The sequence below is a fragment of the Ranitomeya variabilis genome, chromosome 4, assembly GCF_051348905.1.
Source record: "Ranitomeya variabilis isolate aRanVar5 chromosome 4, aRanVar5.hap1, whole genome shotgun sequence".
Taxonomy (NCBI): Eukaryota; Metazoa; Chordata; class Amphibia; order Anura; family Dendrobatidae; genus Ranitomeya; species Ranitomeya variabilis.
This window is the reverse complement of record NC_135235.1, coordinates 664,534,081-664,606,169: the sequence shown is the minus strand read 5'-3', so window position 1 is coordinate 664,606,169 and position 72,089 is coordinate 664,534,081. Positions and strand designations below refer to the sequence as shown.

The window sequence follows — 72,089 nt, the reverse complement described above, 5'->3', positions numbered from 1 at the left end:
AGGCAGAGGACCCGGAAGATGGAGCGGCACGCAGCACTGGATCAGGGCCAGGTGACTATAGCAAGTGCTGGGGGCCTGAAACAGCGGCGACTCCGGCACCTGACTCCCACAGTGCGCCGGTGTCCCCACCTGCTCAGGCCCCCCAAGACTTGGCGCCCAGCGATGATAGGTGAGTATGTTATTTTTTTTTTATTGCATCAGCATACAGGGCATATAATCCTATGGAGCATCTTATGGGGGCCATCAACCATAATGGATCAGCATACAGGGCATATAGTACTATGGAGCATCTTATGGGGGCCATCAACCATAATGGAGCAGCATACAGGGCATATAGTACTATGGAGCATCTTATGGGGGCCATCAACCATAATGGAGCAGCATACAGGGCATATAGTACTATGGAGCATCTTATGGGGGCCATCAACCATAATGGAGCAGCATAAAGGGCATATAATCCTATGGAGCATCTTATGGGGGCCATCAACCATAATGGATCAGCATACAGGGCATATAGTACTATGGAGCATCTTATGGGGGCCATCAACCATAATGGATCAGCATACAGGGCATTATAGTACTATGGAGCATCTTATGGGGGCCATCAAACATAATGAAGCAGCATACAGGGCATATAGTACTATGGAGCATCTTATGGGGGCCATCAACCATAATGGAGCAGCATACAGGGCATATAATACTATGGAGCATCTTATGGGGGCCATCAACCATAATGGAGCAGCATATGAGGCATATAATCCTATGGAGCATCTTATGGGGGCCATCAACCATAATGGAGCAGCATACAGGGCATATAATACTATGGAGCATCTTATGGGGGCCATCAACCATAATGGAGCAGCATACAGGGCATATAATACTATGGAGCATCTTATGGGGGCCATCAACCATAACGGAGCAGCATATGAGGCATATAATACTATGGAGCATCTTATGGGGGCCATCAACCATAATGGAGCAGCATATGAGGCATATACTATGGAGCATCTTATGGGGGCCATCAACCATAATGGAGCAGCATATGAGGCATATACTATGGAGCATCTTATGGGGGCCATCAACCATAATGGAGCAGCATATGAGGCATATACTATAGAGCATCTTATGGGGGCCAACAACCTTTATGGAGCAGCGTATGGGGCATATGGATGGGAGCAGCAAATTACAGAACGGTGGCGCAGGATGGGAGCAGCACATTACAGAACTGGCGCAGGATGGGAGCAGCACATGACAGAATAGAGCAGCACATGACAGAACGGGGGTGCAGGATGGCAGCAGCACATGACAGAATGGGGGTGCAGGATGGAAACAGCACATGACAGAATGGGGGGGGGGCGCAGGATGGGAGCAGCAAATGACAGAATGGAGGCACAGGATGGGTGCAGCACATGTCAGAATGGAGGCGCAGGATGGGTGCAGCACATGTCAGAATGGGGGTGCAGGATGGGAGCAGCACATGACAGAATGGGGCCACAGGATGGTAGCAGCACATGATAGAACTGGGGCGTAGGATGGGAGCCGCACATGACAGAATGGGGGCTCAAGATGGGAGCAGCGCATGACAGCATGGGGGCACAGGATGGGAGCAGCACATGACAGAACGGGGGGGTAGGATGGGAGCAGCACATGACAGAATGGGGGCGCAGGATGTCAGCAGCACATGACAGAATCGGGGCTCAGGATGGGAGCAGCACATGACAGAACGGGGCGCAGGATGGGAGCAGCACATGACAGAACGGGGGAGCAGGATGGCAGCAGCACATGACAGGAGCAGCACATGGCAGGATAAGGGCGCAGGATGGGAGCAGCACGTGACAGGATGGGGGCGCAGGATGAGAGCAGCACATGAAAGGATGTGGGTGCAGGATGGGAGCACCATATGACAGGATGAGAGCGCAGGACATGACAGCATGGGGGTGCAGGATGCAAGCACATGACAGGATGAGGGCGCAGGATGGGAGCACATGACAGGATGAGGGCTCAGGAAGATAGTAGCACATAACAGGATGGGGGTGGAGTATGGGAGCACCACATGACAGGATTGGGGTACAGGATGGGACCACCACATGACAGGATTGGGGTACAGGATGGGAGCATGTGACAGGATGAGTGCTCAGGAAGACAGTAGCACATCACAAGATGGAGGCACACAAAACAGGATGGGGGCTGCACATGACAGGATGGGGGCGCAAGATGGTAGCAGCACATGACAAGATTAGGGTGCAGGATGGAAGCAACACATACCAGGATGGAGACCATATACCAATATAAATGCTCGCCACCTGGGCGTAGAATGGGTTCAATAGCTAGTATATGTACATTATATATATATATATATATTGTATATATACTGTATATATATATGCTGTATATATGTTTTCAAGAATATTTGAGCCCATGGATCCATTCTATGTCCATTTTGCAAGCCGGCGAGAAAATCTCGCTGTACGGATGCCATACGTATTACATACGGAGGTTTACATGTGCAAAATACACAGCCACACCTTGCCTACGGATGACATACGGATCACTGTTTTGGGATCATTTCTGTGTATTACGCCTGTAAAAAACGGATCGTATTTCCCTACGCTGAGTGTGATCCCGGCCTTAGTAAGATTGTTACACTGTGTTCCAAATTATTATGCAAATTGGATTTAAGTGCCTTAAAGATTTAATTGTTTTGTTTTTCAAATAAACTCGTGGATGGTATTGTGTCTCAGGGCTCAATGAATCACCGAAATCAATCTTAAACACATGTGATAATTAGTTTTCCAGGTGATTCTAATTAAAGGAAAACTACTCAAAAATGATGTTCCACATTATTATGCAGGTCAAAGGTTTCAAGCAATATGGGAAATAAAAAGGATCTCTCTGCTGCTGAAAAGCGTTAAATAGTGCAATGCCTTGGACAAGGTATGAAAAAATTAGATATTTCACGAAAACCTAAGAGTGATCATTATACTCTGATGAGACTTGTGACTGAAACAGAGCACAGACAGAGTTCATGCAAATAAAGGCATAATGAGGAAGTTTTCTGGCAGACAAATTCATTGGATTAAGAAGCAGCTGCCAAAATACCATTACAAAGCAACAAACAGTTATTTGAAGCTGCTGGTGCATCTGGAGTCCCTCGAACCTCAAGGTGTAGGATCCTTCAAAGGCTTGCTGTGGTGCATAAACCTACTATTCGGCCACTCCTAAACAGGGTTCACAAGCAGAAACGGTTGCAGTGGGCCCAGACATACATGAAGACCAATTTTCAAACAGTCTTGTTTACTGATTTGTGTCGAGCAACTCTGGATGATCCAGATGGATGGAGTAGTGGATGGTTTGGTGGATGGCCATCATGTCCCAACAATTCTGTGACGTCAGCAAGGAGGTGGAGGAGTCATGTTTGGGGTCGGAATCATGGGGAAACAGCTGGTAGGGCCCTTTAAGGTTCCTGAAGGTGTGAAAATGACCTCAGCAAAGTAAATAGAGTTTCTGACTGACAACTTTCTTCCATGGTCTAAAAAGCAGAAACGTGCCTTCAGGAGCAAAATCATTTTCATGCATGACAATGAATACCTCTGAGTAATTGGCTGCTATGGGCATAAAAGGAGATAAACTCATGGTGTGGCCACCATCTTCCCCTGACCTCAACCCTATAGAGAACCTTTGGAGTATCATCAAACAAAAGATCTATGAGGGTGGGAGGCAGTTCACATCAAAACAGCAGCTCTGGGAGGGTGTTCTGACTTCATGCAAAGAAATACAAGCAGAAACTCTCCATAAACTCACAAGTTCAATGGATGCAAGAATTGTGAAGGTGATATCAATGAAGGGTCCTATGTTCACACGTAACTTGGCCTGTTAGGATGTTTTGGCGTTAAATAGCTTTTTGTTCAGTGAATGTGACCTCCTAATGCTGCAAAATCCACAAATGAGCATTTTCAGTTCTTTAAAACATATCAAATGTTTAGAAATTCTACTGTGCCTAATAATTTGGAACAGTGCATATTGAGTTTTTATTCATTTTGGAGATTATACTGTTATCATTGGGAGGTTTCTTCAATAAAAGTTGATGTATACTCTAACGGGTGATGACTTTTATTAGACTGACTGTCATTTGCACTGACCATTTAGGAAAATCCGAGAACAATGTCATTTGCATAATAATTTGGAACATAGTGTAGAGGGGCTGTCAGGAGCCTCCACTTCAGAAGTCCTTCCTCTCTCCTTTTCATTATACAACCAATTAAGTCATAACTATCTTATCCTAATCTGCCGCCCAATATCTATATATTATAATAACTATCTGATGCCGTGGAGTATGTGTTAATGCGTTACAACCATGACCATCATGGTGGTGCAAGGCCACCATGTCCTGATACAGTAAGACAAGAAGAGTTCCACCTGTCCCAAATCTTATCAATCTTCTTTAAACAGCCTGTTTTGATATAATGTCCGCTCATACAGTATGATTGAGTTTACCAATTCTATCCACGTCCGGAGAGAGGGTTGTACACTACCCATCCAACGCAATGCCAGCTGTTGTGAATTTGCTTTTTGCTCCCTCTAGTGGTTACTAGTTTTTTGACTCTGGTTTTTCTGTCATTCCTTTTATCCGCACCTGGGTCGTTAGTTAGGGGTGTTGCTATATAAGCTCCCTGGACCTTCAGTTCAATGCCTGGCAACGTAGTTATCAGAGCTAGTCTGCTGTGCTCTTGTCTACTGATCCTGGTTCCAGTTATATCAGCTAAGTCTGCCTTTTGCTTTTTGCTATTTGTTTTGGTTTTGTATTTTTGTCCAGCTTGTTCCAAATCTATATCCTGACCTTTGCTGGAAGCTCTAGGGGGGCTGGTGTTCTCCCCCCGGACCGTTAGACGGTTCGGGGGTTCTTGAATTTCCAGTGTGGATTTTGATAGGGTTTTTGTTGACCATATAAGTTACCTTTCTTTATTCTGCTATCAGTAAGCGGGCCTCTCTGTGCTAAACCTGGTTCATTTCTGTGTTTGTCATTTCCTCTTACCTCACCGTCATTATTTGTGGGGGGCTTCTATCCAGCTTTGGGGTCCCCTTCTCTGGAGGCAAGAAAGGTCTTTGTTTTCCTCTACTAGGGGTAGCTAGATTCTCCGGCTGGCGCGTGTCATCTAGAATCAACGTAGGAATGATCCCCGGCTACTTCTAGTGTTGGCGTTAGGAGTAGATATATGGTCAACCCAGTTACCACTGCCCTATGAGCTGGATTTTTGTATTCTGCAGACTTCCACGTTCCTCTGAGACCCTCGCCATTGGGGTCATAACAGTTTGCCAGGCCAGTATTAAATGTTTAATGCATTGCAGAAGAGGGATTATAAGAAAGAAGATTCTGAGTTTTTTTTTTCTCCTTCCCCTTTACCTCAGAGTGGCTATGCTTGCTGCAGACATGAATGTCCAGACCTTGATTACAAGTGTGGACCAGCTGGCTACTCGTGTGCAGGGCATACAAGACTATGTTATCAGAAATCCTAGGTCAGAACCTAAAATACCGATTCCTGAACTGTTTTCCGGAGACAGGTTTAAGTTTAGGAATTTCGTGAATAATTGTAAATTGTTTTTGTCCCTGAGACCCTGTTCATCAGGAGACTCTGCTCAGCAAGTAAAAATTGTTATTTCGTTCTTACGGGGCGACCCTCAGGATTGGGCTTTTTCGCTGGCGCCAGGAGATCCGGCATTGGCTGATCTTGATGCGTTTTTTTCTGGCGCTCGGTTTACTTTATGAGGAACCCAATCTTGAGATTCAGGCAGAAAAGGCCTTGCTGTCTATGTCTCAGGGGCAGGACGAGGCTGAAGTGTATTGCCAAAAATTTCGGAAATGGTCCGTGCTGACACATTGGAACGAGTGTGCACTGGCCGCTAATTTTAGAAATGGCCTTTCTGAAGCCATTAAGAATGTTATGGTGGGTTTTCCCATTCCCACAGGTCTGAATGATACTATGGCACTGGCTATTCAAATTGACCGGCGGTTGCGGGAGCGCAAAACCGCAAATTCCCTCATGGTGTTGTCTGAACAGACACCTAATTCGGTGCAATGTGATAGAAAAACCGCAAATTCCCTCATGGTGTTGTCTGAACAGACACCTAATTCGGTGCAATGTGATAGAAAAACCGCAAATTCCCTCATGGTGTTGTCTGAACAGACACCTAATTCGGTGCAATGTGATAGAAAAACCGCAAATTCCCTCATGGTGTTGTCTGAACAGACACCTGATTTAATGCAATGTGATAGTATCCTGACTAGAAATGAGCGGAAAATTCATAGACGCCGGAATGGCTTGTGCTACTACTGTGGTGATTCTACACATGTTATCTCAGCATGCTCTAAACGTATAGCTAAGGTTGTTAGTCCTGTCACCGTTGGTAATTTGCAACCTAAATTTATTCTGTCTGTAACTTTGATTTGCTCACTGTCATCTTATCCTGTCATGGCGTTTGTAGATTCAGGTGCTGCCCTGAGTCTCATGGATCTCTCATTTGCTAAGCGCTGTGGATTTACTCTTGAACCATTAGAAAATCCTATTCCTCTTAGGGGTATTGATGCTACACCATTGGCAGCAAATAAACCGCAGTATTGGACTCAGGTTACCATGTGCATGACTCCTGAACACCGCGAGGTGATACGTTTCCTGGTTTTACATAAAATGCATGATTTGGTCGTTTTATTGCTGCCATGGTTACAGACCCATAATCCAGTCCTGGACTGGAAGGCTATGTCAGTCTCAAGTTGGGGCTGTCGTGGTATTCATGAGGATTCCCTGCCTGTGTCTATTGCTTCTTCTACGCCTTCGGAAGTTCCGGAGTATTTGTCTGATTATCAGGATGTCTTCAGTGAGTCTGAGTCCAGTGCACTGCCTCCTCATAGGGACTGTGACTGTGCTATAGATTTGATCCCAGGCAGTAAATTTCCTAAGGGAAGACTGTTTAATCTGTCGGTACCTGAACATACCGCTATGCGTTCATATATCAAGGAGTCTCTGGAAAAAGGACATATTCGTCCGTCTTCTTCCCCTCTTGGTGCGGGATTCTTTTTTGTGGCAAAAAAGGACGGATCTTTGAGACCTTGTATTGATTATCGGCTTTTAAATAAGATCACTGTCAAATTTCAGTATCCTTTACCGCTGTTGTCTGACTTGTTTGCCCGGATTAAGGGTGCCAAGTGGTTCACCAAGATAGACCTTCGTGGTGCGTACAACCTTGTGCGCATTAAGCAAGGTGATGAATGGAAAACCGCATTCAATACGCCCGAAGGTCATTTTGAGTACTTGGTGATGCCTTTTGGGCTCTCCAATGCGCCTTCAGTTTTTCAGTCCTTTATGCATGACATTTTCCGGAAGTATCTGGATAAATTTTTGATTGTTTATCTGGATGATATTTTGGTTTTTTCTGATGATTGGGATTCGCATGTGGAGCAGGTCAGGTTGGTCTTTAAAATTTTGCGTGAAAATTCTTTGTTTGTCAAGGGCTCAAAGTGTCTCTTTGGTGTACAGAAGGTTCCCTTTTTGGGGTTCATTTTTTCCCCTTCTGCTGTGGAGATGGACCCAGTCAAGGTCCGAGCTATTCTTGATTGGACTCAGCCCTCGTCAGTTAAGAGTCTTCAGAAGTTCTTGGGCTTCGCTGACTTCTACCGTCGTTTTATCGCTAATTTTTCTAGCATTGTGAAACCTTTGACGGATATGACCAAGAAGGGCTCCGATGTAGCTAACTGGGCTCCTGCTGCCGTGGAGGCTTTCCAGGAGTTGAAACGCCGGTTTACTTCGGCGCCTGTTTTGTGCCAGCCTGACGTCTCACTTCCCTTTCAGGTTGAGGTGGATGCTTCGGAGATTGGGGCAGGGGCCGTTTTGTCGCAGAGAGGCCCTGGTTGCTCTGTTATGAAACCTTGTGCCTTTTTCTCTAGGAAGTTTTCGCCTGCCGAGCGAAATTATGATGTGGGCAATCGGGAGTTGTTGGCCATGAAATGGGCATTTGAGGAGTGGCGTCATTGGCTCGAGGGTGCTAAGCATCGTGTGGTGGTCTTGACTGATCACAAAAATCTGATGTATCTCGAGTCTGCTAAACGCCTTAATCCGAGACAGGCCCGCTGGTCATTGTTTTTCTCCCGCTTTGATTTTGTTGTCTCGTATTTACCAGGTTCAAAGAATGTGAAGGCCGATGCTCTTTCTAGGAGCTTTGTGCCTGATGCTCCTGGAGTCGCTGATCCTGTTGGTATTCTTAAAGATGGAGTTATCTTGTCAGCTATTTCTCCGGATCTGCGACGTGTGTTGCAGAGATTTCAGGCTGATAGGCCTGAGTCTTGTCCACCTGACAGACTGTTTGTCCCGGATAAGTGGACCAGCAGAGTCATTTCCGAGGTTCATTCCTCGGTGTTGGCAGGTCACCCGGGAATTTTTGGCACCAGAGATCTGGTGGCCAGGTCCTTTTGGTGGCCTTCCTTGTCAAGGGATGTGCGGTCATTTGTGCAGTCCTGTGGGACTTGTGCTCGAGCTAAGCCTTGCTGTTCTCGTGCCAGCGGTTTGCTCTTGCCCTTGCCTGTCCCGAAGAGACCTTGGACACATATCTCCATGGATTTCATTTCTGATCTTCCGCTATCTCAGGGCATGTCCGTTATCTGGGTGATATGTGATCACTTCTCCAAGATGGTCCATTTGGTTCCTTTGCCTAAGCTGCCTTCCTCTTCCGATCTGGTTCCTGTGTTTTTCCAGAACGTGGTTCGTTTGCACGGCATCCCTGAGAATATTGTGTCAGACAGAGGATCCCAGTTCGTTTCCAGGTTCTGGCGATCCTTTTGTAGTAGGATGGGCATTGATTTGTCGTTTTCGTCTGCTTTCCATCCTCAAACTAATGGACAGACGGAGCGAACCAATCAGACTTTGGAGGCTTATTTGAGGTGTTTTGTCTCTGCTGATCAGGACGATTGGGTGACATTCTTGCCGTTGGCTGAGTTTGCCCTTAATAATCGGGCTAGTTCCGCCACCTTGGTTTCTCCTTTTTTCTGCAACTCTGGTTTCCATCCTCGCTTTTCTTCGGGTCATGTGGAGCCTTCTGACTGTCCTGGGGTGGATTCTGTGGTGGATAGGTTGCAGCAGATCTGGAATCATGTGGTGGACAACTTGAAGTTGTCACAGGAGAAGGCTCAGCGCTTTGCCAACCGCCGCCGCGGTGTGGGTCCCCGACTGCGCGTTGGGGATTTGGTGTGGCTTTCTTCCCGCTTTGTTCCTATGAAGGTCTCCTCTCCCAAATTTAAACCTCGTTTTATTGGGCCTTACAAGATATTGGAAATCCTTAATCCTGTATCTTTTCGTCTGGATCTTCCTGTGTCGTTTGCTATTCACAATGTATTTCATAGGTCCTTGTTGCGGCGGTACATTGTGCCTGTAGTTCCTTCTGCTGAGCCTCCTGCTCCGGTGTTGGTTGAGGGCGAGTTGGAGTACGTGGTGGAGAAGATCTTGGATTCTCGCCTCTCCAGGCGGAGGCTTCAGTACCTGGTCAAGTGGAAGGGCTATGGTCAGGAGGATAATTCCTGGGTGGTCGCCTCTGATGTTCATGCGGCCGATTTAGTTCGTGCCTTTCATGCCGCTCATCCTGATCGCCCTGGTGGTCGTGGTGAGGGTTCGGTGACCCCTCACTAAGGGGGGGGTACTGTTGTGAATTTGCTTTTTGCTCCCTCTAGTGGTTACTAGTTTTTTGACTCTGGTTTTTCTGTCATTCCTTTTATCCGCACCTGGGTCGTTAGTTAGTGGTGTTGCTATATAAGCTCCCTGGACCTTCAGTTCAATGCCTGGCAACGTAGTTATCAGAGCTAGTCTGCTGTGCTCTTGTCTACTGATCCTGGTTCCAGTTATATCAGCTAAGTCTGCCTTTTGCTTTTTGCTATTTGTTTTGGTTTTGTATTTTTGTCCAGCTTGTTCCAAATCTATATCCTGACCTTTGCTGGAAGCTCTAGGGGGGCTGGTGTTCTCCCCCCGGACCGTTAGACGGTTCGGGGGTTCTTGAATTTCCAGTGTGGATTTTGATAGGGTTTTTGTTGACCATATAAGTTACCTTTCTTTATTCTGCTATCAGTAAGCGGGCCTCTCTGTGCTAAACCTGGTTCATTTCTGTGTTTGTCATTTCCTCTTACCTCACCGTCATTATTTGTGGGGGGCTTCTATCCAGCTTTGGGGTCCCCTTCTCTGGAGGCAAGAAAGGTCTTTGTTTTCCTCTACTAGGGGTAGCTAGATTCTCCGGCTGGCGCGTGTCATCTAGAATCAACGTAGGAATGATCCCCGGCTACTTCTAGTGTTGGCGTTAGGAGTAGATATATGGTCAACCCAGTTACCACTGCCCTATGAGCTGGATTTTTGTATTCTGCAGACTTCCACGTTCCTCTGAGACCCTCGCCATTGGGGTCATAACAGCCAGCACCTTCCTAGCCAGAAAGAGTGTCTCACGTAGAAAAATTTTAACATAGTGTGCCCAGGCTTCATCATCTAGCACCCCAAATAAGCAAACTAAGGGATTGAGAGGAACAGGGGATTGTGCAGAAGTCACCAGCGACGTTATCTGGCTCCAGTAAGATTGAATAATGGGGCAACCCCATACCATGTGTATAAAGTTTGCTTCCAGTGAATGACATCTCAAACATTCTGATGTTTGAAACTGACCCATCTTAAAGAGCCGCAATGGAGTTAAATATGACTGATGTATGAAATATAATTGGGTCATTCTATTATTGACTGATGGGGACACTCCAATAGGAGATTCAAGAATTTCCTCCCAATCCTCATCTTGAGCATCAGGAATCAGAGCTTCCCACCTTCCCTTAATTGACACAATAGCAGAATTGGTTCACACTGATAACATGTATGTGTATAAAGCTGAGATGAGACCCTGGGGACCTTGTGATTTAAGAATTCCTATCAAAGGGAAAGATGAGATAATTTGAGTAAAACTCACAGAACGTAGATGTGACTGGATAGCTGATCTGAGCTGAAGAAAATGAAAGAACTGGGACCTCGGGACAACAGCACCGGAAAATAAGAGTTGTTCCACAGTGGCATCTCTGCTATGATATCTTCAATGTGGATGACTTTTTTGTCTCCAAACTGACCGTGCTAATTTAAGTAGAGGTAGTAATCTGAGTTGGGTAGGTGATTGTCGGGCATCCACTTACTCAAAGCCTTAATTTGTCCGGCTAGGTAATATAAATAAAAATCCGGCAATGCTGCTCCCCCCATCTGTTTGGACCTCTGTAGAGTAGAAAGTTTAAGTTTGGGTCTGCCTTTCCCCCATATAGCAACTTATATAGTCAATTATCATGGTAACATATAAATAATCCAATATCTGTACCACTAATAACAGGGACTATGGAGACCTATCATCAACTACTTGATACCAACACTAAGAAATAGATGACACATGGTCAGAACGATAATGTGCAAAAATATACTTTATTAATAATAATTAAAACAAGTGTACGGAGGGAGATATGGCTACACTGAAGAGACATTGTAAAAGCTGACAGGGAGGCACGTACACAGAATGACAGTCCTTCATGATTGTACCAGAATCATATGTTAATAATATATTGCCGTAGAAGAAATAATCAAAATATGCAAAGTAATCTAAAAAAAGAACAAACATAAAGAAAAATAGAAATATACGTGGAACAATCCTTTAAGGGTGGGAGCTTGGAATGCAGGCTGCAATAAAAGACAATCTATAAGCCATAGCAATCTAACCATAAATGGTACACTGAATCTCGAAGGTAATCTTGGTTTATAACCTGGTGATAGCGGAGATATTTAAATCAAAATGCCGCCACAGCAAAGTACCCACTGCAAAAAAGGACTGATGATCCTGGGGACGTGCCTCCACCCCAACGCGCGTTTTGGTGCTCACACCACACGAAAATCAAAGTGGAAAATGAAGTTACATGCTGATCCAACTTCAGTAGAAATGGCTCAAGACAAGGAAATGATGCTCAGTAGTGTGTGTGGCCTCCACGTGCCTGTATGATCTCCCTACAACGCCTGGGCATGCTCCTGAGGAGGTGGCAGATGGTCTCCGGAGGAATCTCCTCCCAGACCTGGACGAAAGCATCCGCCAACTGCTGGACAGTCTGTGGTGCAATGTGACGTTGGTGGATGGCTCGAGACATGATGTCCCAGATGTGTTCAATCGGATTCAGGTGTGGGGAATGGGAGGGCCAGTCCATAGCTTCAATGCCTGGCATTGAGGTCTGGCATTGTCCTGCATTAGGAGAAACCAGGGCCAACCGCACCAGCATATGGTCTCACAAGGGGTCTGAGGATCGCATTTCGGTACCTAATGGCAGTCAGGCTACCTCTGGTGAGCGCACGCAGGGCTGTGCGGCCCTCCAAAGAAATGCCACCCCACACCATTACTGACTCACTGCCAAACCGGCCATGCTGAAGGATGTTGCAGGCAGATCGCTCTCCACGCCGTCACCAGACTCTGTCACATGTGCTCAGTGTGAACCTGCTTTCATCTGTGAAGAGCACAGTGGCGAATTTGCCAACCCTGCTGTTCTGTGGCAAATGCCAATCGTCCTGCACGGACTCAGACCATCCTCGTGGTATCGGTTTCTAACCGTTTGTGCAGACACATGCACATCTGTGGCCTGCTGGAGGTCATTTTGCAGGGCTCTGGTAGTGCTCCTCCTGTTCCTCCTTGCACAAAGGCTGAGGTAGCGGTCCTGCTGCTGGGTTGTTGCCCTCCTATGGCCCCCTCTACATCTCCTGGTGTACTTGCCTGTCTCCTGGTAGCGCCTTCAGCCTCTGGACACTACGCTGACAGGCACAGCAAACCTTGCCACAGCTCGCATTGATATGCAATCCTGGATGAGCTGCACTACCTGAGCCACTTGTGTGGGTTGTAGAGTCCGTCTCATGTTACCACGAGTGTGATAGCACAACCAACATTCTAAAGTGACCAAAACATCAGCCAGAAAGCATTGGTACTGAGATGTGGTCTGTGTCCCCAAATGCAGAACCACTCCTTTATTGGGTGTCTTGATAATTGCCATTAATTTTCATCTGTTGTCTATTCCATTTGCACAACAGCATGTGAAATTGATTGCCAAACAGTGTTGCTTCCTGAGTGGACAGTTTGATTTCACAGAAGTTTGATTTACTTGGAGTTATATTCTGTTGTTTAAGTGTTCCCTTTATTTTTTTTGAGCAGTGTATATGTGTATATATATATATATATATATATACATACACACATATACTGTATATGAAATATTCAATGCACTTAGGATATTGCTTTTTATCTGCTTATGAGATGAAAGATATTAGTAACTGCAGATATCTTTAATTCTTATTATAATTCTGACTATAAGACACTATTTACCCTAAGGCTGCTTTCACACTAGCGTCGGTACGAGCCTGTCGCAGTACGTCGGGCCGAAGTACCGACGCATGCTGTGAAATGCCCGACGTGGGCAGCAGAAGCAGTCTTACGACGCTTCTGCTGCCCCATTGTAAGGTCCGGGGAGGAGGGGGCGGTCAAAAATGGCAGACACGACGCGTAAAAAAAGTTACATGTAACTTTTTTTGTGCCGACGGTCCACCAAAACACGACGCAACCGTTGCATGACGGTTGCGACATGTGGATATACGTCGCAATGTGTCGCTAATGTAATCTATGGGGAAAAAAACGCATCCTGCACACAACTTTGCAGGATGCGTTTTTTCTCCTGAACGACGCATTGTGACGTATTGTAAACGACGCTAGTGTGAAAGTAGCCTAAGGCCCCTTTCACACATCAGTTTTTTGCCGTCAGTCACAATCCGATGGCTGGACGGATCGGTCGACGATTGTGAAAAACTGATGCAACGGATCCGTTTTTTGGACAGATCCGACTAGCGGATCTGGCTAATTGGATCGGAGCATGTGCAGCGCCCCAGAGTCCTGGTCGTTGCAGTAACGTTGCTTCTCCACCAGGGGGAGTGAGAGTATGTCTGATTGCACTAAAAGAGTTCACCTGACCAGGTATCACAGTCACACAGTACATTTCACACTCTGGCCACCAGGGGGAGCAAAGGGTTCTATGTATTAGGCCACTCCTCACACTCTGGTAAAACTGGGGGTCGGATAGGAAGTTAGACAGAAAGCTGACTGGGTGAGAGCCAGGGAGGTCCTGTCAGGCGTGGGACCCTGACAGCGGCCTAGCACGAGACAGAGCGTTACGGAGCTGTGCCTGCACTTCATTGCGGTAGCATCCTAAGAAAGGACTGGAAGCGAAGTACATTGTGGAGAAGTGAGAAACGAGATCACAGCACAAAGGAGAAAGTACCAGGAGGAGTCGTGCCTTAAGATCGGCAACATCCTTCTGAGGCGCGTAGCCGGCGGCCGGAATGCCGAGGGAGTAATAGGCTCTACGCATTACTTCGAACTACAGCAGGGCAGTTGACTCTGCAACCCACACAAGTGGCTCAGGTAGTGCAGCTCATCCAAGATGGCACATCAATGCGAGCTATGGCAAGGTTTGCTGTGTCTGTGAGCGTAGTGTCCAGAGGCTGGAGGCGCCACTGCCAGAGCCCTGCAAAATGACCTCGAGCAGGCCACAAATGTGCATGTGTCTGCACACACGGTTAGAAACCGACTCCATGAGGATGGTATGAGTGCCCGATGTCCACAAATGGGGGTTGTGCTCACAGCCCAACACCATGCAGGACGCTTGGCATTTGCCACAGAACACCAGGATTGGCAAATTCGCCAATGGTGCACTGTGCTCTTCACAGATGAAAGCAGGTTTAGACTGAGCACATGTGACAGACATGACAGAGTCTGGAGACGCCGTGGAGAGCGATCTGCTGCTTGCAACATCCTTCAGCATGACCGGTTTGGCAGTGGGTCATTAATGGTGTGGGGTGGCATTTCTTTGGAGGGCCGCACAGCACTCCATATGCTCGCCAGAGGTAGCCTGATTGCCATTATGTACCAAGATAAGATCCTCAGACCCCTTGTGAGACCATATGCTGGTGTGGTTTTGCCTGGATTCCTAATGCAGGACAATGTCAGACCTCATGTGGATGGAGTGTGTGAGCAGTTCCTGCAAGATGAAGGCATTGAAGCTATGGACTGGCCCTCCCGTTCCCCAGACCTGAATCCGATTGAACACATCTGGGACATCATGTCTCGAACCATCCACCAACGTCACGTTGCACCACAGACTGTCTAGGAGTTGGCAAATGCTTTAGTCCAGGTCTGGGAGATCCCTCAGGAGACCATCTGTCGCCTCATCAGGAGCATGCCCAGGTGTTGTAGGGAGATAATACAGGCACATGGAGGCCACACACTACTGAGCATCATTTCTTTGTCTTGAGGCATTTCCACTGAAGTTGGATCAGCCTGTAACTTCATTTTCCACTTTGATTTTGAGCATCATTCCAACTCCAGACCGACCTCCGTGAGATATTAGTTGTGATTTACGTTGATCATTTTTAGGTTTTATTGTTCTCAACACATTCCACTATGTAATGAATAAAAATTTACAACAGGAATATTTCATTCAGTGATATCTAGGATGTGAGATTTTAGTGTTCACTTTATTTTATTTGAGCAGTGTATATATATATATATATATAAAAAAAATACACATTTGATATCACTGCATTCAGAAATGTCCAATCTAAATATAAAATGAATTAATGTGAACGGACGGTAAAAGGCATAACGATAAAAAAATCAAAACACAAGAATTATGTTTTTTTGGTCGCTGAAACATTGCAATAAAATGCAACAGGTGATCAAAACATTGTATATACCCTGAAATGGTATCAATAAAAACATCAGCTCAGTGTGCAAAAAATAAGTCCTCACCTAGTCCCTGAAAAATGGAGACACTATGGGGCTTGGAAAATGACACCATTTTTAAATTTTCCTTGAAAAACAAGGGATTTTTTTGGGTCACTTAAGTAAATAAGAAACTATACATGTTTAATATCTGCAAACTCAAAATGACGCAAAGAATTATAGTGACAGGTCAGTTTTAGCATTCAGTGAACATGGTACAAAAAAAAAAAAAAAAAACACATTTGTGGAATTCCATTATTTATTTATTTTTTGCAATTTAACCGCACTTGGAAATTTTTCCCTTTATTCCACTGCACTATATGGTAAAATCAATGGAGTCATTGAAAAACACAACTCATCCCGCTATAAATAAATCCTCATATAGCCATATTGACACAAACAATAAAAAAAGTTATTGCTTACGTAAAAAGGGGAGCAAACAACGAAAACGCAATAATGGAAAATTGCAAGATTGTAAAGGGGTTAACAAAATATGTTTTCTAGGAATTAAATTTTTACATTTCAGATATGATAATGGCTTCTCCTCATGAGGGATTTTAGATATTTAAGAAAATAGCATTATTGTTCCAACCAACCAACATTTCCCACATTGTTAATATGAACACTGCTTCTCACCTGTGTGAATTTTCTGGTGCTTAACAACACTTGATTTATCTGCCAAACATTTCCCATATTCTGAACATGAATATAACTTCTCTCCTGTGTGAGTTCTCTGGTGTCTAACAAGCAACGACTTCTGTATAAAACATTTTCCACATTCTGAACATGAAAAAGGCATTTGCCCTGTGTGAGTTCTTTGATGACTAACAAGCGATGATTTATGTACAAAACATATTCCACATTTTAAACATGAATATTGTTTCTCCCCTGTGTGAGTTCTAGTAACATAGTAACCGGTGCCCAAAACTGGACACAGTACTCCATGTGCGGTCTAACTAGGGATTTGTACAGAGGCAGTATAATGCTCTCATCATGTGTATCCAGACCTCTTTTAATGCACCCCATGATCCTGCTTGCCTTGGCAGCTGCTGCCTGGCTGTTCCAGGTAAGTTTATCATTAACTAGGATCCCCAAGTCCTTCTCCCTGTCAGATTTACCCAGTGGTTTCCCGTTCAGTGTGTAATGGTGATATTGATTCCTTCTTCCCATGTGTATAACCTTACATTTATCATTGTTAAACCTCATCTGCCACCTTTCAGCCCAAGTTTCCAACTTATCCAGATCCATCTGTAGCAGAATACCATCTTCTCTTGTATTAACTGCTTTACATAGTTTTGTATCATCTGCAAATATCAATATTTTACTGTGTAAACCTTCTACCAGATCATTAATGAATATGTTGAAGAGAACAGGTACCAATACCGACCCCTGCGGTACCCCACTGGTCACAGCGACCCAGTTAGAGACTATACCATTTATAACCACCCTCTGCTTTCTATCACTAAGCCAGTTACTAACCCATTTACACACATTTTCCCCCAGACCAAGCATTCTCATTTTGTGTACCAACCTCTTGTGCGGCACGGTATCAAACGCTTTGGAAAAATCGAGATATACCATGTCCAATGACTCACCGTGGTCCAGCCTATAGCTTACCTCTTCATAAAAACTGATTAGACTGGTTTGACAGGAGCGATTTCTCATAAACCCATGCTGATATGGAGTTAAACAGTTATTCTCATTGAGATAATCCAGAATAACATCCTTCAGAAACCCTTCAAATATTTTACCAACAGTAGAGGTTAGACTTACTGGCCTATAATTTCCAGGTTCACTTTTAGAGCCCTTTTTGAATATTGGCACCACATTTTCTCTGATGTTTAACAAGATGAGATTTCTCTACAAAACATTTTCCACATTCTGAACATGAAAAAGGCTTCTTCCCTGTGTGAGTTCTCTGGTGTCTATCAAGGTGTGATTTCCGTACAAAACATATTCCACATTCTGAACATGAAAAAGGCTTCTCCCCTGTGTGAGTTCTCTGATGTGTAACAAGATGTGATCTCTGTCCATAACATTTTCCACATTCTGAACATGAAAAAGGCTTCTCACCTGTGTGAGTTCTCTGATGTGTAACAAGATGAGATCTCTGTCCATAACATTTTCCACATTCTGAACATGAAAAAGGCTTCTCCCCTGTGTGAGTTCTTTGATGTTTAACAAGAGGTGATTTCTCTACAAAACATTTTCCACATACTGAACATGAAAACGGCATCTCCCCTGTGTGACGTCTCTGGTGACTAACAAGCAATGACTTCTGTAGAAAACATTTTCCACATTCTGAACATGAATATGGCTTCTCCCCTGTGTGAGTTTTCCGGTGTATAACAAAGTGTGATTTCCATGCAAAACATTTTCCACATTCTGAACATGAATATGGCTTCTCCCCTGTGTGAGTTTTCCGGTGTATAACAAAGTGTGATTTCCATGCAAAACATTTTCCACATTCTGAACATGAAAAAGGCTTCTCCCCTGTGTGAGTACTGTGGTGACTAACAAGTGATGCTTTCTGTACAAAACATTTCCCACATTCTGAACATGAATATGGCTTCTTTCCAGTATGCATTCTCTCATGCCTAATAAGATTTGATTTGTGGTTAAAATATCTCCCACATTTGGAACAAGAAAATATCTTCTCCTCTGTGTGAATTTTTTGATGTTTAACAAAAGAAGCTTCGAGGGCACAACTATTCCCATATTCTGAATGTGTGACTGGCTTCTTTGCTTTAAGAGCAATTTGTTTTTTCATGCCTCTTTTCTGACTTTTATTTTTCTTAGCATTCACTTCAATTGTATCCTGTGTGATCTCAAGTTCATCTGATTTAAAAACTGAAGATGTCAGCTGTCCCTCTGATCTCCTGGTACAGTCATCTGCCAAGAATAAAACCAATAATTTATTGATAAAATATCCTTTAAATTTATATTTTTGAACATTTCTACTCAAAATTACTATAGAAAAGAGAAGTTATGTAGCAAAATTTAATTATTCACTAAGACAATAACAGTTCGCAGACTAATAGAAGACGTCATAGCATGAACATGTAGAGCATGACGTTCAACTCTTTGTTCATTCTGCCTCCAAAATATTTTTTAAAAAGCCATCAAAAAATGTTAACCATGCAAAAAATTGATTTTTTTTTTTACTTACCGTAAAATCTGATTCTCGTAGCCCTCATAGGGGTCGCAGAAACATGGGATAGTTTGCTGCCACCTGGAGGCTGACATTATTACGGCAATTAAATAAAAGTGACTCCTGCCCTGCATACTATTCCTCGCCTGTTGGAGCAGGCTTCCTCAGTTTTGTAAGAAAGCAGTAGAAGGCGAAAAGAAAAGAATTAAGGCAAGAAGAAACAAAACTGTTCCCCCAAAAGGAAAATCAAGGGAGGGAACTGTATCCCCCAGTGGCATAACTAGAGTCTTATTGACCCCCGCTGCAAGATTTGGACTGGGCCCCCTGCCATCCTGAATAAATTATAGATATGCACCCTCCATCCTGGTATATATGTGCCTTATCCTGACCCCATTCTGGTATATATATTGCCCATTCTGTTATATATCCCTTATCCGGTGCCCCATCCTGGTATATATGTATCCCCCATTCTGCCATTGTTCTGTAATGTATAAAAGAAAATAAACCATTATACTCATGAGGGGCTTAGGCTACTTTCACACTAGCGTTTGTAGCAGCTGCGGACTTCCTCCGTGAAGCCCCACCCTTGGCCGCACCTCAGCCGCTAGCTCCGCCTATTTCTGCATGCGGCCGGCATGCGGCCTGTGTACCTATCTTTAACATTAGGTACGCAGGTCGTGCCGCAGTATGCAGATGCTTCCGCATGCGTCGTTTTGACGATGCGGAAAAAAAATTGCTACAAGCTGCGTCCTACGCTGGTCGCCGCATTGTCAAAACGACGCATGCGGAAGCATCCGCATACTGCGGCACGACCTGCGTACGTAATGTTAAAGATAAGTACACAGGCCGCATGCCGGCCGCATGCCGAAATAGGCGGAGCTAGCGGCCAAGGGCGGGGCTTCACGGAGGAAGTCCGCAGCCCTCCGCAGCTGCTGCAAACGCTAATGTGAAACTGGCCTTACACAGAAGTCATGGGGATCCCTATAAGAAGGATAATGCACCCCCATAGTCCTCTATATAATATTATGCACCACCATAGTCCTCTATATAATATACTGCACAGTTCATAGTCATCCATGTAGTATAATCAAATGCACCTCCATAGTCATCCATAAAGTATAATGCACAGCCCATAGTCCTCAATAGAGTATAATGCACCCCGCAGAACTTCAGAGTAGTAAAATGCACTTCATAGTCCTACTACAAAGTATTATGCACCCACATAGTTATCTTATTAAGTATAATGCAATAGTCCTACAAAGTATTATGCACCCAGTCATCATATTAAGTATAATGCAATAGTCCTCCTACAAAGTATTATGCACCCACATAATCATCTTATTAAGTATAATGCACCCTGATAGTCCTCCATAGTAGTATAATGCACCCCATAGTCATATATAGTATAATGCAAAGCCCCATAGCAGTAAAAAATGCGGCAGCCCTATAGGAGTATAAAATGCGGCAGCACCATAGCAGTATAATGCATCCCCTTCCTCCCCCCCATAGTAGTATAATGCACCCCCATACCTGTATAATATGCCCCATACTGTGGCTTTACCAAAAAAAAAAAAAAAGAAAAGTTTTTCCTTACCTGGCCGAGCTCCAGCAATGTCCTCACCCACGATTCGGCTGAGGCGCGTATCGTCGTTCCGGCATATGACAGTGACGTCCTACGTGCGCGCTGACATCAGCTGGCGGCTGTTAACTGTTGCCGTGCAGGAGGAATCTCCTGCACTTCAACAGATTTTAACTGATCGTGCGTCGGAGGACGTGCGATCAGTTACCGAAGCAGCAGAATCCGCTGCAGGCCCCCACTGCTCATCGGGCCCCATACGCCAGTAAGGACAGTAATGCCCTGATGGCGGCTTTTGCTGGTGTCGGCGTGCCTCTTACCAGCCGGGCCCCTGACCCACTGGGCCCAGTCGCAGTGGCGACCGCTGTGATCGTGGTAGTTACGCCTCTGGTGTCCTCCAATGAATACGAGAAACAAATTTTACTGTAAGTAAAAAAAATCAGATATTCTCATTTGTCTTATTGGGGGGGACAGAACCACGGAGCATCCTAAAGCTGACCCTAGTGTGGGATATTAAATTCCATAAGGTCCCCATCTGGTCTTCTGCCACAATTTAGAGGGAACCTGTCAGCACAATTGTGCACAGTAACCTACAGACAGTGTCAGACTAGCACCGTTATACTGATTAAAATGATACCTTGGTTGATGAAATCCATCTTATGATTGTTCTTTAATCTTTATTTTCAGTTTTTAGCTAACGATATGCTCGTGACCCAGGGTGGGCCAGGAGGGGGGGTGGGGGGGTCTTTATGTGGTGCTCTGATCAGATATTCATAATGCAGACTGCTGACAGGAACAGAAAACTGGCTGCGGGAAGTGGCTAAATCAAAGTATTTTGGTCGCTAATTGCTCTGGTAAAAAAATGACTACCGACAATAACACATCTACTGACATTATCACACTCAACAGACTTCATTAATAAAAAATAGTAACTAATGATGAAACCTCTCTAAAGAAATTAGAGTATGCGGTTCTGTGGCTTTTGGCAATCTAAACTATCTTAGGGCCAATAATTTCTGTCAGATGAGTTACTTGAAGAAATATATAGTTAAAGAGAACCTTTTAAAATATTGCAGAGCCGAGGTGTCTTAAATTTAGATCTTGGACATTTGGGAGAGACAAAGGAGACTTTTTTTTTTTTTTTTAACACCTTCAGTCCTCAGCTTGTTTTCACATTCCTCAAGAGGCCAATTTTTTCAATTCTCAGTGTCAATTTATGAGGCTATACCTCTGGAATGGATCAACGGATCCCAGTGATTATGAGAATATTTTCTATGACCTGTTGTACTTAACTCGTTTCTGCCATTCGACGTACTATTCTGTCCATGTGACTTGGGACTTAATCCCCTGGGCTGAATAGTACGTCCAATGTGATCCGAGGGGGAGTACGGCCGGGTGTCAGCTAATTCGCACAGCTGACACTAGCCACTTTAACCTCCGGAACACTGCGATCAAACAAGAATGCAACTTTTCGGTGCCGGCAGAGGCATAGAGAAGCATCGCGCAGAGAGGGGGTTTCCTGTGTGCTTCCCTCAGAACAACGTGATGTGATCGCGTTGTCCTGAGGTTCTCCTTTCAGACCCCCGGCTCCAAAATGGACACGGGGTCCTTCCGGGTCTTGCAGGGAGGTGGCTACTCAGTGCCTGCTGAGAGCAGGCACCGGCAAGCCTACTTCACTGCCTGTCAGATCGCTGATCTGACACAGTGCTGTGCAAAGTGTCAGATCAGCCATCTGACATTATAGTGATGTCCCATCCTGGGACAATGTAAAAAGTTTTTAAAAAAATATTATAGTGTGTAAAAATATATATATTTTAAAATTCCTAAATAAAGAAAAAAAAAATATTTTTCCAATAAATACATTTCTTTATGGGGAAAAAAAAATCAATAAAAGTACACATATTTAGTATTGCTGCGTCCATAACGACCCGACCTATAAAATACTGTCCCACTAGTTAACCCTTTGGTGAACCCCATAAAAAAAAGGCTAAAAAAATGCTTTATCATCATACCGCCCACCAAAAAGACGGATATAAATAACCATGGTACCGCTGAAAACGTCATCTAGTCCCGAAAAAACAAGTCACAATACAGTGTCATCAGCGAAAAAATAAAAAAGCTATAGCTCTCAGGATAAAGCAATGCAAAAATAATTATTTTTTATATAAAATAGTTTTTATTGTATAAAAGCGCCAAAATATTAAAAAAATCATATACATGAAATATTGCTGTAATCGTACTAACCCGAAGAATAAAACTGCTTTATCAATTTTACCACATACGGAACAGTATAAACGCCTCCCCCCCCAAAAGAAATTCATAAATAGCTGGCTTTTGTTCATTCTGCCTCCCAAAAATCATAATAAAAAGCGATCAAAAAAGTAATGTGCCCGAAAATGATACCAATAAAAAACATTAACTCGTACCGCAAAAAACAAGACCTCACATGACTCTATGGGCCAAAATATGGAAAAATTATAGCTCTCAAAATGTGGTGATGCAAAAACTATTTTTTGCACAAAAAAGCGTCTATTAGCGTGTGACAGCTGCCAAACATAGAAACCCGCTATAAATAGTAAATTAAACCCCCCTTTATCACCCCCTTAGTTAGGGAAAAATAATAAAATTTAAAAAAAAAATGTACTTATTTCCATTTTCCTATTAGAGTTAGGGCTAAAGTTAGGTTTAGGGTTGGGGCTAGAGTTGGGGCTAGGGTTTGGATTATGTTTACTGTTGGGATTTCTGTTATGGTTGGGATTAGGGGTGTGGTTAGAGTTATGGTTAGAGTTGGGGTTAGAGGCGTGTTTGGGTTAGGGGTGTGGTTAGGGTTATGGTTGGGATTAGTGTTAAGCGCATGTTGGGGTTAGGGTTGGAGTTAGATTTGGGGATTTCCACTGATTAGGCACATCAGGGACTCTCCAAATGCGACATGGCGTCCGATCTAAATTCCAGCCAATTCTACATTGAAAAAGGTAAACGGTGTTCCTTCCCTTCTGAGCTCTGCCGTGTGGCCATACAGTAGTTCTCTCACATGTGGGGTGTCAGCGTACACAGGACAAATTGGACCACTTTTGTGGTCCAATTTCTCCTGTTACCCTTGTGAAAATAAAAATTTTGGGGCTAAAAAAAACATTTTTGTGGGGGAAACAAATGATTTTTTATTTTCACGGCTCGGTCTTATAAACTTTAGTGAAACACTTGGGGGTTCAAAGCTCTCACAACACATCTAGAAAAGTTCTTTTGGGGTCTAGTTTCCAATATGGGGTCACTTGTGGGGGGTTTCTACTGTTTAGGCACATCAGGGGTCCTGCAAACGCAACGTGACTCCCGCAGATCATTCCATCAAAGTCTGCATTCGAAAACGGCGCTCTGTCATGCGCCCAAATGGTGGTTCCCCCCACATAAAGGGTATCAGCGTACTCAGGACAAATTGTACAACAAGTTTTGGGGTGTAACGCAGTCGGTTAACGCTGCCATTAACCCTGTAAGTGTGCCCAACTTTTTACTATTATACTGCCTATGCAGCATCAATAGTAAAAACATATAATGTTAAAAATAATAATTAAAAAAAATCATTATATTCTCACCGTCCGCGCCAGCCTTTCCCGCTCCTCGAGACGCTCCGGTCCCAAGAATGCATTGCGGCAATGACCGGAGATGACGTAGCGGTCTCGCGAGACCGCTACATCATCACGTGTTATTGCCACAAGGCATTACTGGGAACGGAGCATCGCGAGGAGCATCACTAAAGACCTGGGCTGGATCCGGGGGCTGCCAGAAGGTGAGTATATAACTATTTTTTATTTTAATTCTTTTTTAACAGGGATATGGTGCCCACATTGCTATATACTACGTGGGCTGTGTTATATACTACGTGGGCTGTGTTATATACTACGTCGCTCTGCTATATACTACGTGGGCTGTGCTATATACTACGTGGCTGTGCAATATACCACATGGCTGTGCAATATACTATGTGGGCTGTGCTATATAATACATGGGCTGTTATATACTCCATGAGCTGTGCTATATATTACGTGGGCTGTGCTATATACTACGTGGCTGTGCAAAATACTACGTGGCTGTGTTATATACTGCGTGGGCTGTGCTATATATAATACGTCGCTGTGCTATATACTACGTGGGCTGTGCTATATACTACGTGGGCTGTGTTATATACTACGTGGGCTGTGTTATATGCTACGTGCGCTGTGACACTCTTTCGCCCGGGGCCCTCAAAAACATGCAGCTGGCCCTGGCTTCACTAATTGTTCGCGGCCGGCCGGGCACCACCAATCAGCAAAAGACGCAGTCTAGCTGCGAATTGACGCGGGATTTGAACCACGCTTCGCTAATTGGTCGCACCAGACCGGCCGAATCCTGTGTATTCATTGCATTATTCTGAAATCTTCATAAATAAACTACATACATATTCTAGAATACCCGATGCGTAAGAATCGGGCCACCATCTAGTATCACATAAATTAGTTAATAAATGACATTTACCACGTCTACTTCACATTAGAATTATTTTTTAAACATTTTTTTGGTTAGGATTTTAGAAGGCTTAAAATTTTATCAGCAATTTCTAATTTTTCCCCAAAAAATTACAAAAGCAATTTTTCTTAAAGGGACCACATCCCTTTTAAAAGTGACTTTCAGGGGCCTGTGTGCCAGAAAATACCCAAAAGTGATTTTTTAAAATACACCCTCAAAGTGCTCAAAACCACATTCACCGAAACTAAAGCAACGTTGAAGGAAAAAAAAATGAAATTTTATCCCCACAAAAATATTGATTAACCTCAAATGTTACATAAGAGTAAAACGAGAAAATGGACTGTACACTTTGTTGCACAGTTTTTCCTGAGTAGACCGATAAACCATACGTGGTGCAAAATTGCTGTTTGGGCGCACGGCAAGGTTTGGAAGGAAAGGAGCACCACTCAAATTATGGAGTTCAAAAGTGGCTGGAGTAGACAGTGGACGCCATGTTGCGTTTGCAGAGCCTCTGATGTGCCTAAACAGCGGAAATCCCCCACAAGTGACCCCATTTTGGAAACTACACCTCTCAAGGAATTTATATAGCAGTGTGGTGAGCACGTTGAACCCACAAGTGTTTCACAGGAATGAAGGGCATTTGGCTTTTGGAATGCAAAATTGGCAGGAATAGATAGTGGATGCCATGTCACGTTTGCAGAGCCTCTGATGTGGCTAAATATGTAATGGTAACCCCCCACAAGTGACCCCATTTTGGAAACTACACCACTCACTGAATTTATCTAGAGGTGTAGTGATCATCTTGAATGCGCAGATGCTTCACAGAATTTTATAAGGCTGAAAATAAAAAATACACTTTTCCCACAAATGTTCATTTAGCCACTATTTTTTTTCATTTTCAAAAAGGTAATAGGAAAAATTACACAACAGATTTTGGGGTCCATTTTATGCGGAGTACGTAGATACCCCATATGTGGTGGAAAACTACAGTTTGTGTGCACGGCAGGGCTCAGAAGGGAAGGGTGCCAATTGAATTCTGAAGCGTAATTTTGGCTGGAATAAATTGCAGATGCCATGTCACATTTTAACAGCCTCTCACATGCCAAAACAGCAGAAACCCCCACAAGTGACATTTTGGAACTTACACTCCTTGAGGAATTCATCTATGGATGTAGTGAGCATTTCTAACCCACATGCAAGTCACAGGATTGTATAACATTGGGTTGAGTTATTGAAAAAAAATACCATTTTTTTCCACTAAAATGTTGTTTTAGCCCCAAGTTTTCAATTTTCAAAAGGTAAAATAGGAGAAATGAATGGTACTATTTGTTACGCAATTTTTCCCGAATACTTCAATATGTGGTTAAAAACTACTTTTGGAGGCACAACTGAAAGCTCAGAAGGGAAATATTTGAGTTCAGATTTAGCTGGAATGGTTTAAGGGTGCTATGTCACAATGGCAGAGCCCCAGAGGTGCCAGAACAGCATTAAATTCATCTAGCGGTGCAGTGATCATACCGACACCATAGGTATGTCACAAAATGTTATATAATTGGGGAGTGAAGAAAAAAAATAATTTCATGTTTGCCGCAAAAATTTAGTTTTAGCCTCAGATTTTACATTTTTACACTGTCAAATGGGTAAAAATAGCACCAAATTTGTCACACAATTTCTATTGAATGTGAGAATACCTCATATGTGGCTGTTTAGCCACAAAGCAAAGGATAAAGCGCTATTTGACTCTTGGAGAACAAATTATCGTAAAATAGTTTGCGGACTCCATATACAAAGCCCCCAAATGCCAGAAGAGCAGAATCCTCTACCTCAAGTGACCCCAGGTGGAAAAATATACCCCTCTGTGAATTTATCTACACGTGTAGTGACGATTTTGACTCAATGGGTGTTTTCCAGAAACAAGCAGCAGTAGATGTTGCGGAGAGAAAATTTCAAATCTGCCATTGTGGTACTCATACATTGCACTGCCCAGTATGTCATAGTGTTCATACATTGTGCCCAGCTCATGCTTTTGGAGACATGCACCATGTAAATTAAGCGGGCTCTCATCGCTACAGAAATAGCAAACATTTGGACGCTAAATGTGGTATAGGCACATTGTGGGGCTTAGAAAGGAGGGGGGCATTTGGATTTGGAAACACATAATTCTCTGGATTTTTTTGAAGGAGACAAGGAGCCATAACGCTTCTCAAGAGCCGTTGTGTTACTAGTAACGTGGAAGCCCCCTATATTTCCAATAGCAGACGACAGACCTTAGTGGGGATTTTTTTTATATATGTGGATTGAGTTGAAGCTTTTTTGGGAACATTTTACATAAAATTTTGGATCACATTTATCCGACGCTCTATGCTGAGCACTTACATCGGGGTTTCCCTCGAAATCTCCAAACGTGATTCAGATGAAACCCCCGATGGATTCATTTACTATAATGAGGCAGCATAGTTACTCTGGACTTCATCTGGTCTCTGTTCAGTGGTGTCCTTTTCAGAGGTGCAAAAAAACTGTGGACAAACATGCTTTTACACAGAAACCCTGTTGTAAGTGCTGTGACTTGTAGGATCGCTACTTCCAACAGGTGGCGCTATAGAGTTAAGTCCTCTTTTTCTCAGAAGAGGCAATTTGCATATTTAATTTCCCAGAGGAGCATTGTACGGCAAATAAGCCTCCTTACCTTGACAAGCCAGAGATGGTATGTCACTCTCCATAAGGAGAAACGATACCCCTTAGACCCCAGTCCAGAGCCTCTCACCTAGCCAAATCAGTTCTCATGCTTCGCACTGACGAGGGCCAACAGCCCGAAACACCGTGTCTGCGAATTGAGATACTGATTTGGCTTTTATCCTAAGTCATATTGCACGACTCGTTAGAGGGTTGATTGTGACTTGTAGGATCTCTACTTCCAACAGGTGGCGCTATAGAGTTAAGTCCTCTTTTTCTCAGAAGAGGCAATTTGCATACAGCATAAAGCATAGAATAAATGAGAGCTTTGGGAGGCAAAATAAACAAATCAACAGCAGGTGAAGAATTGGTTTTATTTATTTTTACGCCGTTCCTAGTGCGGTATAAGTGATCAGACGACTCTATTCTTTGGGTTGGTGCGATTACAGAGATATCAGATTAATTTATTTTTTTTTATGTTTGGTTGCTGTCACACACTAAAATTCCTTATTTTTTCAAAATAAAGTTTTTGCATTGCCATATTTTGAAAGCTATAAGTCATGTGAGAGTTTGTTTTTTTGTGGGTCGAGTTGTTGTTTCTATTGGTACCATTTTCAGGCACATAACATTTTTTGATTGCTTTGTATTCTGATTTTCAAGAGGCAGAATGAACAAAAAACTACCAATTCAAAATAGTTTTGCCACTGTGTGGTAAGAGTGATAAAACAGCCTTATTATTCGGGTCAGTACGATTACAGCGATACCACATTTTTATTATTTTTTTTACGTTTTGCCGCTTTTACAAAATAAAAATTATTTTATAGAAAAAAAAAAAGTTTTTGCTATATTCTGAGAGCAATAACTTTTTATTTTCCGATGATGCCATTTTTATTTCCATTCAACTTTTTGATCGGGTTTTATTCCTCTTTTTGTTAAGCAGTATGATGAAAAAGCATCGTGTTTAATTTTTTTTTTTTTTTTACAGCATTCACTGAAGAGGTTAACTAGTGTGACAGTTTTACAGCTCAAGTCATTCTGGACGTGGCAATACCAAATATGTGCACTTTTTTGTTTATTTTTGTTTTTACATAAATGTACCTATTTTTATAATTTTCTTTTCTTTCTTTTTGACTGTCTTACTTAGTGTCCCTCTATGGGACTATACCTTTTATTACTCTGATCGCTCACATAATGCATTGCAATGCATTATACCTGTCAGTATTACACTGACAGAAGCCCCTTAGACCATGTTCCCTGACATGGTTTTTTTTTAATCAGATACATTTTTATTAAGAAAAATCAATGATAACAAATTACATCAAGCTGTTATTCACAGATAATCATATATTTTATGAACATAACTCCCCCACCTTTTCCCTCCCTATCCCCCCCCCTTCGAGACCCCTTTAATGCTTTCCCAAATTCCAATCCGAAAGTCCTTCCCCAATTCAAATACAATTGTTTAGTATGAACATCATCTATACCATTATGCATCCTCCCCACAATTCTAATTCCATTCTATCCATGGCTGCCATATCTTTTGAAATAAATCTAGTTTATTTCTCTTAGTATTGATACTTTTTTCCAATAAAATTATATGGTCCGCCTGCGTAAGAAAGTCTCGTCTAGTCGGAGGCTCCTCCCTGATCCAGAACCGAGTTATCAATTTCCTTGCTATGAATAACAATCTAGCAATCGCCAGTTTAACCATAGATACCACTGCTATTTCTTCCACATAGCCTAATATACAGACCAAAGGGTCTCTGGGAATGACACACCTATATACCAATTCAATCCGATTCAATACAATTGTCCAGAAGGCAGACAATCTAGGGCAGTGCCACAGCATGTGTAACATGTCTGCCTGTTCCTGCGAACATCGTGGACACTCGGAATCAGACCTCAAACCCATCTTGAACAGTCTATCGGGAGTTCTGTAAGCTCTATGAATCACATATAATTGAGACATCCTCCCAGGTTTGCTCATAGAGATCTTAGTCACATATTCTAAAATAGATTCCCATCTATCACCATTTAACTCTCCCATTTCAACTTCCCATTTCACTCTAGACTTGATGGGATGTTTGGCTAGAAAGGTGAATAATAAATCTCTATACACTTCTGAAATTGCCCCCCTTGTCCCACTGTTCTCCAAAATGGAAGCCAGCATGATATCAATCTGCATCTCAATAAGTTTTCTCCGACATTGCGACCGATACGCATGCTGAATTCTTTTATAATGATATAAATTTAAATGTGATAACTGGAATTCTGTTTGTAACTCCACAAATGACTTAAGTCCCCTTTGACCCAGTAGCTGACCCATCTTTCTAATTCCTGCCTCTCTCCATGGCCCATATCCTTCCATTTGCTTAAATTCTTGTAAGTTTATATTATCCCATATAGGTGAGTATTTGGTAAGGCCTGTGACACCCCTAATCTGTTTAACTTTTTCCCATACCTTATGAATTAGAATAGTAGGAAACCGAGAACCCAGTTTCAAAAATTGCCCCCCTTCCAAACTCTCACCCAGAGGCCATTTTCCCATCAAATATCTCAAACTACTGGGCGATTGCCCCTTTACCATCTCCTCCCCCCATCCTCCAATATGCTGACATTGTGCTGATAAAAAATATACCCAAGGGTTAGGGAGCGCCAAGCCCCCTTCCACCTTTGGCCTCTGCAAAGTTTCTTGTTTAAACCTTGGGCTTTCCCCCCCATATTAGTTCGCCAAACAGCGATTTGATTTTGCGGAACCTACTCTGCGGAATCCAAATTGGAGAATTATGCAGTACATATAACAACTGCGGCATCACAATCATCTTCAAAAGGTTCACTCTTCCAATTACAGAGAGATGTAGTTTGTTCCACGCCGAAATTTTGGTACGTATTTTTTGTAGCAGAGGGCTTAGATTAAGTTCTTCAAACCTCGTCAGAGGAAGGGAGATTTGTATCCCCAAATATTTAAATTTCGAAACTACCTTCAATTTTGCTGACATTTCCACCTCCCCAGTACCCCTTTCTACCTCATCAATGGGCATAATGCACGATTTGTCCCAATTTATTTTGAGTCCAGAGAATTACCCAAATTCCTCAATTAATGCCACCGCGTTATCCAGATTCTCCCGAGTCTCCCAAAAATAACAAAATATCGTCAGCATACAGAGACACCTTCTCCTCCTTCATTCCATACACAAATCCTTTTATCTCTCGTGCCTCCCTCATTTTAGCGACCAAGGGTTCCACAGCTAGGGCAAATAGCAACGGAGACAATGGGCACCCCTGCCTTGTACCCCTATGCAATGAGAAACTATCAGATAATTTATTATTTACTCTAATTTTTGCCATTGGAGAGGAGTATAGCAACCCCACCCAAGATATAAACTTAGGCCCGAACCCAAGGCACAACAGAACCGACCACAAGTAATTCCATTCTACACAATCAAAGGCCTTATGGGCATCCAAAGACACCACCACTCTCTTTCCAGCATTTTCGGCTGGAATTTGCATATTTAAATATAGTCTCCTTAAATTGATTGCTGTAGATTTGTTGGGCATGAATCCAGATTGATCTGGGTGGATTACTTTATCAATCACATGAGTTAGTCTGTTGGCCAAGGCCTTCGCCAAAATCTTTATATCCGCTGTAAGGAGTGAGATTGGTCTGTAGGACTCCGGATTCAGTGGATCCTTATCAGCTTTAGGAATGACCACAACAATGGCCTCTCTCATAGATGTAGGTAGTATTCCCCTCTCCAACGACTCATTAAATACCTTCTCCAATTTAGTTATTATTTCTTCATTAAAAATTTTGTACACCTCTACCGGAATGCCATCCGCCCCCAGGGCCTTATTACCCAACATATCCGCCAGTGCCACCCTCAGTTCCTCCGCTGCCATCGGCCTATCCATCCTCTATCTTCCTCACCTAGTCTAGGAAGCTTAATCACACTCATATACCTATTCATCTCCTCTTGACCTTTATGTATCTTAGAGTATAACTCACTGTAAAATTGTTTAAATACATCCAAAATTTGATCCCCTTGTGTAACCACATTACCTTCCTTTGCTTTAACCCCTTAGTGACAGAGCCAATTTGGTACTTAATGACCGAGCCAATTTTTACAATTCTGACCAGTGTCACTTTATGAGGTTATAACTCTGGAACGCTTTATCGGATCCCGCTGATTCTGAGATTGTTTTTTCGTGACATGTTGTACTTCAAGTTAGTGGTAACATTTCTTCGATATTACTTGCGATTATTTATGAAAAAAATGGAAATATGGCGAAAATTTTTAAAATTTTGCAATTTTCAAACTTTGTATTTTTATGCCCTTAAATCAGAGAGATATGTCACAAAAAATAGTTAATAAATAACATTTCTCACATGTCTACTTTACATCAGCACAATTTTGGAAACAATTTTTTGTTTTGTTAGGGAGTTATAAGGGTTAAAAGTTGACCAGCAATTTCTCATTTTTACAACACCATGTTTTTTTTAGGGACCACATCACCTTTGAAGTGATTTTGAGGGGTCTATATGATAGAAAATAACCAAGTGTGACACCATTCTAAAAACTGCACCCCTCAAGCTGCTCAAAACCACATTCAAGAAGTTTATTAACCCTTTACGTACTTCACAGGAACTAAAACAATGTGGAAGAAAAAAATTAACATTTTACTTTTTTTTGCAAACATTTTACTTCAGAACCATTTTTTTTAATTTTCACAAGTGTAAAAACAGAAATTTAACCACAAATTTTGTTGTGCAATTTTTCCTGAGTACGCCGATACCCCATATGTGGAGGTAAACCACTGTTTGGGCGCACCGCAGAGCTTGGAAGTGAAGGAGCACCGTTTGACTGTTTCAATGCAGAATTGGCTGGAATTGAGATCGGACGCCATGTCGCGTTTGGAGAGCCCCTAATGTGCCTAAACAGTGGAAACCCCCCACAAGTGACACCATTTTGGAAACTAGACCCCCCAAGGAACTTATCTAGATGTGTGGTGAGCACTTTGAACCCCCAAGTGCTTCACAGAAGTTTATAACGTAGAGCCGTGAAAATAAAAAATCGCATTTGTTTTCACAAAAATGATTTTTTCGCCCACAAATTCTTATTTTCACAAGGGTAACAGGAGAAATTAGACCACAAAAGTTGTTGTGCAATTTCTCCTGAGTACGTCGATACCCCATATGTGGAGGTAAACCACTGTTTGGGCGCACCGCAGAGCTTGGAAGTGAAGGAGCACCGTTTGACTTTTTCAATGCAGAATTGGCTGGAATTGAGATCGGATGCCATGTCGCGTTTGGAGAGTCCCTGATGTGCCTAAACAGTGGAAACCCCCCACAAGTGACACCATTTTGGAAACTAGACCCCCCAAGGAACTTATCTAGATGTGTGGTGAGCACTTTGAACCCCCAAGTGCTTCACAGAAGTTTATAACGTAGAGCCGTGAAAATAAAAAATCTCATTTTTTCTACAAAAATGATCTTTTTGCCCCAAAATTTTTATTTTCACAAGGGTAACAGGAGAAATTAGACCACAAAAGTTGTTGTGCAATTTCTCCTGAGTACGTCGATACCCCATATGTGGAGGTAAACCACTGTTTGGGCGCACCGCAGAGCTTGGAAGTGAAGGAGCACCGTTTGACTTTTTCAATGCAGAATTGGCTGGAATTGAGATCGGATGCCATGTCGCGTTTGGAGAGTCCCTGATGTGCCTAAACAGTGGAAACCCCCCACAAGTGATACCATTTTGGAAACTAGACCCCCCAAGGAACTTATCTAGATGTGTGGTGAGCACTTTGAACCCCCAAGTGCTTCACAGAAGTTTATAACGTAGAGCCGTGAAAATAAAAAATCTCATTTTTTCTACAAAAATGATCTTTTTGCCCCCAAATTTTTATTTTCACAAGGGTAACAGGAGAAATTAGACCACAAAAGTTGTTGTGCAATTTCTCCTGAGTACGTCGATACCCCATATATGGGGGTAAACCACTGTTTGGGCGCACCGCAGAGCTTGGAAGAGAAGGAGTGTCGTTTTACTTTTTCAATGTAGAATTGGCTGGAATTGAGATCGGACGCCATGTCACGTTTGGAGAGCCGCTGATGTGCCTAAACAGTAGAGACCCCCCACATATGACACCATTTTGGAAACTAGACCCCTTAAGGAACTTATCTAGATGTGTGGTGAGCACTTTAAACCCCCAGGTGCTTCACAGAAGTTTATAACGTAGAGCCGTGAAAATAAAAAAAATCGCATTTTTTCTACAAAAATGATCTTTTTGCCTCCAAATTTTTATTTTACCAAGGGTAACAGGAGAAAATGGACCCCAGAAGCTGTTGTACAATTTGTCTTGAGTACGCCGACACCCCATATGTGGGGGTAAACCACTGTTTGGGCGCATGGCTGAGCTCGGAAGCAAAGGAGCGCCATTTGACTTTTCAATGCAAAATTGACTGGAATTGAGATCGGACGCCATGTCGCGTTTGGAGAGCCCCTGATGTGCCTAAACAGCAGAAACCCCCCAAAAGTGACCCCATTTTGGAAACTAGACCCCCCATGGAACTTATCTAGATGTGTAGTGAGAACTTTGAATGCCCAAGTGCATCACAGAAGTTTATAATGCAGAGTCGTGAAAATAAAAAATATATATTTTTTAACAATAAAGATTTTTTAGCCCCCAAGTTTTTATTTTCACAAGGGTAACAAGAGAAATTGGACCCCAAAAGTTGTTGTCCAATTTGTCCTGAGTATGCTGGTACCCCATATGTGGGGGTAAACCACTGTTTGGGCGCATGGCAGAGCTCGGAAGGGAAGGAGTGCCATTTTGGAATGCAGACTTTGATAGAATTGTCTGCGGGCGTTATGTTGCCTTTGCAGACCCCTAATGTACCTAAACAGTAGAAACCCCCAACAAGTGACCCCATTTTGGAAAATAGACCCCCCAAGGAACTTATCTAGATATGTGGTGAGAACTTTGAATGCCCAAGTGCTTCACAGAAGTTTATAATGCAGAGTAGTGAAAATAAAAAAATATATTTTTTTCCAACAAAAAAGATTTTTAGCCCCCAAGTTTTTATTTTCACAAGGGTAACAGGAGAAATTGGACCCCAAAAGTTGTTGTCCAATTTATCCCGAGTACGCTGATGCCCCATATGTGGGGGTAAACCACTGTTTGGGCGCACGGCAGAGCTCAGAAGGGAGGGAGTACCATTTGACTTTTTTAGCGCAAAATTGGCTGTCGTGTTTGGAGACCCCCTGATGTACCTAAACAGTGGAAACCCCCCAATTCTAACTCCAACCCTAACCCCAACACAGCCCTAACCCTAATCTCAACCCGATCCATAATCCTAATCACAACCCTAACGATAATCACAACCCTAACCCCAAAACAGCCCTAATCTCAACCCTAACCATAACCCTAATCAAAACCCTAAATCCAACACACCCCTAACCCTAATCCTAACCCTAATCCCAACCCTAATCCCAAACGTAACACTAATCCCAACCCTAATCCAAACCCTAACCCTAATCCCAACTCTAACCCTAACTTTAGCCCCAACCCTAACTTTAGCCCCAACCCTAACCATAACTTTAGCCCCCGTCGTCACAAAAAAAGTTCAATGTAACCTTTTTTTTGTACGTCGCGTCCGCCATTTCCGCGGATGCGTGGCCGTAACTCTGCCCCCTCCTCCCCAGGACATAGACTGGGCAGCGGATGCGTTGAAAAACTGCATCCGCTGCCCACGTTGTGCACAATTTTCACAACGTGCGTCGGTACATCGGGCCGACGCATTGCGACCGCCCCGTACCGACGCAAGTGTGAAAGAAGCCTTAGGCTACTTTCAGACATAGCGCATTTTTGAGCGCTATTTTGCGGGCGCTTTTCAAAAATGCGCAATGTCATTTTCGTCTGCCGGCAAAGTGAATGAGAAATTCACTTTGCCGTTCAGACACACCGCAAAAAAACGCGGCGCTTTTGTCTGCAAACACGCCGGCGTAAAAAGAATTGACATGTCAATTCTTTACGCAGCGGCGTGTCTGCGTATCCCCCTAGGGCCCCATATTACCTTCCACACACAGCGCCTTTGTCCTGGGTGTCGGCGTCTTTGTACGGAGGGGTTGACACCCAGGACCGGACGTGACGTCGGACAGGAAGAGGGAAGCCCCCGCCCCCCAGTGAAGCAGCATGGAGTCCTTCTGTGTGTGTGTGTGTGCGTGTGTGTGCGTGTGTGTGTCCCCATGCGACGCTAGTGCCACCATTGTGCTAAGTCGCCGTATGGGACTACTACTCCCATCCGGTATTAGGATGGGAGAGTTGTCCCTGTGTCCGGCGACTTAGCACAATTGTAAAGTTACACAAAACACCTACACACAATACACATACATGACACACAGTACATACAACATATAACACAGAGTATATACTCACCAACAGCACACTTGTAGGCGAAGCCCTCGATCCTCCAGGAAAAAATCCAAAAATAATAAACCAAATTCATACTCCCTGTCCGCAGAATCCATAAAACGAGTGTCCCACGCCGATCGGCTGCTCTCCGGCGATACACTGCCAGGAGCGAAGCTCCTAGCAGTGTATCGCGTACTGTTCCGGAGTTCAATGACTCCGGCGTCTCGGTTAACAGCAGTACAGCTGCGTTGAACTTTCCCACGCAGCACTGCCGTTAAGCGAGAGTGCCGGGGTCAATGACCGCCGGTAAACTCGCTCGCGCATGCGCAGTGACACACCGACAGGAACTATGGCTCCTGTCAGTGTGTTGCTGCAGCCGTGGAGAGCAGACATATCTCTGGATGTGTCTGTTCTCCATGGAAAATCTTGATACGTGGCACTTAAATATGTGGCAATTAAATACGTGACACGTGGCACTTATACGTGATACGTGTCACTTAAATACGTGGCACTGAAATACGTGGCACGTGGCACTTTGATACGTGGCACGTGGCACTTTGATACGTGGCACGTGGCACTTTGATACGTGGCACTGAAATATGTGGCACGTGGCACTTTGATACGTGGCACGTGTCACTTAAATACGTGGCACGTGGCACTGAAAGATGTGGCACGTGGCACTTTGATACGTGGCACGTGGCACTTTGATACGTGGCACGTGGCACTGAAATATGTGGCACGTGGCACTTTGATACGTGGCACGTGTCACTTAAATACGTGGCACGTGGCACTGAAATATGTGGGACACGTCGCACAAAAAAGTTACATGTAGTTTTTTTTGTGTCGACGGTCCGCCGAAGCACGACGCATCCGTCGCACGACGGATGCGACATGTGGCAATCCGTCGCAATGCGTCGCTAATGCAAGCCAATGGAGAAAAAACGCATCCTGCAAGCACTTTTGCAGGATGCGTTTTTTCTCCAACGACGCATTGCGACGGAAGCCAAAAAACGCTAGTGTGAAAGTAGCCTAACCCTAACCCTAGCCCTAACCCTAAATTTAGCCCCAACCCTAACCCTAACCCTAATTTTAGCCCCAACTTGTCTTCTCCTGCCGGCCGGCAGATGGCAGCAGATGGCGGGCGCACTGCGCATGCGCCCGCCATGATGAAAAAGCCGGCTGGCAGGAGAAGACAGAAGAGGACCCAGGGACCCCGGGTGAGTATGTTAGGGTCCCCGAATCCCCCTATTTCTCTGTCCTCTGATGTGCGATCACATCAGAGGACAGAGAAATAACTGATCGCTTTTTTTTTTTTTTTTTTTTTTGCGGTCGCCGGTAAACTGTTAATTACCGGCGATCGCAAAGCAGGGGTCGGTGCAAATCGACCCCGATCATGTTCTTTGGGGTCTCGGCTACCCCCGGCAGCCGAGACCCCAAAGAACATCCGGGTGCCGGGCGGCGGGCGCACTGCGCGTGCGCCCGCCATTTTTTCCCGGAAAAAAGATGGCGGCGCCCATGGGGAGACACGAGGAGCACCGGGGGAGGTAGGTAAGTATTGGGGGGCTATTGGGGGCCATCGGGGACCACATTTCTCTGTCCTCCGATGTGCGATCACATCGGAGGACAGAGAAATTAAACGGCAAATCGCGTTTTTTTTTTGTTGCGACCGCCGGTAAACGGTTAATTACCGGCGATCGCAACTCGGGGGTCGGTAAAAACCCCCCGAATCATGTTCTCTGGGGTCTCGGCTACCCTCGGCAACCAAGACCCCAGAGAAAATCCGACTCTGGGGGGCGCTATTCACTTTTTCCACAGCGCCGTTAATTAACGGCGCTGTGGTTTAAGTACCCTTAGCGGCCGCCGTTAAAAGGCGTATCGGCGGTCGTTAAGGGGTTAATTGCGTATACATGCGAGGATTCCCGTTGTGCCGAAGCTACGACTGAGAGCAGGTGCCCCACTTTCTCACCCTCCGCATAGAATGCCTCGTTCTGAAATGCCCGCAATCTCTCTGCCTTACGGATGTGAAGTTTATTAACCTCCGACTGGGCCACTCTCATGCGGGTCTGCGTAGCTTTGGAACACTGCGCACCTAATGCCTCCTCCGCTGCCCTTAATTCCTCCATCACTGCTTTATCTAGTTTTTGGGACCTAGTCTTATATCGAGACACTTCTCTGAACAAGATCCCTCTCAAAAACGCCTTCATAGTATCCCAAACTATATGACCCTCTGCACTACCTTCGTTTATCCTAAAGAATTCACCCAGTTCCTCTCCTATCATTCCCATATCCAGCAACCGTAACCAAAAGGGGTGAATTTTCCATCCCATACCTGCCAACCTCCCCTGTTCTCCCAATTGTAGAGATACCATCAGAGGACAATGATCCGATAGAACTCTGGGCAAATATTCCACTTCCTGCACCAAGTTATCCATCCCTTCATTTCCCAAAGCCGAATATTCCGAACTCTCCACAAGTCTATCCATCCAATTTCCCTCATGTAGTTTCCAAAAGGTGTTACATTCCCTTCCTCTCTGTTCCCTGTATGTTTGCCCCTATCCCAATGATCATTTGCAATATTATTCACGTCTCCTATTACAAGCAACGGGACTCCAGTCCATTTCCCTGATATGTCCAGAATTTCCTGTATCTTTTTTCCTGAAAACGGTGGAGGGATATATAAAGACACTATACATAATAATCTATGCAATATCTTACATACAATAAACACGTATTGCCCGTCTTTGTCTATTATAACCTCTACTTCTTCATATGGAGTAGAAGTGTGGATTAATACCGACACTCCCCTAGCATAGGCTGAGTACGTCGAGTGATAAGCCTTCCTCACCCATCTTTTTTGTAACATAGCTACTTTGTCTTCTACCAGGTGTGTTTCTTGAAGGGATATCACTGAGGGCCTCAGTTTCAGCAGATATTGTAGAATTGCGGCCCGCTTTGAGACACTTGCGAGACCCCTAAGGTTCCAGCTTAGAATTTTAATTCTACCCCCCATGATATATCACAGTACCAAACGTTTGACTCATTAAGAAAGGAGGTCTTGGTCCTCCCCCCCCCCCCTTGCCCTTCCCTCTCGCCCCCCCACCTTCCCAACCTTCCAACTGAAATAACTCCCAACCTTCCCTTCCATCCCCCTCCCAAAAGATTGATTGTCTCCCACAACTTTTAAGCTGATAAGAATTCACTCTCCCTCTCTATTTGAGATCTAGGAGGGCGTTTTTACAGCCTAACAATACAAGCTCAATGCTCCAACTACTCTCCCATCCACATTTATCAAACTGCGATGTCCGTTGCGCCGCCGAACACAACCCACATATACCAGCATAACATTATGTCATCTCAGAGATGACCATTAACTTATCAAATTCAAACTGAATGACAGGTAATCACTGTTTCCACTTCACTCAGAGTCTGCTTCAGCGGGACCGTTCCGCTCTGATATTTTTGGTGGTAGAATCCAGCCAGTGTGTCGCCTCCTCTGGATTCTGAAAAAAGTGCACCCGATCCAAGGCAGCGACTCTCAGCTTAGCTGGGTAAATCATTGAATAGCGCAAATCCAAGTCTCGTAGTCGCCTTTTGACTTCTCCAAACGTCATTCGGAGCTTTTGGACGGCTGCAGAATAATCTGGGTAGATGGAGATGCGATTGCCATCTATGGTTAGTTCCGCACAGTTCCTGGCTTTCCTCAGCAGGGTATCCCGGTCCCGATAATTCAGAACTTTAGCCAAGATGACTCTTGGGGCTGATCCTGGGGGCAGGGGTCTAGTGGGCACATGATGTGCCCTTTCAACGGAAAACATTTTAGTGAGACCATCCCCTCCTACAGTGTTTTTCAGCCATGACTCAATGTACTCAGTGGGGTTATTTCCTTCCACGTTTTCTGGCACCCCCACAATCCTCAGGTTACTCCTGCGGGAGCGGTTCTCAAGATCATCAGTTTTATATATCAGTTCAGCTATACGCTGCACATACTTTTTTTCCCTTTTCAACAGTTCATTAACCTGGTCTTCAGCGCTCCCCACACGTTCTTCCACCACCTCCACTCTCTGTTCAACTTTGCACACTGCAGCATTAATAGCAACCATCTCTCCCTTTAATTCATCCACACGACTGTTCAGAGCTGCAAGGGCAGACTTGTTGTACATCACCACAGAGAATATATCTTTGAGCGTCGGCTCTGCTATGTCTAGTGTGTCTGATGTTCAAGCTGGTCAGCACATGCATCAGGGGATCTCTGTTCCTCCCTACTGCTCTGCGACTGGCCCCCTTCTTCTTGTTGTTCCCCAGGGACATATGTTGTTTCAGGTCTCTCACCTTCAGCCGCTGACCGCTCATTAGCAGCCACCTCTGACCTCGCAAAGCGTTCCAGCCGAGCGATCACCTCCATCTTCCTTAGATATGCTGCGCTCGCCCTTGCCGCCTCCTCTGCAGTCTCGGCGCCATCTTGGGCCTGAGAGCTTCCAGACGCTGCCGGCTCCTTCTGTCTCCTGCGCGTCATCCTCATGCGGGACTCCTCTCCACCTGACCGCACACTGCTGCTCCCCGGGTCCCTGCACACTCTTAAGGCGGCGCCTCAGGTACCAATGTTTAGGGAGATTGTGGCAGGAGAGCTCAGCCGCACGTCTTCTCACATTGCACGCTAGGCCTCGCCCCCCCCTGACATGGTTTAACAGGCTTGCCGTAGGTCTCTGATTTGGAGGGAGTCACAGCTTCCCAAATGCTGCAATCGATTGTGCCATTTAGGGGATTAAAGGTGTAGAGATTAGACTGAAAGAATCCATTGTATCTTTCTCTTGAGACGTCTGGCTTATCAGCAAGAAACTTGAGCAAGTTGACATTTCCTTTTTATGCACGCATTCCTTCTGTTATTATAGCCTTTTACCTACATACTAGAGGTTGTAAATTTCACAGTATAGATAAGCTTTGTAAGAGAATGTGAAATAATGAGCGCTTGTGCGCATGTCTGCAAATGCATAACTCTTTTTCTTTATAAAGGAGGGGTAAAGCCCAGAGAGTCAGACGCGCTCCTGAGCTTCCCCTGTATATGATCACACAATACTTTGTTTGCGTGTCATTTACCTGGAAGCTTACCTCCAGTAAGCCAGGGACTGAGAAGGACTTAACATTTCTTTGGCGCATCGAACAGGGACCTGAGATAAGAGTATTTGCTCGAGATTTACCTGCGGATACGGACAACGGAGATCTGGGATAATGGACGGCAAATGAACTGAAAAACCTGGCCAGGTAAGAGACATTATTAGTTCTTTTATCTGCCCTGTATTATCCGAAAGATCTCTATGAGCCGTGTCACGCTGGGTTAGTCTAGTAGTGAGTAGATACCTATAAAACTCGGGTTACCATATTGTATAGACTTATGAGTCCTGTCCCTGGCAGTGTGTGAACAGTGTGAAGGTTGTGGTATGTTGTGAAAGAAGAGCAAAAGTGCGTAGAAAAATAAGCCGAAATAGTTGGGGTATAAGCCTTATACACGGAAGTCAGCCTAACTGGGTCATGTGGTTGCGTTCTTCTTCTCCGCCCATGCTTGACTATTCATTAAGTGCTTAACCTCCTTCATTTCTGGATAAGGTTTGATAGAATGAGCCCAGGACGCGGGTTTTCATGAGCCTGGGACAAGTATGCTAACTGACACAGAAAGTTTTGTGATCTGTATAGTGTTGCTGGGTCTGTGTGCATAATAGCACTTAAGTACGTCCTGCATATTAGAAGAAACGGAGCAGACAAGCCCTTCAATATTTTAGCTCCCTAGGAGAGAAGGCAACGAGACATCACCATAGAGTAAGTGGTTGTCCAAACGTCACCTAGGGTAGTCATAGCTAATATTGAAAAGAAAAATGGGAAATAAACAGACCAAAACCGTCTTAGGACAAGTGGAAGCAGCAGATATCATACAGGAAAGATGTGGAAAGATAGTCAGAAGACAGATTAGAAGAGTAAGAGAAAAATTGGGAATTTCAGAAGCACTTATGTTTAGTACAGAATGGGAAAGACTGAGTAAAGAACGAGGTGGAATTATCAAAGACAATGGGTGGGAAGAAATCATACATTGTATGATAGAGGTCTCATTAGGACCTAAATGTTTTGCATCCAGATTTTTGTATGCCAGAGGTGCCCCAACATGTCTGTTAGGAACTGATGTACTAAAGAAATTAGAAGCTAACATCAAATTTAGGGACGATGGCACAGTTATGCTGACTATCCCTGATGATGCAGAATCATTAGAACAATATGTCAGAATTCAGGCTTTTGAGGATTATACTGAAGAAAAAGAGTACAACACAGATCTAGACCTCTCAACGGTCCCAGAAACACTGTGGGCACAGGGTGACACTGATGTGGGATTATTGCATATTTCTCCTGTAAAATTATCTGTGCAACCAGGAGCTGTTCTCCCACAGCTCAGACAATACCCTGTGAGTGCCCAGCAGGAATTAGCAATTACAAAACAGATAGAGGGATATAGAGAGAAAGGAGTTTTGGTAGAGATACAATCACCTGCTAACACTCCTCTGTATCCAGTCAAGAAGAGAACTCTTGATAAGAGTTCTATGCCCAAATATCGTATGGTACATGATCTAAGAGAAATAAACAAAGTTCTAGATCCAATCACCCCAGTTGTACCCAATCCTCATACGTTACTATCACAGATACCAGCCAGTTCTCAAGTGTTTACTGTAATAGATCTTTCAAATGCATTTTTCTCGGTTCCTTTACACCAAGATAGTTGGCATTTGTTTGCATTTACATTTAAGGGCAAACAGTTGGCGTGGACACGCCTTCCACAGGGAATGATACACTCCCCTACTCTTTATTCAAATGCCCTACAAACAGTTCTTCAGAGGTTTGAACCCGAACCACAGGTAGTAATTTTGCAGTATGTGGATGACCTACTACTTTGCTGCCCAGATCTAGAAACTGCAGAAAGGTCCACTGTGAGTTTACTATGTTTTCTAGAAAAAGAAGGGTGTAAAGTGAATAGACAAAAGCTACAAGTTTGTCAGATCAAAGTGGTCTTTCTAGGTCATTGCATTTCTCAAGGTAAAAAGCATCTTACACCTCAAAGAACTGAAGCAATAAGACAGATGAATGAGCCTAGAAATCATAAACAGCTACGAGCATTTTTAGGAATAGTGTCTCATTGTAGACAATGGATTATACATGCCAGTCAACTAATGCAACCACTGTATGACTGTGTAAAAAGTGAACCTTATTTGTTGACAAAAGAAGGTCAGATTTCGTTCCAACAATTAAAAGATGCCCTTGTTTCAGCTCCAGCGTTAGGGCTACCAGACTACACAAAATCATTTCAGCTTATGGCTGCAGAAGTTGATTCTCATGCTACAGGAGTTCTTACCCAGAAGCATGCAGGGAAACAAAGACCAATTGCATATCTTTCAGCAAGGTTAGATCCCGTAGCTAGAGCAGCGCCAACCTGTGTACGTGTAGTTGTTGCTGTCTCGCTATTGTTGGACAAAGCATCAGAAATTGTCCTAGAGCATCCACTCACAGTTCAAACTACACATGATGTTTATGGGATATTAAACCAGGTCCAACCAAAACACATTTCCATGGCCAGACATTTGCGGCTACAGTGTTCTTTGCTGCTTCCCTCTACTATCACATTTGCAAGGCTTCAGACTCTCAATTTAGCTACACTGCTACCTCTCGAGTCTGAAGGGGGGAATAAGGACACTGATCCACACGCAAATTTTTTCCCTACAGACACACATGATTGTACAGAGCTCATTTTACAAGAAACAGCAGGCTTACCCAATGTATCCGAAACACCACTTCAAAATCCAGATTTAGAGCTGTTTATAGATGGTAGTAGGTTTGCAGATGACACAGGTAATTTCCATACAGGGTATGCAGTTGTGTCAGAATCTGAAACTCTCAAAGCAGAACCTCTTCCACCGAAACAGTCTGCACAAGAAGCAGAACTAACAGCATTGATTGAAGCGCTAAAAATAGCTGAGAATCAGACAGCTAATATATACACTGATTCTAGGTATGCACATGGTATTGTGTTTGATTTTGGAGTAATCTGGAGAGCTAGAGGTTATATGACAGCGTCAGGACAACCTGTAAAACATGCTTCTCTGATCAAACAGATCTTAGAGGCTGCACAAGAAACAAAAGAAGTAGCAGTAATTAAGGTAGCTGCACATGTGAGACTCGACACTAGGGAATCTAGGGGAAATGATAGGGCTGATAAAGCAGCCAAGGCAGCAGCGGTCAAACCCTTACAGCAGGTTCATACTGTAAACCCCACAGAAAATACTGAAGATAGACTGAGACAAGCACAGGAAGATGCAGGAGAAGAGGAGAGGGACAGGTGGAAAAAGGAAGGGGCAGAAGAACAAACAGGAATTTGGAAGAAAGATGGACTAATATGTCTACCTAGAGCCTGGTACCCGATTGTAGTTGGTGGACTACACCACCCTACTCATGTGTCTGCAAATGCAATGACACTACTGGCAAAGCAAGTCTGGTTGGCTCCAGGTTTTGGCAACTACGCAAGAGACTATTGTGCGGCATGCGTTATATGCCTGGCACATAATCCCGGACAGACGACAAAGACCCCTATGAAGCACCACGTCCGACCTCTCTATCCGTTTCAGCGATTACAAATAGACTTTATCCAGCTGCCAAAAAGTAATGGGTATGAGTATGTGTTGGTGTGTGTGGACATGTTCTCAGGGTGGCCAGAGGCCTATCCAGTTCGGAAGGCTTCAGCTAAAAACACTGCTGTAAAGCTAGTTGCCGAACTGATACCCCGTTACGGTCTCCCTGAAGTGATCGAGTCAGATAGGGGTACTCATTTCACTGGAGAAATATTTCAAAATGTACTGAAAATGTTGGGTGTTGAAAGTCAGTTACACACTCCATACCATCCTCAAAGTTCCGGTAAGGTGGAACGCATGAATGGAACTTTAAAATTAAAAATACAGAAAGCCATGGCTGAAACAGGAAAGCCTTGGACAGAATGCCTTCCACTGGCCCTTTACTCAATACGCAATACCCCAAGGGGTAAGACTAAACTGTCTCCATATGAAATTTTGTTTGGCAGGACTGCCAATTTAGGATGTTATTTTCCACAACAACTTGTGTTAAATATTGAGTCATTGACTTCTTATGTGCAAAACCTCCAGAAACAATTAACTAAGGTGCATGCACAAGTTTTTGCTTCTCTTCCAGATCCTGACAACACTGAAGGAAGTCACAAGTTGGAACCAGGTGATCAAGTCTATGTAAAAAGACACACCAGAAAGGCTCTTGAACCAAGATTTGACGGACCCTTCCAAGTCCTGTTGACAACACCTACATCAGTCAAGCTAGAAGGAAAGGCATCATGGATACATGCAAGCCACTGCAAAAAAGCAGTACAAAACTCATGATATTGATGTTAATAATGTTAACACAGATGTGGGATAAATTAGTTAGAGCCACGGATTATCTAGATGATCAGATTTGGGATATATTGGATATACTAAACACTAGTATAGCTGTACAGAATCAGCTTATAATAGTCATCAACCAACATACTCTGGTATTGGATTACCTAACTGCCTCACAAGGAGGTATGTGTCAAATCATCGGACCCACCTGCTGTCATTGTATAGACCCGAATAGTACTATGAGTATGACATTTAAATTAAAGGACGTACAACGACTCAGAGATCAGTATGACAAAGATAATGACCAGAATAAGGATAACTGGTGGTCAGATACCTTTTCTTTTCTTAACCCAGCCAACTGGTTCAGAGGGATTGGTGGGTGGGTTGCTGGGATCATGCAGAGCATAATATATATAGTTATAATTATTGTAGTCATATACGTACTATTCCAGATTGTGCTCAAGGGTATCTCAGTATGCACAGATAAACTTTGTGTAATAGATGCAAGAGTATAAAGTTTTTTTTTTTTTTCTTCCTTCTTATGTTATCCTCTAGTGATTCTAATTAATATTACTGTACTAATTTTTGTTTTTATATTTTAGTATACTGCTAAAAAAGAAAATAATTTGCGATAGAAGAATTAATACTAGATTTGATTCTCTTATTAATAATATAAGTGTGTGTATGTGTAATACCAAAAATAAAGGCTTTGTCTTTGGCCCTATGGTAATAAATAAAAGGAATATGTCAAAGGGGGGAATTGTAGAGATTAGACTGAAAGAATCCATTGTATCTTTCTCTTGAGACGTCTGGCTTATCAGCAAGAAACTTGAGCAAGTTGACATTTCCTTTTTATGCACGCATTCCTTCTGTTATTATAGCCTTTTACCTACATACTAGAGGTTGTAAATTTCACAGTATAGATAAGCTTTGTAAGAGAATGTGAAATAATGAGCGCTTGTGCGCATGTCTGCAAATGCATAACTCTTTTTCTTTATAAAGGAGGGGTAAAGCCCAGAGAGTCAGACGCGCTCCTGAGCTTCCCCTGTATATGATCACACAATACTTTGTTTGCGTGTCATTTACCTGGAAGCTTACCTCCAGTAAGCCAGGGACTGAGAAGGACTTAACAAAGGGAACCTGTCACCCCCCCAGGCGTTTTTAACTAAAAGAGCCACCTTGTGCAGCAGTAATGCTGCATTCTGACAAGGTGGCTCTTTTAGTTCTGTGTGCTGTAACTGCCGAAATAATCAGTTTTATAATTTGTCCAAAATACCTTGTCTTCCGTCAAGGAGGCAGGCCTTTCCCCCCTGCTTTAGACGCGACACAGCCGTCACTCAAATCTTCTTGGCGCTGCCTCCTCACCGCTGTTTTGAAATGATGCGGCGCCTGCGCTCTTTTCTCCTGCCTTGGGCAGGCGCAGTGAGCGCTGGCCGTCTGTCCTCTGTGCGTACTTGCGCCCTGCCTGTGAATCCCAGCCCCGCCGTGTCTTATGATTTATTCATACTACGGGGCTGGGATTCCTGGGCATGCGCATTGCGTGTCTAAGCCTCTCACCCTCTCCCACCGCCTGCTACACACACACACACACCAGCTGTGAGGATTTGGCAAGGTTCCAGGCGATTGCACGGAGGAGGGATCATCTGAGGATGCACACGCTGTAGCAGGCGGTGGGAGAGGGTGAGAGGCTTAGACACGCAATGCGCATGCCCAGGAATCCCAGCCCCGTAGTATGAATAAACCATAAGACACTGCGGGGCTGGGATTCACAGGCAGGGCGTACGTACGCACAGAGGACAGACGGGCAGCGCTCACTGCGCCTGCCCAAGGCAGGAGAAAAGAGCGCAGGCGCCGCATCATTTCAAAACACCGGTGAGGAGGTGGCACCCGGCGCCAAGAAGATGTGAGTGACAGCTGTGTGGCGTCTAAAGCAAGGGGGAAAGGCCTGCCTCCTTGACAGAAGACAAGGTATTTTGGACAAATTATAAAACTGATTATTTCGGCAGTTACAGCACACAGAACTAAAAGAGCCACCTTGTCAGAATGCAGCATTACTGCTGCACAAGGTGGCTCTATTAGTTAAAAACGCCTGGAGGGGGGTGACAGTTTCCCTTTAAACAGCTGGGGCTGTAACATAAACCAAGCTCCTGAAGGCGATCACGAGAGCACAGTTCCTGTTCTGCGCATGATCGCCTTGACTTATACCTATTTCAAAGGTCAGGAACACCTATTTGACCATGACAAACATGTACATAAAAGGTCATGAAGGGGGTAAAAACTACCCTTGTGACCAGAAGAGTAGAGAAGTTATTAGTACCCCCATTACAGGAGCGATTGTGCAGTAATCTGAATTCTTTAGTATCGAAAACATAACAGAATTAATGAAGCGGAGTGATGCCATGAAACCAGGGCTCCAGCCATGCCAACACTCTCCTGCAGGCCATAATACATATATATGTAGCCATCAGCCACGTACAGCTTAGAGACACTACCGTTCAAAAGTTTAGGGTCACTTAGAAATTTCCTTATTTTTGAAAGAAAAGCACAGTTTTTTTTCAATGAAGCTAACATTAAGTAATTCAGAAATATACTCTATATATTGTTAATGTGGTAAATGACTATTCTAGCTGCAAACGTCTGGTTTGTAATGCAATATCTTCATAGGTGTATAGAGGCCCATTTCCAACAACCATCACTCCTGTTGTGGATTCTGTTTTTGGGCTCCCTCTGGTGGTTACAACTGGTACTGGGTGACTTTGGTGGGTTGCGGTCTCTGGTTTCCACCTGTCCATCAGTGGCTGGGTGTTTCCTATTTAACCTGGCTTTCCTGTCATTCCCTTGCCGGCTATCAATGTATCAGTGTGTGTCTCTGTTACCTGCTCCTAGGCCTTCAAGACAAGCTAAGTCTGGATTTCTCTGTTTCATGATTGCTTTCATGTTTTTTAGTCCAGCTTGCAGATATGTAATTCTCTGCTGCTGGTTGCTCTAGTGGGCTGAAATTACCACTCATGTACCATGAGTTGGCACATGAGTTCAAGTAATTTCAGGATGGTATTTTGAAGGGTTTTTCAGCTGACCGCGCAGTTCACCTTTTGTATCCTCTGCTATCTAGCTTAAGCGGGCCTCATTTTGCTGAATCTGTTTTCATAACTACGTTTGTGCCTTCCTCTCATTTCACCGTCATTATATGTGGGAGGCTGCTATCTCTGTGGGAATATTTCTCTGGAGGCAAGTGAGGTCTGTTATTCTTCTGATAGGGGAAGCTAGATCTCCGGCTGGCGCGAGACGTCTAGGGGCCCCCCAGGAACGTCCCCCGGCTACTGTTAGTTGAGTGTTGAGGTTCAGGATCGCGGTCAGCTCAGGTTCCATCACCCTAGAGCTCGTCCTGTTTTTGCCCGTGTTACGTTGACAAATTCCCTGCCATTGGGAAACATGACACACTCCAGTGTTCTTATGGTACTTTGTGTTTGCTAACTGTGTAAAAAGGCTAATGGATGGTTAGAATACCCTGGAAAACCCTTGTACAAGTATGTTAGCACAGCTGAAAACAGTTTGGCTGATTAGAGAACCTATAAACCTGACCTTCCTTTGAGCTAGTTGAGAATCTAGAGCATTACATTTGTTGGTTCCATTAAACTCAAAATGGCAAGAAAAAAAGAACTTTCATGTGAAACTCGACAGTCTATTCTTGTTCTTAGAAATGAAGGCTATTCCATGCGAGAAATTGCCAAGAAACTGAAGATTTCCTACAATGCTGTGTACTACTCCCTTCAGAGGAGAGCACAAGCAGGCTCTAACCAGAGTAGAAAGAGAAGTGGGAGGCCCCGCTGCACAACGGAGCCACAAGACAAGTACATTAGAGTCTGTGTTGTGAATTCTGCTCTTGGGCTCCCTCCGGTGGTTATAAGTAGTAGTGCTGCTGTTTTTGGATCGCAGCATTCATCAGGTGTGTCCACTTATTGCAACTCTGACTGGGCTATTTAGTCTTGCTTGATCCTTTAGTCAGTGCCAGTTGTCCATTGTTTCTGGAGGATTCACATCCCTTCCTGGTCTCTCTTGCTTTGCTGTTCATATCATCAAAGATAAGTTCTGGCTTGTTTTTTGCAGTCCACATGCTGTGGGCCTTATAGTTCAGTACATTTCCATGTATTGTTTTGTCCAGCTCTGTCTGTGCAAGGATTTATTCAGCCAAGCTGGTATCTCTGGAGTTGCAGATATACCCTCCATATCTTTAGTTAGATATGGAGATTTTGTATTTTCTGTGGTGGATATTTTCTAGTGTTTTAATACTAACCGCATAGTACTCTGTCCTCCTTTGCTAAATCCTGATTTCAGTCTGCGTATGTTATTTCCCTCTCCTCTCACAGTCAATATTCGTGGGGGACTGTCTATCCTTTGGGGATTTTCTCTGAGGCAAGATAGTTTTCCCGTTTCTATCTCTAGGGGTATTTAGTCCTCCGGCTGTGTCGAGGTGTCTAGGGAGTGTTAGGTACATCCCACGGCTACTTCTAGTTGCGGTGTTAAGTTCAGGGTCTGCGGTCAGTACAGGTACCACCTTCTCCAGAGTACGTCTCATGCTGCTCCTAGGCCACCAGATCATAACAAGTCTGTAGTTTGAGAAATCAACGCCTCACAGGTCCTCAACTGGCAGCTTCATTAAATAGTACACACAAAATGCCAGTGTCAACGTCTACAGTGAAGAGGCGAATCCAGGATGCTGGCCTTCAGAGCAGAGTGGCAAAGAAAAAGCCATATCTGAGACTGGCTAATAAAAGAAAAAGATTAATATGGGCAAAAGAACACAGACATTGGACAGAGGAAGATTGGAAAAAAGTGTTACGGACCGACGAATCCAAGTTTGAGGTGTTTGGATCACACAGAAGAACATTTGTGAGACGTAGAACTGAAAAGATGCTGGAAGAGTGCCTAACGCCATCTGTCAAGCATGGTGGAGGTAATGTGATGGTTTGGTTCAGTGCTGGTAAATTGGGAGATTTGTACAAGGTAGAAGGGATTTTGAATAAGGAACGCTATCACTCCTGTCGCGGAGTTACCGCGACAGAGCAGTGCCAGAAAACCGCAGCGTCTGATGGCTCCTACTTTGCCGCTGAGAAGAAGCACTTCTCCAGTGTATTAAATGTGCTTGTTTTCTTTCAGCAGGACAGGGGTTAATCGGCCATGTGGAAATCCCTGCATTCAGCTGTGCTTGATTAGCCACTCCTCTCTCCTATAAAAGCTAGGCTTTCTGGCCAGATCCTTGTCTTGAGTTAGCACTTGCTAGATAGACCTGGAGAGTGAGGAGCTGGTGTCTGGAAAGCTGGAGGTGTTTATTGTGCGACTGTTGCTTGGTTTGTATGCTTGGACATTCCTCATCTTTACCTGCCTTATTTTCTTCCCTGTCCCTCACACCCTGGTGAATACCTCTGTTATTTGTGAAAGTATATTTGTGTGAGTGGAATTTTCTTTTACCCTTGTCTTTGTTCCCCTGTCTGTTGGGTTGGTGTACTGCGGTACACGGTAGTGCCTCTCTTCCCCGGATGGGGAAGGGGGACAGACGCAGTCCTGCAGGTAAAAAGGTAAAAGAGAGGGCAAGGGCGGAGGCCCCGGCATCCTCGCCATCTGAGGTATCCCGGGGAACAGGGCGAGTTAGGGCGCCTCCTAGTGCTAGGGCCATGGAAGGTGCCCCTGGTCCCAGTTTACACGCCAGTCATATCGTGACAATTCCATTTTGCAACGCCATGCCATACCCTATGGACAGCGCTTGATTGGAGCAAATTTCATCCTACAAAAGGACAATGATCCAAAGCACACCTCCAAATTATGGAAGAAATATTTAGGGAAGAAGCAGGCGGCTGGTATTCTATCTATAATGGAGTGACCACGCAGTCACCAGATCTCAACCCCATTGAGCTGTTGTGGGAGCAGCTTGACCGTATGATACGCAAAAAGTGCCCATCAAGCCAAACCAACTTGTGGGATGGGCTTCTGGAAGCATGGGGTGAAATTTCTCTAGATTACCTCTGCAAATTAACTGCTAGAATGCTAAAGATCTGCGATGCTGTAATTGCTGCAAAGGGAGCATTCTTTGAAGAAAGCAAAGTTTAAAGGAGAAAATTATTTCAAATAAAAAAAAAAAATTTGAACCTTGTCAATGTCTGGACTAGATTTTCAATTCATTTGGCAACTCATTTGATTACCGTATATACTCGAGTATAAGCTGATCTGAGTATAAGCCGACCCCCCTTAATTTTGCCACAAAAAAACTGGGAAAACTTAATGACTCGAGAATAAACCTAGGGTGGAAAATGCAGCAGCTACTGGTAAATTTCAAAAATAAAAATAGATACCAATAAAAGTAAAATTAATTGAGACATCAGTAGGTTAAGTGTTTTTGAATATCCATATTGAATCAGGAGCCCCATATAATGCTCCATACAGTTCATGATGGGCCCCATAAGATGCTCCATACAGTTTATGATGGGCTCCATAAGATGCTCCATATTAAAATATGCCCCAAATAATGCTGCACAAATGTGGATTATGGCCCCATAAGATGCTCCATAGAGATATTTGCCCCATATAATGCTGCACGTGGCCCAATAAGATGCTCCATAGAGATATTTGCCCCATATAATGCTGCACATGGCCCCATACAGATATTTGCCCCATATAATGCTGCACATGGCCCCATAAATATTTGCCCCATATAATGCTGCACATGGCCCCATACAGATATTTGCCTCATATAATGCTGCACATGGCCCCATACAGATATTTGCCCCATATAATGCTGCACATGGCCCCATACAGATATTTGCCTCATATAATGCTGCACATGGCCCCATACAGATATTTGCCCCATATAATGCTGCACATGGCCCCATACAGATATTTGCCCCATATAATGCTGCACATGGCCCCATAGATATTTGCCCCATATAATGCTGCACATGGCCCCATACAGATATTTGCCCCATATAATGCTGCACATGGCCCCATAAATATTTGCCCCATATAATGCTGCACATGGCCCCATACAGATATTTGCCCCATATAATGCTGCACATGGCCTCATACAGATATTTGCCCCATATAATGCTGCACATGGCCCCATATAGATATATGCCCCATATAACGCTGCACATGGCCCCATAAGATGCTCCATACAGATATTTGCCCCATATAATGCTGCACATGGCCCCATAAGATGCTCCCTACAGACATTTGCCCCATATGCTGTTGCTGCGATTAAAAAAATAAAAAAAATCACATACTCACCTCTCAGGCCCCCGGCACTTGCTATACTCACTTTTCCCGTTCCACCGCCGACCGCCGCTGTGTCTTCCCCGTCATCTGCACTGACGTTCAGGCAGAGGGCGGCGCGCACTAATCGCGTCATCGCACCCTCTGACCTGAACGTCACTGCAGAGGATGCGGAAGACGCAGCGGCGCCGACGGTGGAACGGGGAGCAGGTGAATATCGTGCACTGCCCTCGCCATACTCACCTGCTCCTGGCGTGTCCCTGCACATCTGTTCTCCAGCGCCGGCAGCTTTTTCCTGTAGTGAGCGGTCACATGGTACCGCTCATTACAGTAATGAATATGCGGCTCCACCCCTATGGGAGTGGAGTCAGGCCCATATTCATTACTGTAATGAGCGGTACCATGTGACCACTCACTACAGGAAGAAGCTACAGGCACCGGGAAAAAGACGTGCAGGGACCACGCCAGGAGCAGGTGAGTATTATTACACAGCTCCACTCCCCCTCCCCTGCTGACCCCTGGGTGTGACTCGAGTATAAGCCGAGAGGGTTACTTTCAGCCCAAAAAAGTGGTCTGAAAATCTCGGCTTATACTCGAGTATATACGGTAATAAAAGTTTTCATGGAAAACACAAAATTAACTGGGTGACCCTAAACTTTTGAACGGTAGTGTATATCATGACACAGGTGTAATGTTTCTGTGTAGTTTACCACAATCCTCTTTGAAATTAATTGATTTTAAAATAAATTGAAAATTCAGGATTAAACTCTGTTGTTATTGTAGAGAAATTCACACTTGGCCCTCACGGCACATTTCATTTTGTGGATCATAAAAGCAAAGTTTGGTCAGAAACAATGGACCTAGTCTTGTAGTGACTAGTGATAAGCGAGTGTGCTCGTTACTCAAGTTTTCCGAGCATGCTCGGGTGATCTCTGAGTATTTTAGGCTCGTAGATTTTGTGTTTTTGTCTCCGCACCTGCATGATTTGCGGCTGTTAGTCAACCTGAACACATGCCTGTTTGTTAGGGAATCCCCTCCCCACATATATTCAGGCTGTCTAGCAGACCAAATCATGCAGCTGTGGGGACTCAAACACAATTTACGAGTACTCCCAAAATACTCGGAGAACACCCGAGCATGCTTGGAAAACTTGAGAACGAGCACACTCGCTCATCACTAGTAGGGGCCATATGAGCATATTCAGCTGCACAGAAGGGAGAGATGCTACATTCATACAATAAGATATAAGAATTCTAGGAAGTGAACAGCATCATTACCCTCTGCTTTCTCTTAGAGAGCCCATCATAGAAAATCAGTAAAAGAAAATTATTAAATGTCAGCACATTCTACGTACGCTGGCATTTTGCTTTGTAGTTTACAGATCTGGGCCTGGTCAGCATCTTCTGATTCCAGGGGGAAGGTGGATCCTCCAGGTTTTAAGCTCTATAGAAGAAGAGCTTTCAATGCCCAAAGTAATTTGAACAGTTTCGGGTGGAGGAACATGCAGGGATTTAAAGGCAGAATGGTGACCACATGATTGTGATATGTCCGAACTACACCACAGATAAAGCAGGTTAAGCTGATGACTGAGAATAATCTGTGACTTTTCTGCATTTAGTGGTTACCACTCACCTGGGCAGTTATCTTTAGGAATCTCCTCTTTACACTGCTCATCACTCCTCACATATGTCTCTGTAGTATTAATATGGGTCAGATCTTCACCCTGAAATAAATATTGTAAAAGTCACAGACAGATGGAGAAGTCACATCTATGATCTGCTCTAATCCTGCCATCTCCACCGTTCTCATTACACAAGTATAAAACATACTAGACGGAAGCCCGATGCCATCGCATCGGGAGGGCGGTAATGTCACGATGGGGGCAGACTTTGCAGAGTTGAGAATCTCTCCACCCCATGTGCTCACCCACCTATCCACTCTCTCTTTCCCTTTTGTGAGATAAAATATTGTATAAAAACAGTCAGTGAAATATTTTACCTGACAAAATGAATCCTCTGTGATCCCCCGCTGTAATGTCAGCATTGTCTTTTGCTTCCTCCCTGCCCAGGAGATATGGTATGCTCCATACATGGTAAGACACAGACAATTTTTAAAATGAAATTTCGTTCATGGGAAAACCCCTTTAATGTGACCGGCTTCCTCTGCCTGTAGACACGTTGCGCATCTGCCGCCGGGATCAGCCAAATGATTCACTGCGCCTGTGCGGAATTCACGCAGGCACAGTAAATCAGACCACCGCCATCTATCTGCAGACAGACAGCGGCGGTCACATTAAAACTGCACAGGCGCTCCTTCTGTACAAAGATGGCGGCGGTCAGTGAATTATTCAGCTGATCCCGGCGGTGGCGTGTTCGCAGCGGTGCTCTGCTGGTGGTACCGCGCAAGAGGCTGCGTATGGTGTATAGTGTGTGTGTATGTGTATGTGTATGTGTGTGTGTGTGTGTGTGTGTGTGTGTGTGTGTGTGTGTGTGTGTGTGTGTGTGTGTGTGTGTGTGTGTGTGTGTGTGTGTGGTGCGTACTGGTGGATAAAACAAGAATGAACACAAGACCTTCACAGCCATCTACACATCATAGGGGAGATCTCATGACACCTTCTCTCCATCTACCTGATAATCCTGAGGAACATTGGGATCTTCTTGTTTACAGTCCTGTGGAAGAAGAGAACAGGGACAACTCTCTGGTGTTGTCCTCTTATTGGATAGAACTGGAGGAAACACATACAGGGATCGAGTTAATTCTTTACATACAGAAAATTATAGGCAGTATGCATTTAGTTCTGACTATTACCTGGTGATGTGAGGTGCAGGGGAACCTCCATCATGAAGTCCTTGTACAGATCTTTGTGTCCTTCTAAATACTCCCACTCCTCCATGGAGAAATAGACGGTGACATCCTGAAACCTTATAGGAACCTGACACATACAATGATACCGTCATCACCCTATTCCCTTCATAGCGTTACTGTATAATGTCCCAGCATTCCCAGCAGTGTCACCTCTCCAGTCAGCAGCTCAATCATCTTGTAGGTGAGTTGTAGGATCTTTTGGTCATTGGTATCCTCATGTATCAGGAGGTGAGGTGGAGGCCCCATGATTGAGCTCAGGGGTCTTCCCCATCCCTCAGAGACAGGGTCCTGACAGCGCTCACTAGAGGTCGTTTTCACCAATGTGTAATCCTGGTTAAGAAGAGAGACACATTAATAAATATCACTACAGACATTTCCAGAGCCCTCACCTCTCCAGTTCTGTTCATCTGTTATAGATAATAATCGTGACGTCATCTGAATAGCTCACCTCTCCAGTAATCCGCAAGAGGATCTCCAAGGTGAGTTGTAATAGCCTCTCCACCATTTTGTTCTGGTCCATATGCATCCTTGATGGCTAAATCAGAAAAATTGTCTGAACATAGAAGATCCCCACTGAAAAGATCCGATATTGTAGGGACCTGAATCTGAAAAAAATTAGCAGATGTAACATCATAAAGAATCCCATGTAATAATACAATTAAAGGAGTTAATAAGAAGAAATATATGATGAGACATAATTTGTAGGTTTTCTATTCTCTTGTCTCTTACGGAATGGAACATCATTTCAATCATTTCAATTGCTGACCAAGTCACCTCCTCCATGCTCCTAATCATTAGATATGGTGGTCATTGCTTCAGCAACTAATTGGCCATAGATATCACAAATTTGTTGGGTCTGACCAGGAAATACAGAGACTAGTGGAGGACTGAAGCAGTGGTGGGACAAAAAGTAATGTAGAATCATTCATGGGTTACTATCTTTACTAAATTCTGTTTTTTTAATTCCTGACATCTACTAATAAAACCTATATACTTTAGACCACACATCAAAGAAAAATCAAAAGAAATGGTCATGAGTCCACAGCTATGTAGAAAGCAACTAAATCTTAATTAGGTAAAAGAAGTCTAGGTCCAAAAGATGAAAGCAACAGTTTAAACGGCGTCATCCACAGCCTACCCCTAGAGGAAGGCAGGACTGGCGCTATTCCAGCAAGAAAGGACACTAAGGTTATGTTTCCATGATCAGTAAACGCTGAGGGTTTGATGCTGAGTACAGCCGCAGAGTCAAACCCACAGCGTGCAAATGTTACAGCATAGTGGAGGGGATTTCAAGAAATCCTATCTCCACTATGCGTTAAAAGATGCCCGCGGCTCCCTGCATAAACGGACATGCGGCGCGTCTTTCCAGACAGCAGCATGTCTATTTATGTTGTGGAGACGCTCAGTCTCCACAGCATAAATTTACCAAAGACTATCATTAGAAGCGGTAACGTCACATGCGCAGTAAGTGCGGAAATGCAGCTAACTACGCATGTGAACTAATTTAAATAATGTATTACCTTGTTTTAGCTGGAAATTCGCGTAAACTACAGTTATCGCAATGAGATCAGCGGATCGCGAGAACTGCCGTGCACGTGACTGCCGGGGTTATCTCTGTTCACTAGCAAAGTTCTCACGGTCAGCTGATCATGAGAACTGCAGTGCAGGTGACCGCCGGAGACAGAGTTATCTCCTGCGGTCATCTACAAGCTCTGCTCTGTCTGGATGTCAGGCTGGATGGTGGCATATTGGTGGCATAAAGGCATTCAGATGTAGCAGAGCTGGACTCGTTGTGGGACACTCAGTAATTGGACTACGTCGGACAGGGAGTATTTGTGTTGGTTTATTATTTTATTTTTTTGCAGGAGATCGAGGGCGTTGGGGATTAGGCCATGCAGAAGTATGTTTAATTAAGATTATTAAAGGACTTTATTCTTGCTGTGTCCCTACTGACCATATAACTGTAGGATTAGTAATGGATAGGTGTCTTACAGACGCCTCTCCATTACTAATCCGTGGGCTTGATGTCACCAGACAATACAAAGGTGACATCAACCCCACAAATATTACCCCACTTGCCACCACTAGAGGGCAAGTGGGAAGAGCAGTGTAAAGTGCCACAATTGTTGTATCTTTGATGATAAAAAGTTCTACTGGGATAATCTGTCCCCAGAATGTCTCCATTATATGTACAGCTTATGCCACACATAACAGCTGCTCATACACCTATAGCACCGACCAGGGGTCACATATCCAGCCCTGGGAAACTGATCCAGGAGGTCGGTGCTGTGTCCCAGGGTCTTCTGTATCTGCACCGGGAGTGGGGAGAAGGGAGGATTTATTTATTAGGAGGTGGATGGTGCCATATTGTGGAGGCAACTTGTACCATCATAATGTGTGTGGGATGGCGGTACTGTAGGAACATTATACTGTGTGGGGGTGATGGCGGTACTGGGGGAACATTATACTGTGTGTAGGGGATGGCGGCACTGGGGGAACATTATACTGTTTGTTTTAGGAACCTTATATTGTGTGTAGGATGATTGCAGTCCTGTGGGATCATTATACTGTGTGTGGGTGATTGGGGTACTGCGGAACATTATAGTGTGTGTGGGAGGATCGCAGTACTGGGGGAACATTATACTGTGTGTGGGGGATGGTGGTACTGTGGAAACATTGACTAACATTAGCGACGCATTGCGACGTCGTGCGAGGGTTGCGTCGTGTTGTGGCGGACTGCCGGCAGCAAAAAACGTTGCATGTAACGTTTTTTTTGCTGCGCTGTGTCCGCCGCTTCCGACCGCGCATGCGCGGCCAGAACTCCGCCCCCACCTCCCCGCACCTCACAATGGGGCAGCGTATGCGCTGGAAAAACAGCATCCGCTGCCCCCGTTGTGCGGCACATTCACTGCTAGCGTCGGTGCGACGGGCCGAGTACGACGCTAGTGTGAAAGTAGCCTAATAATAAAGACCTACATTTAAAAACTGCATTTTGTGATTACCTGTGTTATCTTTGTCTAATATTTAAATTTGTTTTTTGATCTGAAACATTGAACTGTAAAGGTACCTTCACACTAAATAACTTTCCAACGAGAACGACAACGATCCGTGACGTTGCAGCGTCCTGGATAACGATCTCGTTGTGTTTGACACGCAGCAGCGATCTGGATCCCGCTGTGATATCGCTGGTCGGAGCTAGAACTCCAGAACTTTATTTGGTCGTCAGATCGGCGTGTATTGTCGTGTTTGACAGCAAAAGCAACGATGCCAGCAATGATTTACATGGAGCTAACGACCTGTGACGACATGTGAGAACGATAAGTGGGTAACCCTTACGTCACTGGATCGCTCCTGCATCGTTCTGGAGCTGCTGTGTTTGACATCTCTACAGCGACCTAAACAGCGACGCTCCAGCGATCTGCTCGTTGTCTATATTGCTGAGTGTGACAGTACCTTTACACACATGCAAAAGAATAGGAAATCAGGAAGGGGGCAAACACTTTTTCACACAACTGTATATAGCGGAGCAGGATTGCCAAGTTCACAGATATTTTTTACAAACACATTAGAAAACTATAATAAATCCTTCTGATTATCAGTGATCCATGTCTACAGCCCAGAATGCTGATATCAGACATCAGCAGCAGTCACTGTAAACATGCCTGGCTTTCACTTTTTATGTTTTATCGACAGGGCAACAAAGTACAATTTTTACAGACTGTCCAGGAATTTCTGGATGGTTAGCAACTGTGTAGCGGTATTATGTATGCGCATGCTATGTACGGAGCGAGATGGTGAGTGTGCAGGAGGTGTAAGGAGCAGGATGGCGAGTGTGCATGAGGTGTAAGGAGCAGGATGGCGAGTGTGCATGAGGTGTAAGGAGCAGGATGGCAAGTGTGCATGAGGTGTAAGGAGCAGGATGGTGAGTGTGTAGGAGGTGTAAGGAGCAGGATGGCGAGTGTGCATGAGGTGTAAGGAGCAGGATGGCGAGTGTGCATGAGGTGTAAGGAGCAGGATGGCGAGTGTGCATGAGGTGTAAGGAGCAGGATGGCGTGGGCGCAGGAGGTGTACGGAGTGGGATGGTGTGGGCGCAGGAGTTGTACAGATTTGGATGTTGTGTGCGAAGAAGGTGTACGAAGCGGGATGGTGAGTACGCAGGAGGTACGGAGCGGGGCCAACCGTGTATGATGAGTGTCATGGAATTATGTGACGTGCGAGTGTGCCTGGGGCCGACCACTACAAAACCACCTGATCGGTCTACAATTAATTTAACCTCCAATGTACCATACATCTAGTACTTACAAATAATAATCACAGCAGACAGCCCCACTAATGTTTGGCTCAGGAGTTGACACTAATGTCTCGTGTACAGGACCATATTTTTGGGCCGAGTGCTATCCGTTAAAAAAACAACTCGGACTACTGCTATTCAATGGGGCCATGCAGATGAGCAATTTTTTTCAGTGACCAAATCTGTGTGTGAAAAAAATCACAACAAAGACGATTTTACTCCGGAAATCGGATGAGACTGACCCATTCAAGACTATGAGTGCGTGAAAAAAAATCGAATGAGGCACTGAGCCACAGTATAGCATCCTGTAATTACTGATACATTGCATTTCTGTAAGAGGAAATAGTAAATGGTTAATAGCTGCTGACTAGAAAAACGGATTGTATACGGACTGCACACGGATGACAAGTGAGAAAAAATCATCCCACTTTTCTGGTTGAAAATGGGACCGTTTTGTATTCTGTGGTGTGACCCCGTCCTCACAGGAGCCTTCAGTGACCCCTCACTTCTCACAATCACACTTCGCACATGGATCATTGAGAACGAGACAGAACTTATTAATTGTAGCTTGTTGCCGAAACAGTCACAAGGATTAAATACTACAGAGAAAAAAGACATTGTTGAAAAATTAGCAATTTTTAATCTTTTAATTTTGATGGTTCGGTAGGGAGGAATCACGGTTTGGCTTTTGGAGTGAAAATTTGGCTGGAATAATGTGCAGCTGCCATAACAGCAGAAACCCCCCAAAGTGACCCCATTCCAGAAACAACATTCCTCTAGTAATTCATCTCGGGGTGTGAGGGGCATTGTGTAACCCACAATTGCTTCATACATTTTTATTAATGCTTGGTTGTGAAATTGAAAAATTGTGTTTTTTCCCCACTAAAATTAAGGCCCAATTTTTTCAATTCCACAAATAGTAAAAATGGACCCCACAATTTGTAAAGGAATTTCTCCGAAAATCTGAGATCAGAAGCTGCTGCAGATGGCCGGGCTCGGAGGGGAAGAGTCACTACTTGGCCTTTAGAGCAGTAGTCTGTCAGTCCGAGATTGTGGGGGCCAACTGCAGAGCCCCCGAGGAGTGACCAGCAGAAGACCCCAAAGGTGACCCTATATCTGACACTATCCCGTCAGTGATCATCTCAGGCAGTAACGGACATTTCTATCCCACAGATATTTCACTGCTGTCTTTACATTTGGCTGTGAGAGAATGATATATTCCATCTGTTACAGGAAGAAGTAGCGTCACGGCCTCCATCGCTTACCCTGGTGTGACTGGGGGGGATCCACTACAAGACCACCGAGTCTGATTACACCCCATGTACATCTCACACTCCTGAGTAACTGCCCTAACTAAGGTTAGGTCCAGGAGCTGCACTCTTCCCCCTCCGCCGCCATTTTATCTGTAAGGGGTTACTGCCCCCTGTGCCCAGTAATGGGGAATCTCCAGCACCTACCTCCACCTGCAGAGCCGCACTCCACATATATGGCTGCTCTGTGCGCACAGGACCTGTGATGAGGTCACAGGAGGGGAGGAGTCAGGGGTCACATGATCAGGGGCCTCAGTGTATGCAGGACTCTGCTGTGCTGGTTGTCATGGTGCTGGATGAGGGGAAGTTTATGTGTGGGGTCAGGAGGGGTTTACAGGGTGGATGTAGCAGAGCTGTGTGTGTACGAGGTGTACGGAGCGGAGCCGTGTGTGTACGAGGTGTACGGAGCGGAGCCGTGTGTGTACGAGGTGTACGGAGCAGAGCCGTGTGTGTACGAGGTGTACGGAGCAGAGCCGTGTGTGTACGAGGTGTACGGAGCAGAGCAGCGTGTGTACGAGGTGTACGGAGCAGAGCCGTGTGTGTACGAGGTGTACGGAGCAGAGCCGTGTGTGTACGAGGTGTACGGAGCAGAGCCGTGTGTGTACGAGGTGTACGGAGCAGAGCCGTGTGTGTACGAGGTGTACGGAGCAGAGCCGTGTGTGTATGAGGTGTACGGAGCAGAGCCGTGTGTGTACGAGGTGTACGGAGCGGAGCCGTGTGTGTACGGAGCGTAGCCGTGTGTGTACGAGGTGTACGGAGCGGAGCCGTGTGTGTACGAGGTGTACGGAGCGGAGCCGTGTGTGTACGGAGCGTAGCCGTGTGTGTACGAGGTGTACGGAGCGGAGCCGTGTGTGTACGAGGTGTATGGAGTGGAGCCGTGTGTGTACGAGTTGTACGGAGCGGAGCCGCGTGTGTACGAGTTGTACGGAGCGGAGCCGTGTGTGTACGAGGTGTATGGAGCGGAGCCGTGTGTGTACGAGGTGTACGGAGCAGAGCCGCGTGTGTACAAGTTGTACGGAGCGGAGCCGTGTGTGTACGAGGTGTACGGAGCGGAGCCGCGTGTGTACAAGGTGTACGGAGCGGAGCCGTGTGTGTACGAGGTGTATGGAGCGGAGCCGTGTGTGTACGAGTTGTACGGAGCGGAGCCGCGTGTGTACGAGTTGTACGGAGCGGAGCCGTGTGTGTACGAGGTGTACGGAGCGGAGCCGCGTGTGTACGAGTTGTACGGAGCGGAGCCGCGTGTGTACGAGGTGTACGGAGCGGAGCCGTGTGTGTACGAGGTGTACGGAGCGGAGCCGCGTGTGTACGAGGTGTACGGAGCGGAGCCGCGTGTGTACGAGTTGTACGGAGCGGAGCCGCGTGTGTACGAGGTGTACGGAGTGGAGCCGTGTGTGTACGAGTTGTACGGAGCGGAGCCGCGTGTGTACGAGGTGTACGGAGCGGAGCCGCGTGTGTACGAGGTGTACGGAGCGGAGCCGTGTGTGTACGAGGTGTATGGAGCAGAGCCGTGTGTGTACGAGTTGTACGGAGCGGAGCCGCGTGTGTACGAGTTGTACGGAGCGGAGCCGTGTGTGTACGAGGTGTACGGAGCGGAGCCGCGTGTGTACGAGGTGTACGGAGCGGAGCCGTGTGTGTACGAGGTGTACGGAGCGGAGCCGTGTGTGTACGAGGTGTACGGAGCGGAGCCGTGTGTGTACGAGGTGTACGGAGCGGAGCCGCGTGTGTACGAGTTGTACGGAGCTGAGCCGCGTGTGTACGAGGTGTACGGAGCGGAGCCGTGTGTGTACGAGGTGTACGGAGCGGAGCCATGTGTGTACGAGGTGTACGGAGCGGAGCCGTGTGTGTACGAGGTGTACGCATAAGCAAGAACTCCACATCACACACGTCCAAGAGGTTTGGCCACATCATACTACATTGCCAAAAATCACATCGAGGTGTTCCAGAACATCCCACTCTAGGGAGTCTGTATTGTCTGACAGACAAATGGAAATCTATGTGAGTGTAGAGGTAGAAGAAAAGAAAAAGGAACAGCATAGAGATACTTATCTTCGGGTGCAAAGCCCCCAGACAACCAGTCCACCGATCATCCAAGTTTCAAATATTTCAAAAAAAGAGGCAGCACTCCATTGTTTCAGTGAAAGATGTGCAGGGTTTAATCTACCCACATATTCTGGCAACGTTTCAGCTCACAATGAGCCTTTCTCAAGCAGTGAGTATGTTCATGTGCTTCCCTTTTAGGCTGGAGTCACACATGGCGTAAGACAATACGCCACGTATTATACGTCCGTACTACGGCCGTAATACGGAGAAATGTTCCCAAAATAGTGATCCGTAGTCAGGGTGTTTCAGCGTATTTTGCGCATGGCATCCTCCGTATGTAACCCGTATGGCATCCGTACTGCGAGATTTTCGCGCAGGCTTGCAAAACCGACATCTAATGGATTTATGTGCTCAAATGTTCGGGAAAACATATATACAGTATATATATATATATATATATATGTCATTGAGACACATATATATATATTCTGTATTTAGATTTCATTCAGCGCGATATCTGTGAACAGCCGGTAATTCAATTGCCGGCTTTTCATTTCTCCTGCACAAACCCGACAGGATATGAGACATGGTTTTCATACAGTAAACCATCTCATATCCCCTTTTTTTTTGCATATTCCACACTACTAATGTTAGTAGTGTGTATGTGCAAAATTTCAGCGCTGTAGCTGCTAAAATAAAGGGTTAAATGGCGGAAAAAATTGGCGTGGGCTCCCGCGCAATTTTCTCCGCCAGAATGGTAAAGCCAGTGACTGAGGGCAGATATTAATAGCCAGGAGAGGGTCCATGGTTATTGGCCCCCCCCCCCGTGGCTACAAACATCTGCCCCCAGCCACCCCAGAAAAGGCACATCTGGAAGATGCGCCTATTCTGGCACTTGGCCACTCTCTTCCCACTCCCTGTAGCGGTGGGATATGGGGTAATGAAGGGTTAATGCCACCTTGCTATTGTAAGGTGACATTAAGCCAGATTAATAATGGAGAGGCGTCAATTATGTCACCTATCCATTATTAAGCCAATTGTAGGAAAGGGTTAAAAAACACACACACACACACACACATTATTATAAAGGATTTTAATGAAATAAACACAGCGGTTGTTGTAATAATTTATTGTTCTCGCAATCCATTTCCAGGCCCTCGCTTGGCAAAACAATTAACGCACAAGATACATACCTTCTGATGTCAGATCACGTCCCACGAAGTAATCCATCTGAAGGGGTTAACTAATATTACAGGCACGAGCTGCGATAAACCACTCGCTCGTGCCTGTAATCCCCGGGTGCTGAAAGGAAAGCAGTGATCTATACTTACATTCAGTCGCGGTGATGCGCCCCTGCTGGATGTTCTCATGAACTGCAGCCTGGGAACTTTTTCCCACGCTCCAGGTCATATGAGGACATCCACCAGGGGGCGCATCACCGCGACTGAAGGAAATGTAGGTCAATGACCTACATTTCATTCATTCGCCGGGGATTACAGGCACGGAGCACAGCTGCATTTAGCAGGGCTCCTGCCTGTAATATTAGTTAACCCCTTCAGATGGATTACTTCGTGGGACGAGACGGTTCACCAGAGGGTATGTATCTTGTGCGTTTATTATTTTTCAAAGCGAGGGTGTTCCTGATGGATTGCGAGAACAATAAATTATTACAACAACCGCTGTGTTTATTTCATTAAACTACTTTTAAATCATGTGTGTGTGTGTGTTTTTTAACCCTTTCATACAATTGGATTAATAATGGATAGGTGTCATAATTGACGCCTCTCCATTATTAATCTGGCTTAATGTCACCTTCCAATAGCAAGGTGGCATTAACCCTTCATTACCCCATATCCCACCGCTACAGGGAGTGGGAAGAGAGTGGCCAAGTGCCAGAATAGGCGCATCTTCCAGATGTGCCTTTTCTGGGGTGGCTGGGGGCAGATGTTTTTAGCCACGGGGGGCCCAATAACCATGGACCCTCTCCTGGCTATTAATATCTGCCCTCAGTCACTGGCTTTACCATTCTGGCGGAGAAAATTGCGCGGGAGCCCACGCCAATTTTTTCCGCCATTTAACCCTTTATTTTAGCAGCTACAGCGCTGAAATTTTGCACATACACACTACTAACATTAGTAGTGTGGAATATGCAAAAAAAATGGGGATATGAGATGGTTTACTGTATGTAAACCATGTCTCATATCCTGTCGGGTTTGTGCAGGAGAAATGAAAAGCCGGCAATTGAATTACCGACTTTTCACTAACACCGCTGCGTATTTCTCGCAAGTCACACTGCTGGTCCGTGTGGAATCCGTATTTTTCTCGCCCCCATAGACTTTCATTGGCGTATTATTTGCGCAATACGCTGACAAACGCAGCATGCTGCGATTTTGTACGGCCGTAGAAAGCCGTATATTACGGATCCGTAATATACGGCTAATAGGAGCAGCCCCATTGAGAAGCATTGTGCCGTATGTAATGCGAGTTTTACGTACGTAGTTTTTGCGCTCTTACGTACGTAAAACACGCATGTGTGACCCCGGCCTAATACGTATCTACAACATCCTTAATTGTGTCCAATTATGCATTGTAAGGTGCTACTTAAATTTACGTTTTCATAAAGTGCATATGTGCTAAACATGTTTAACCGTAGCTGTGCCACTAAAAGTATATAAAAAATCTTCCTAATACCCCATATTATACAGTACAATATGCATAAAAGGTCTTTACTTTACCCGGCAGATGCATGTTAAGCGTGGAGGACGCCATTATATCCTTTCAGCGTCTTGTTAGGTCTACTGCGCATGTCTCACTGTGTCAGATCACGTTGTCTACCTACTAATGTGCCCATGCAACTTGTGGTACATTGGAGAGACAACGTGTGAATTTAAAGTCAGAATGAATCAACATAGATACACAATTAGAAAAAAGAGAATGGACCTCCCGGTACCGAAACATTTCACAGAATATAATCACTCCGAAAAAGATCTCAGGTGTAAAATTATAGATGTAGTGCCTATTCAGAGGAGAGGAGGGAATAGGGAGCAAATCCTAAAGAAAAAAGAACTTATGTGGATTTATGAGCTCAATACCTTGAAAGCCAAAGGGCTAAACGTTGATTTTAAGATACATGCTATTGCTTAGAGGATATATGCGTAATTCACTTTGACAGATAATGTAAGGACTCTTTGTATATGTATTAGAGGTATAATGAAATATCTCTAATTTTTATTCTTTATTTATATTTTCCCCATTTTTTTAGATGCATTGGGGCGGAGCATGAAAGTGTGGAGGACGAATAAAAAACGCATGAAATTTACGAAAAACTAAAATTATTTTGAATTTCTTTAAATAAATAAATGAATAATGAAATTGGGCATTGTATTTATTTATTAACTTCAAAAATCTATGGTACTGTGTATATGGGCATATTAATCAATATAAGTGGAACCAGGACTCAGGTGTGGTTTCAGTTGCGGTATACTGACCTGAAAAGGTTAATTGCCGTAACCTAATACCGCATGACTCCCGGAGACAACCTGAATAAGGTGCCGTCCGGTGCGTCAGGGTGGAAAGTAACACCAAAAAGAAGTCCGTATGGCAATAATTGAATGCACAATGTGCCTGATACGTAAGTACCAATAGGAAGCCACAACAAAGATGGCGATATTGAAAGGACGCGCGCATGCGCCAATAGGGAATGCCACACAAGACGGTGGATTGGCTGGCTATTCATCGCATAGAGATGACACAGTGAGACATGCGCAGTAGACCTAACAAGACGCTGAAAGGATATAATGGCGTCCTCCACGCTTAACATGCATCTGCCGGGTAAAGTAAAGACCTTTTATGCATATTGTACTGTATAATATGGGGTATTAGGAAGATTTTTTATATACTTTTAGTGGCACAGCTACGGTTAAACATGTTTAGCACATATGCACTTTATGAAAACGTAAATTTAAGTAGCACCTTACAATGCATAATTGGACACAATTAAGGATGTTGTAGATACGTATAAAAGGGAAGCACATGAACATACTCACTGCTTGAGAAAGGCTCATTGTGAGCTGAAACGTTGCCAGAATATGTGGGTAGATTAAACCCTGCACATCTTTCACTGAAACAATGGAGTGCTGCCTCTTTTTTTGAAATATTTGAGTGTAGAGGTAGCTAGAGTTAAAAGCGCCTTTGTTAGGAAGGAAGCAGACACAGAAGCCCAAAGGAAAATGCAAGAGGCAGAAGTCAAAGCCCAAAGAAAAGAGATGCAACCCAATTAAAAAGGCAGGAAGCAGAAAAATACTCCAAGCAGAAAGGGAAGAAGCAGCAGCCCTTCTAAACGTAACGTCGTTGCCAAGATGCTGACATGGACTGTTTTATTCCAGGAGAAATCGAAGACCCAGCTTATCGCACTCCTGACTACATGCTAAGACTTTTACCATCTGTACCACCTCCAATCTATAACACTGTTGCACCCGCAAGGCAAGAGATGTCACCACCTACTACTGGACAAGGTAAATTCCAGCACTAATCCACAATTTAGGCTGCAACCAGCAGACCCTTGAGAACCTAAACCGCAGCTTAAAGGGAACCTGTCACCCCCTAAATCGAAGATGAGCTAAGCCCACCGGCATCAGGGGCTTATCTACAGCATTCTGTAATACTGCAGGTAAGCCCCCGATGTTACCTGAAAGAGAAAAAGAGGTTAGATTATACTCACCCAGACGCGGTCCGGTCTGATGGGCGTCGCGGTCCAGTTTGGAGCCTCCTATCTACATAGGCTGACGTCCTCTTCTTGTCTTCACACCGCGGCTCCGGCGCAGGCGTACTTTGTCTGCCCTGTTGAGGGCAGAGCAAAGTACTGCAGTGCGCAGGTACCGGGCTTCTCTGACCTTTCCTGGCACCTGCGCACTGCAGTACTTTGCTCTGCCTCAACAGGGCGGAATGCTGTAGATAAGCCCCTGATGCTGGTGGGCTTAGCTCATCTTCAATTTTGAGGGTGACAGGTTCCCTTTAACCCTCGTGCATCATCATTTTGTTCTCATATGTCACAGTCATGTAAGCCAGAGAACTTACATTCCCCAGGGATACCACAAGTTGATCCTGCAACTATGACAGAGAGATCGGACATAGTTACATAGTTATTAAGCTTGAAGGAAGACTTTAATTCCATCTAGTTCAACCCATAGCCTAACCTAACATGCCCTAACATGTTGATCCAGAGGAAGGCAAAAAAAAACCCTGTGGCAAAGAGCAAGCTCCACCTTGGGGAAAAAAAATTCCTTCCCGACTCCACATACGGCAATCAGACTAGTTCCCTGGATCAACGCCCTACCAAGGAATCTAGTATATACTGTATACCCTGTAACATTATACTTTTCAAGAAAGGCATCCAGTCCCCTCTTAAATTTAAGTAATGAATCACTCATTACAACATCATACGGCAGAGAGTTCCATAGTCTCACTGCTCTTACAGTAAAGAATCCGCGTCTGTTATTATGCTTAAACCTTCTTTCCTCTAGACGTAGAGGATGCCCCCTTGTCCCTGTCTCAGGTCTATGATTAAAAAGATCATCAGAAAGGTCTTTGTACTGTCCCCTCATATATTTATACATTAAAATAAGATCACCCCTTAGTCTTCGTTTTTCTAAACTAAATAGCCCCAAGTGTAATAACCTATCTTGGTATTGCAGACCCCCCAGTCCCCTAATAACCTTGGTCGCTCTTCTCTGCACCCGCTCTAGTTCAGCTATGTCTTTCTTATACACCGGAGACCAGAACTGTGCACAGTATTCTAAGTGTGGTCGCACTAGTGACTTGTATAGAGGTAAAATTATGTTCTCCTCATGTGCACCTATGCCTCTTTTAATGCATCCCATTATTTTATTTGCCTTTGTAGCAGCTGCCTGACACTGGCCACTGAATATGAGTTTGTCATCCACCCATACACCCAGGTCTTTTTCATTGATGGTTTTGCCCAGAGTTTTAGAATTAAGCACATAGTTATTCATCTTATTACTTCTACCCAAGTGCATGACCTTACATTTATCCCCATTACAGCTCATTTGCCATTTATCAGCCCAAGCTTCTAGTTTACATAAATCATACTGTAATATAAAATTGTCCTCCCCTGTATTGATTACCCTGCAGAGTTTAGTGTCATCTGCAAATATTGAAATTCTGCTCTGTATGCCCACTACAAGGTCATTAATAAATATGTTAAAAAGAAGAGGGCCCAATACTGACCCCTGTGGTACCCCACTGCTAACCGCGACCCAGTCCAAGTGTGCTCCATTAATAACCACCCTTTGTTTCCTATCCCTGAGCCAGCTCTTAACCCACTTACACATATTTTCCCCTATCCCCATTATTCTCATTTTATGTAACAACCTTTTGTGTGGCACCGTATCAAAAGCTTTTGAAAAGTCCATATACACTACATCCACTGGGTTCCCTTGGTCCAGTCCAGAACTTACCTCTATATAGAAACTAATCAGATTAGTCTGACAGAAACGGTCCCTAGTAAACCCATGCTGATACTGGGTCATGAGGTTATTCCTCTTCAGATACTCCAGTATACCTGTTGTGAACTCTGTTTCCGGGCTCCCTCCTGTGGTCATGAGTGGTACTGTGTGAGTTCTCTCTTTGGGCTCCTCCTGGTGGCTCTTTTTGTTATTTTGCAGGTTTCTGGCAGGATCAGCTGTCTCGTCATCTGCTAGTTAGGTTTCCTATTTAATCCACCTGGTCCTTCATTCCTTGCCTGTTGCCGTTGTATTCAGTGCTATTCTGATTGCTCCTGTCTACATCCGTTATCAGTCTCTCCAAGAGAAGCTAAGTTCTGTTTGCTTATTTTTGCTCATCTGTGTTCAAGATGTTTCCTAGTATATGATGAGTTTTTGTCCAGCTTGCTAATATGTGATTTCCCTGCTTGCTGGTGCTCTGGGGTGCTGAGTTGCTCCCCCCACATCGTTAGTTGGTGTGGGGGTTCTCGCATTCTCTGCGTGGATATTTTTGCATAGGGTTTTTTACTGACCGCACAGATCCCTTGCTATTTTCTGCTATCTAGCGTTAGCGGGCCTCATTTGCTTAACCTGTTTCATCTCTGCGTTTGTCTTTTCCTCTTAACTCACCGTTATTATTTGTGGGGGGCTTCTATATCTCTGGGGGATTTATCTGAGGCAAGTGAGGTCTTTACTTTCTCTTTAGGGGTAGTCAGTTTCTCAGGCCGTGAAGAGACGTCTAGGATTTCAGGAAACGTTCCACGGCTGCCTATAGTGTGTGCGGTTAGGATCAGGTTTGCGGTTAGTCCAGTTACCACATCCCCAGAGCTCGTCCTATTATTTTCTACTTAGCTGGTTAGATTTGTGATCCTAAGCCACTAGGATCATAACATATAGCATCCCTTAGAATGCCCTCCAGGATTTTACCCACAGTAGAGGTTAAGCTTACTGGCCTATAATTACCGAGTTCAGTTTTTGTCCCCTTTTTGAATATTGGCACCACATTTGCTATACGCCAGTCCTGTGGTACAGACCCTGTTATTATGGAGTCTTTAAAGATTAAAAATTATGGTCTATCAATAACTGTACTTAATTCCTGCAGTACTCGGGGGTGTATCCCATCCGGGCCCGGAGATTTGTAAATTTTAGTGATATTTAGACGCCGACGTACTTTCTGCTGGGTTAAGCAGGTGACATTTAATGGGGAATTTTTATCACTAGTCATATTGGCTGCCATGGGATTTTCTTGTGTAAATACTGATGAAAAAAAGTCATTTAGCATATTGGCTTTTTCCTCATCCTCATCCACCATTTCCCCCAGACTAATTTTAAGGGGGCCAATACTATCATTTTTTAGTCTCTTACTATTTATGTAGTTAAAGAATATTTTGGGATTATTTTTACTCTCTCTGGCAATGAGTCTCTCTGTCTCAATTTTTGCTGCCTTGATTTGCTTTTTACAGAATTTATTTAATTTTCTGTATTTATTTAATGCCTCCTCACTACCTATTTCCTTTAATTCTCTAAATGCTTTCTTTTTGTCACTTATTGCGCCCCTTACAGCTCTATTTTAGCCATATTGGTTTCCTCCTATTTCTAGTATGTTTATTCCCATACGGTATATACTGTGCACAGGTCCTATCCAGGATGCTAATAAACGTCTCCCATTTTCTTTGTGTATTTTTATGTCTCAGGATATCGTCCCAGTTAATTGCACCAAGATCATCTCTCATCCGTTGGAAATTTGCCCTCCTGAAGTTTAGTGTCCTTGTCACCCCTCTACTACACATCTTATTAACCCCTTAGTCAGTGGCGTAACTACAAATCTATGGGCCCCGGTGCGAACTTCCAAATGGGGCCCCACATTCCCCCCCCCCCCACATTCCCCTAGATACGCCTCGGACTGTTGCAGGAATCTCCTGCACTGCAACATGGTGTTGGGTGCCAGCACAGCCCGCACAGTGGTATATCCAGCACAGCCCGCACAGTGGTATATCCAGCACAGCCCGCACAGTGGTATATAGAGCACAGCCCGCACAGTGGTATATCCAGCACAGCCCGCACAGTGGTATATCCAGCACAGCCCGCACAGTGGTATATCCAGCACAGCCCGCACAGTGGTATATAGAGCACAGCCCGCACAGTGGTATATCCAGGACAGCCCGCACAGTGGTATATCCAGCACAGCCCGCACAGTGGTATATCCAGCACAGCCCGCACAGTGGTATATCCAGCAC

The 72,089-nt window shown here is 44.5% G+C and overlaps 1 protein-coding gene across 2 annotated transcripts; it reads right to left on the bottom strand.

Annotated features, from left to right (window-relative positions):
- Positions 1-15,595: 15,595 nt before the first annotated feature.
- LOC143766242 (uncharacterized) lies at positions 15,596-61,542 on the bottom strand. Of its 2 annotated transcripts, none has more exons than XM_077253761.1 (7): positions 61,460-61,542; positions 56,160-56,316; positions 55,862-56,041; positions 55,655-55,778; positions 55,474-55,571; positions 54,479-54,569; positions 15,596-18,735 (listed from the first exon to the last, which is right to left on the bottom strand). In XM_077253761.1, exons 2-7 carry the CDS (start codon positions 56,235-56,237, stop codon positions 17,642-17,644), a joined length of 1,665 nt encoding a protein of 554 aa, XP_077109876.1. In that variant the 5' UTR covers positions 56,238-56,316; positions 61,460-61,542; the 3' UTR covers positions 15,596-17,641. The 2 variants fall into 2 exon arrangements, with proteins under 2 accessions (XP_077109876.1, XP_077109877.1); XM_077253762.1 differs by lacking the exon at positions 61,460-61,542 and adding an exon at positions 58,779-59,003.
- Between the last annotated feature and the right edge of the window lie 10,547 nt (positions 61,543-72,089).

Bases quoted from the DNA above. Each gene is read 5' to 3' on its own strand.
- LOC143766242 (XM_077253761.1), bottom strand. From the start codon at position 56,237: ATGCATATGGACCAGAACAAAATGGTGGAGAGGCTATTACAACTCACC. The intron at 54,570-55,473 runs GTAGATGGAGAG...TATTTATTTCAG, and splicing joins ATGTTCCTCAGGATTATCAG to GGTGAAGATCTGACCCATAT. The intron at 18,736-54,478 runs GTGAGTGGTAAC...TATTCTTGGCAG, and splicing joins TCCTAAAGATAACTGCCCAG to ATGACTGTACCAGGAGATCA.